We start from the raw sequence: 72,089 nt of genomic DNA, 5'->3' as shown, positions 1-72,089 counted from the left end.
ATGAGCCAAATCGAATAGACCCCATCATTTACTTGAGTTTGAAAATAATTCATTTTACTAACTCGCAACTGAACCCGTTAGGAATAACTCCAGGAACAAAGCTGGAAATTTACTGCCACGATCCCTTTAAACAACAATAACTTTGAGTGAAAATAAAATGAATTACTGTGCTCACTTCGTTAGCATAAATTTTGGCAGCGGTGCAATTCTACTGAGAACCAGAGATATGTTAACGAGCGTTTACTCCTTTGGCGAGGTATTTACCACTGTGCAAATAATAGATTATCCAGTCAAGAATAACAAAAAGTAAGCATTATTTCCTGATGAGACATTACGTTGTGGACAGTGACAGAATTGCACCATTAGCTTCTAGCTCACCAAAACAAGGGAGTTGTTGTAGGAATTGTTCAAGTGTTTCTTGATCATCCCTTCCTTCCATCCTTAGCTAACTGATGGATTGAAGAAAGAGTAGAGAATAAGGCGATTTTTATACATTATTTTCACACATCCTTGTCTTCAAGGACCCGGTTGTTTCGAAACGCAGAAAGAATGTCGCTCATTAAAGCCTCTTCTGGCATCCACACGTCAATCGAGAAAACAATAGGCTGGCGAAAAAGTGTAACAAGAAGCACAAAAGAATACAACTTTGAAGGGGGATCTTGACAAGTTGGAAGCCGTGGCAAAAGCAATACAATCAGAATCGTTGAACTAATTCACGATTTTTTACTCTTTTTTTTATCAACAAGTTTTTCACTCTCTTTCCTTTTCAAACTTTTCTACCCCTTTCTTCTCTGATGCCGACGAAATTTATTTTCTTCTACTTTCTAATTCTTCCTTTTTTAGGGAGGGGAGAGGCGTAAATGTCACAAATCATGCCTTTCAAAAGAATTCGATAAAATTATTTGTATTTGGAGGAAATTCACAAAAAAGAAGTGAAAAAGAAATGGACTCCCGAATGTCACTTTTTTTCTAAAGACATGGAATTAATGTTTTCAGCTATTAAACTCGTCCTCTTTTTATTATTTTTGACTATTTCTCTTTGATTTCAAGTGCAGCTATGTCAATTCGAGTGCCACCAAATAGATGCTTTAAATGACTGCCATTTCTTTGATTTCCTGTGTGTAAAATACTTTTATTATTATCAAAAAAAATCTGAAATAAACTGAGCTTTGTTTTAAATAAAGATCTCTTAATTACGAATCAACACGTCAGGAAGCACTGCATTTTATTCGCTATACACAAGGGAATCTTAAACTACCTATCCCAATTCGAAAAGAAAATTTTGAAATCATGGAAATATGAGAAAGAATTTTTTTGTTCGGTACTTTCATTGCTGTTAAAAAAAATTGCTGAGTAGGTCTTCATAATTAAGAAATATTACGAAATCCCAATAAGTTCTTCATTTCAATTGCAATGAAGACTTTTTTTCTCATTTATAACTAAACAACGCTTTTATTTAAGCGTCAAATATTTCCAATATAAATTGTTAGGCTCACAAAGGCACTTGTAAACCAAAAAAGGAGTAAGGGAGATTTTCAAAATGGGATCAAGAGAAAAATGGCTAAAAAGTCAAGCTATACAATAATTCGGAATCTGTCTGCAAAGATCTGCAACTAAATTACCAGCAAATGATTTGTCAGACTGCAGCCTGTACATTACAGCAAACAATTATAACGTTGTAGTATAACCAATCTAACGCTTATAACGAATCTAAGTTTTATTTACTACAAAATGCATTTCACATAATAAGCAATAATAAAACATTTTTAGGAAAGAAATAAACATAAAAGAATGTTCTGCATAGCCCCGCCCTACTGTGCACAAATTGCAGAGCTTTTTTCATTGATATATGACGCATTTATAAGCTTAAGATTTTTTAATGACATTTCGGAGCAACATTACATCAAATAATTATAATATTATCACTTTGCGAACTCAGTTTGTGATGAATTTCGTATAATAAACAACAGTTAAACAAACTGTGTTAGAAAGAAATTCAGCCAAATGACTATTTCGCAGAACATTTGCAAGGAAAAATTGCAAGTACAACATGGAACCTCTAGTAGCACTGGTTTGTTTTCAAACACAAGAGTAAATGAGATAAGGAAGGCAAAAGTGAAAAATCAGCATAGTCCAACTTCCCCTACAGAAGTGTCTGGTTTCGGTGTGGAAGGGAGAAATCAGAATGAAATTACTTTCTGGGTTCTCAGTTAGCGAGAAGGAATGTTTTCTTTTCTTTCTGGTAATCCGCATCTTCCATCATTTTCAGCTTATCCATCACTTATTTTTGAAAAATACGTTTCTAGCAGATTTTTTTTTAAATAACATAAGTAGATGGGTATTTCAGTTAATCATAAATGCATGGAGAAATTTTTCAGATACATTTGATTAACCTTTCATTCCCATTCTATTGAATTATTATGCCCTGGTATTACATAGTTTTGCCAACAACCCATCAAGAGATTATAAAAATTCATAGTGCGCGCGCATGTGTGTGTGTGTGTGTGTGTGTGTGTGTGTGTGTGTGTGTGTGTGTGTGTGTGTGTGTGTGTGTGTGTGTGTGTGTGTTGGTACTCTACAAGCCAAACCGTCTGACTTAGAGCTACCAAACTTAAATACTCACCTTGGAGATATTTCTCTTTCTTTGAAATTTTAATTCATTAAAAATTTACGATATTTTGTCTCTCCCCGCGACAACTTTCAAAAATATTATTACAGAAAAATGCAATTTAAAAAAAAACGAAAAATCCTAATTTCCAGCAACAGATTACACTACTTCCCCGAAATTCAAATCGTTTTCATTGTTTCATCAAATATTTAATAATGAGATTCTCTTCCTGTGTTGAAAGCTAAAAAATAATGATTCTGTTTAATATCTGTGTTGTTTACAAAACACATAAAAAAGTAAAGTTGCAATATCGCAAAATTTAATAGGCAAAGGAAAGGATATTTTTACCAGCGCTAGGATTTTGGAGACTGTCTCCTTTTGAAAGGTTCATTCCACATTAAATAAAATTTAAGAGAATATTTAGAATGACATGACATTAATGGCAGAAAATTTGGCGGGATCCTAGACGTCAAGTTATATTGAAATGATTTATCTGAAATCCAATATAACCTGTAGTAACAGCGAACATCTGGTCGCCTGAGATGACTAGTTAATAATAAGCGTGAAGAATTTCTATTTTTCTTTTTTCTTTTGACATTTACGAGTTCATTTATTATACACTATCTTCTAGAAGCAGAAAATGATTTCTTGCATGTTCTTTCTTACATACGAATTCCCGAAGAGTAATGCATTTAGCAAAATACTCCAATTCGCTCTTTTGAAAATTCCCCGCTTTCCAGAGCTCCATGTCTGTGAATGAAATGTCCTCTATGGACTCCATTCAGATTCGAGTCCAAGTGAACTCGATAACTACAAAAATAGAACCAAATCTTTCTTCATGAAAATGATTCATAAATGCAATAAATGAAATTTGGTATGTGATTCCAACTGCAGTCAAATTTTGTTCTGAAAAAAAACATTCATACAGTAGATTCACACCCAACATCTCTATCGGTTGCCAATTTCATGAAATACATTACCCACAATTTTATACAAAAGAAAAGGATAAGGCCTTTATGAGAGAAGATGTGAAAAAGTTGGGGGGAAGCTAGTTTCTTTGAAAATCAATGCAGTAGTTTCGGCTGAGCAATCAGTTCATACAATTCAGAGTTTCCGTTTGAGTATCTCCTATTATTTAAAGTTATCTTGTATTTTAAAATACATATTTTGTTGAATTCTAATGACATTTGAAATAAACACATCAAAATTCATTTAATAAACAGAACGATCAAAATTTTTTAAAGCTTTTTGCTTTTTGAAACCAATTTTTTTTTTCCTGTAAACTTTTAAATTGAAATAATGCTCTTAAAAGAAGAAATGAAATCTTTTGATTTCTGCCTTTCCTGAAATGTTTCATTCAGTACTAAAATTCATAGAGATTATTGTACAGGCTTATCATTAAAATCATATTTTTTTCTATAAAAGAGTATTTTATCTTTAAATGAACTTACGAGCTTTCTGGGTCGAATTTCGGTTTTTGGGTTTATGTTCAAAATACTTTTAATCGTGCATGAAACTAGTTAAGAGAACACAAGTATTTTTTCATCGCAAAATAATAATATTTATACTAAATATATATTTATATAAATTATTCAATGAATATAAATATATAAATGCTTATATTAAATTGTGAGAAGTTCAAAACGCTCTACAAAGAATACCATTGAACACTAAGCTATCAAATTCAGTTCCTAGTAACATCTTGTATAGTATATGTTTAAAAAAAGGTTTATTTTTCAAAATTTAGATTTTATTTTTAATTAAAACTGAACCAATATTTAAGCATTTTTCCTCTACAACTTCAGAGTATATTATAATATCTTTTTGTGCAATAAAGATGGCACAAATGAACATTTTTATATTTTTATGACTGAAAAGCTTTTATTTAAAGCTTTTCAGTGATTTTCATTTTACTTTAGAACAATTTTTCCCCCTCATTTTAATGTTTTTTTAATATTTTTAAATATATTACACTAATGCGTTTAATGACTTTTCTATGCACGCGTTATTGCTATTTAAGAGTAGGCGTAATGAAACTGTAAAGACTAGTGAATCAAGTCGAAACATCTCCAAACTACGATAGTTCGTAGTTTGGAAATGTTTAGACATCTTAGTTAGATGTCGTAGTTAGGAGATGTTAAAATTCGAATTATTTTAAAATTGTTTAATAACATCTCGGTTAAAATAAGTAGCCATTATTAAATTCTTTTCAAACCATTTTTCTGCTTCTTAGAATCAGTTGAATCTCTTCATTTCTTTTGGTCTAGTTGAATATCTTTGTATATTAATAAGACTTTTTAAACTGAACTTTTACTGATCAGAAAAGTAATAAATCGGAATCTAAACTATATTTTCCACTCATGGGTATTATGAATCTTAAAATTACACCTTTAATTTAAGTTTTCCCATTTCTTATGATTTTATATTCTAAAATTCTGTATATTTTTGTTTTTACATGCCATATAATAATTATAAATTAATTATATTTTTAAAGTTAGTAATTATTTTCGTTATATAAATCTATGGCTTGGATATAGCTAGATTAATGAAATGCAGAATTCTTAAGAATTTCAGCAACTGTTAGAGATAATAAATAGAGGCAACTAAAATTTATTCTTTTCAGAAATTAGAGAAACTTTTATATACTCGCTCAAATATTTCTGAACGAGCCCTTTTTGGATTAAATGCGCTGAAGAAACATTCGAGTGAATAAAATACGGAATCCTAACCACAGCATGGAATAAAAACTGAGGCTTAGGTGAGACCTCAACTTTCTGTTTAAATATGGGCAGATCAAATCGAGTATTTTGAATAGAATTTCTAGACGTCATCATTGGACAGGAAACTTCCTGCAGATCCTCTCTACCCTAGAATGAAACTTTTATGAGGGAATAACCGAAATCAAATAGAAATCCTAGGAAAGGACATCGGGTACTACTTCTTGGCAAACAATGGAGGACTTGCTATTAAAGTTTACTTTGTGCTTTACGTGACTTGACAAATATACTTTTCCAGTTGTATGTTTGCAGAGATGGACTCTCAGTATGAAAGGATCATGTCGGCCCACCCTTTTATTTTAGGATAACTATTCAAGAGCATAAACTGCGCTTAAAGTTTCGATATTATGAAGGGAAAGCTGTATGCGAAATGGCATATTTCGAAATCCTCTCCAACTACTCATTTTATTGAAAACGAATTGATTTTTGATAAAAATAATTTCTCAAAATATTTTTGTATTTTAATCAGTCTATGCGAGACCGGAACATTACATAGGTCAAATATGCTGCCAACCTTTGAGGAGGGATGAGAATTTTTTTCGTTGTTTTCAGTCACTTTAATTCTATTTATAAAATGGCATGTGCTGTATTTATAAAGTATTTCTATTTATAAAATGTCATGTACTCGATCTTGTTTGAATTTCTGAACATTATTCTTAGGATTTTTGTTTTGTTTTGTTTTCAAATTCATCTATGGTATGGTTCATTTTTGACTCAAAATTCAAGAGTCGAAGCAACATTTTTCAAATAATATAGTATTTCATGAATTATTTCTATTCTAAACACTGTCATTTGATCTTATATACTTGATCTCAAATTTTGAATCATTTGAAAAGTACTTTCGGCTTACAAGTACATATCAAATTTTCCCCCTTCAATCAAAATAAAGATCTTCAAGCATTTCGAATTTCAAATATTGTCACTCTAATAAGAACGAGTATTTTTTTACATATTTTTAATAACTCGCGTTCATGTCTGTTCGGTACATATATTGCAATCAATTTTAAACTAACTTCTAAATGAGCTAGAAACTTGAAACGTAGCTTAGAACTGGATGACAATGTAATATCAACTCACTTTTCAGTATGTCTGTTTGTTTATCTGCTCATTACAAACTTTACAATCAATTTTCAATAAATATAATCATATGCAACTTAAAACCACAAAATATTTCCAGAGTTTCTTGGCAAGTTAAACATAGCCCCGAGATATATGATAATGCAATATTAACTCGCTTTTTGTCGGTTCGATATAAGCTTTGTAACTCATTAGGAAATTAGTTTAAAATCTATTGTAAAATATCAGGCACACAAAAACAAAAAGCAGAACATTATTTAGATATAAAATATTTGAATATACTAAGCTTTTAAAACGGATTCAAAAGTATAAACAATTTGTCCTTCCCTTCACAGATTCTTCTGAAAATTAATGAGTAAGAATTTTTTTTAATTCAATTGGGAATTTTAAACTACACTTTTCCCTCATCTCTTTTTCATGGGAGATGGTATGTATTTCTATTGAAAGTTAGTATCTTCTGATGTGCGTTCACTAAAATAAATTTCAAATTGAAATCGATATTTTTTTTATAATTATTCACATTCATAGAAGTAATAAACAGTAATAGAAATCCAATGAATTTTTTTCTCTGTTAAGAAATAAGATATAAAAAATTACCAATATTAACGAATAAACAGTCCCCAAAACTTAATTGGCATACAGTTAGTTATATTAGCTGCTAAAACGTAGCAAAATGCAACAATTGAATATTTTTGACTGACTATATGTAATAACATAATGTCTTTTCTTCTCCTTGCATTGTAATAAACTTGTGAATAATAAAAAATTAGTGAGCAGTAATAGATTAGTAAATAGTAATAATAGTTACAAATTCCAAAATGAAATATCATACACTTGGAAATTATCAAGTGAGAAGTAACTGACTATTTCATTTTAGCGACTCAATTCATGATTCCAATGAAATTTTAACTGTGTTACTCATATGCCATGAGTGCATTGATTTATCGCATTTTTAACCTTTCAAATAACAATTAACCCATCTATAAATGCTATAATTTAATGCAAAAATTATTTGTTGTAGATGATAGAATCTCGTTTGATATAAAACGACAAAACATTTCCTAAATAGAAGTCGTCATCTAATTAAATAGTAAGGAAAATAAGCTAAAACCCAAAGGAAATGAAGCGATAAATATCTGATAAATGAATAAAACAGCGAAGGATCTCAGGCTTAGGTTTAAATTTTTTCTGATAAAAATACCTTGAAACAAATAAAAAATGTTTGATTATTTAAAAATTTTGTTTTGTTTGCTAAAAAATATTTATTAACAAAAATGTAAGTGAATGGCTCCAGGCAATTCAAATGAACCGAAAATACTTTGGAAGAAACTATATCTTGCTAGAAAAATATATAATAATTTTTTTTAATGATAGTGATCATTTGAGAGTCCCCCCATATTTTTATGCGGTAAAACTCCAATTGACTGCCAGTAATTGGTGAAGGACCCAATACTGATAATTAGGTAATTGGCGATTTAAAAAGGAGTATTTCTTAAGAAAACACGAGAATTGCTTATAATGTAACGATACAATAGAAACAAAAACATTGTAAGTATTTATTTATATATACTTGTATACTAAAATAAAATTAAAATATGATGGCTTGAGCATATGTCACGGTCCTCTCTCTATCTTGAAGCGTTTTTACTCAAAAATATTTTTTCATTCCTTAGAATGATTCGGATAATTGAAATTCTAGTGTACATAGAGCATTTCTAAAGAAATACAAAATTATTGTTAAATATTTCTTAAAAACCAACGAGAGCATTTTTTGTTCTATTATCTACATGAAAAATACATGATTGTTCGATGTAATATTAGATGTTACCACTATGTTTATTTGTAAAAATTATATTTAAAGGTTTTTAAATAATATTTCAATTTTCATAAGGGCGATATTTGCATCTTTCTTGTCATATTTATGGTGTCTAATGAAATTTAATTCCCTTTTATCACTAATATCTCACTTAATTCATTACATGCATGAAGAGTTACTTAAGTTTTTTAAATCATTTGATATCTAATAACAGTTCAGTTTTGAAGGCAAAAAAAAAAAGCAAAATGTTAATGCTTTTGAAGAAATAACCAAGAAATTGCCGCTCCATTCCGAAACAAAAACAACAGAAGGCAAGGATAAAACAAAACAAAAAAGTTCTAGGAACTAAATTTAACTCGCATTTTCCTTCCATATATCATTCCACTAACATCATGGATAAGCTCTATCCTTTACGAAAAAACGATACATTGTATTGTTGCAGTTAGCAACAGGGAGTTGGATGTCGAATTGAATTGCAAGAAGCGCAGGTGGCATAACTCAGCGTTCGATATTAGATAACTAGCCAATAGAATCTGAGAATACATGGAAAAGAGTCTGGGAAACCCCTTGTGGGCATGTCTACTCTTTTACATACGAAAGGGTCCGATTTTCCACGTGGAACTTTTTAACAAAGGATTGAGAAATACGCTTTCAAACCATCTGAAGAAAATAGCTATTGTTATTTTAGCACTCTTGTAAAGAAGTGGTACTGCTGATTAACTATTTGAATTGTTTATGAAAGAAATTGCATTAAATAAAATAAATTTAAAATAAACTTAGTTAAGTAAGGCACCCTATCAACTCTGAAAGTGGTATCCGTTATCTTTATCTTTTTCTTCTTTTACCATGGTATCATAGACATGTGAAAAAGATTATCATTTTTTGATATTTTCTTTTTCTTTTTCTTTCTTCAGGTAAGTGCCTACATTGAAAAATAGCTTTTTGACGAAAGTAGCATTTTTTTTTAATTCAATATTCTCAATCTCTAAATTGTTTTTTAAATATAAAACCGTGTGAATTTCGTTTCTGTGTTCATTCTTTGGCAAAAAGCAATGTTTCTATAATTGTCTATTTTACATTTTAATGCTATATTTATATCTTTAAATGTTATTTTCTAAAATTCTAAATATTTGTAAAATTTGTGAATTTGTTCTGTAACACTTATTAACTAGAAGAATAAGCTATATGTAAACTATATAGAAAATGCGTTTACAGTAGATTCAATAATTCATAACGGAAAGAATTGAAAAGTTAATGACAGTTATTAGTCCAATCCCAGTATTTAAAGATTGGGTAGAAATGCAGCTTATTTCTTAATTCTAAAAATAAATAATATATTTCTTAAGATATCTTAATCTTATTTGATAAGCTTCTTCTTCCTCTTATCAGCGAAACAAAAAGCATTTTTTTTCCAATTTTCAAAAAAATTTTGGTTTTTAAAGGGTACATTTTTCTATAGTAGGTATTTGATTCAAAAGTTCAAAAATATGCTTTTATTCAAAAAATTCATAATGAAACAGTTCAAAAATATGCCTTTTTTCAAAAAATTCATTTCGAGCGTAGTCACACACATTAGTAAATTTTAGTGTCATTTTTTAAAAGAAAAATTCGGACTCATTTATAGCATTTCCTTGAGTAATATGATTACACAGGGATTTTGCATTAGTAAAACAAATAAAGAAAATAAATTTGCGTCTGATTATTTTAATCTTATTATACATACAGTTGAGTTTCCATTAAACGAAATTATCTACCGCATTTTTGTTTTGAATGGCATTCACACATTATTTAATCTCCATACTACGTGGGAGGATTTCTACAAAATTTCTTTTCTTTTCACAACTTCTCATTTTAGAAGTTCTTCTTAATCAAGGGCTTGAACTTAAAATCTACTTCATCAACTCCAAATCTACCTAATCGCTCTTGCTCCATTTCAAAAGATATAGAGCTGACTAGCTTTCTAGACCGTGATTAATTTATTGTGAATATTCTTCGGAACTGCTTCGAAAATTATTGAAGACCATACCAATAAGTGATGAAAATGATAAAAAAGAGGTTAATTAAAAAAAAAATTCAAAAGAAGGAATGAAAATGGCATTTGAAACAATACAGAGAAAATTATAGTTTCCAGAAAATGTTACAGATTATTTATTTCAGTCTTCACAAAAGTATAAAAATTACACAGAGAATGCGTTCTTTATATCAAATTTGTACAATCCAGAATTACACAGTTTCTTTCACATTTTAGAATATGTGAAAGGTTAATTAGTAAGTTTCAGTTTTCTTTTCTCACGATTTCATAACTAAATTTGCAATTTTCTATTTAATTAATTTTTTTCATAAAGATGGTTTTGAGTGGAACGATGAAATTTCATTTAAATAGAGACTTACTATATATATATATAAATATTGGGATAAATATATACATAGTACTTTGATTTTTTTTAAAAAGAGTTAATCTCCATTACAGCCATTCATAACTGTTAATGAAAAAAAAATCTTTGAAATGTATCAAAAATATGTCTACTAATACAAAAATATTGACCTTTCATTAGTTTTTGCTCTATTTGTTTTGAAATGATAAGTGATCATATTTCAAAATTGAAGGCATTGGGTACTAATCCGTTTTATACCTAGTATTTTTGTAGACCAGTTTCCATTCCTAACTCTATTTGTAATATTTCTGTTATTAAATTACATCCTTTTATATATGAGAAAGCTTCAAATAACATCTAAATACTCCCACCCTACCTGAGCATCAGCAGCATCTAAATGACCATCAGGGGGAAATTATGGAAGGAGAAAGTAAGGCTGAACCCTAATTGTTATCACTGACCATGATGTACCCCCTCCCGTAGGAGGCACATCGCGTATTTGAAATAAATGAAATTCGATAGCATAACCTTACCCGCCTGGAAACCAGAACCAATCTCCAAACTGAAAACTTTTCCTTCCCTTATGTGAAGTGCCCTTCGTTAGGATACAAGCTTCAAATAAAGATGAATTACTTGACTGGTTTTGAAGCCTAGAACTTAACTCATGTTTTGTAACTTAATTATCTGTAAAATATCAAACAATCAAACACATTTTGCCTCCGAAATTACTGCTTCCTTGATAAGTTTACCGAAATCTGAAGTGAAAAGAATTCTTAGGCGAAAATTGATAGAAAAGGTAAGAAAAAACTTAAAGATATTTACTAAAATCTTTGACAAATCGTAGAAATATACAGGAATACATTCTAATTGGGTATTGTTTCTTTTATTAGAAAGGTCGTATTCCGAGTCTAAGTTTCAATCTAAAAATGATCTCTGAGGCTGCCCTGATTTCTCAAAACTCCCCATTGGATTTTTACATCAAACGAACCAAGAGAAAAAAATATATTATATTTATTTTCTAAAATTGTATTTCTATACAGGAGAAGAAAATATACTACATTTTATTTTCTAAAGAAGCAGTGGGAATTGAGAAATACCTTCTAACAGAAAAGAATTTTATTGAAAAGATAATAAACTCTTTGTGAAATAAATGAAAGAGCCATTCAGCAATATCTAAACGTCATATTTTGATCTCAAATATGTTGTTATTCACATCATTTCCTAAAAAGAATTCCACTCTTCAACTTACTTTTTATAGAAGTAGTTTTTCACTATGCCATTCAAATGCAAATTTCATCTTCAATATAATTCAGTCTTAAATCTTTTAAGAAAAATATTGCTTTTTAGTATCCTTAAATAGAATTTCCAGTGTTTCGACAAAATTGTTTCTTTCAACGTTTTATAGAATTTGAAAGGTTTTCGAAATCGTATTGTTCAGTTTCTGTAAAGAAGTTTTTATAAAGAAGATTTACAGGTGGTTTTGTCAGTCTTGGCTCGTCCATTCAAAATCCAGTAATACAAAAAGAGATATTTCTCAGGGGTTGTAATGCATTATCTGTCTAATCCAGCAGAAATACTGTACCTTCTTCTCTCTCTAATATTTATAAATCGAATACTTTTTGTGTCAAATCCTATAAAAGTTTATTAAAAAAACGTACAGATTCAAAACATTATTTCAAATGAACGACAATATATATAGAAATATACAATGCCTTACTGAATAGAGGAAAGTTCCAAATCTTATTCTATGCATTCAGTACGAGTTCCATTTGTTATGTGACAAATTGGATGTCCATTGTTTGCCACACATGAAATAACTGGTCCATGTTTACTGTGCAAAAATTCGGTCTGGTGGATTTTGAAGAGTAGCGGGCGTAAGTATTAAACACACTTCATACTCAAATAGCATAGCCTGTTGCATTAGGTTGTGTGATTACATTATTCCCTGTTCAAAAATATTATACAACACTGTGAATAGTGTTTAATATCGTAGAATTTGTATGTGCTATTAGAAACATTTAGTATAATATGTATGTGCTATTATTTCGTTGAGTGCGAAATTCCAAACTCTATTTCCTCTGCTTATGAATATCGGTTCGGATACTCTACATTTTCATCTGATTAGCAAGGATGACTAGTGTTTTCCTCTTTGTATATGCAACAATTTTCTTATCTGATGATGACGAGGTAGCACTTTGCTGAATTGGCAACGAAATGCCGCCTGCAATACAACAATAGATTCACTCTTTTGATACTGCAGTACACAAAACGACTTTTCCTAAGGCGTCACCGTTTTCTTGCAACCACCACCAACTGTTTTTACCGCTATATCCGAATACAAAAAAAAAAAAAAAAGAAGAAGAAGAAACATGAATTTTTCTTTATGGAATGATGTATCTCTATTCATTGTCATTGGTTAGATATATATAAAAATGTTTTAAATCTGCTCCTCCTTTTTGAACAACCCTGAATAGTGAAAAGAATTATTAGGTATAGAATTTATGATTTTGATGTCGAGACCAAAATTCATTCACCTTATTGAAGTTTGCTGTTATTATGTTCACATACACATGGCCCAATCAATGGATACGATTAAAAATGAAAACTATGTTAGAGCAAAGATCATTTACTAGAATTCAATGCCTAGATTCTTGAGATTATGATTTATTTGCATTTACTTATGAACGAATCGATAAACTAGTAAATAGTCTGTTCTTAGACATATGTGTTTCGAAATTTGATACAAATATAGAATTCTGGTAATGAAGCGTATTCACACGCAGGATATTTTTTAAGAGAAGGCAAAATCGAAGAAATGCGCAGACTCATCAGAAGGCCGAAGTTAATTTTTTGGCGATTATAACTCTTACTCTTTGTAACCAGAGAGTAAAAAAAAAAGGGCATTTTTATTAAACAAAAATCTTTTAATTGAATATAAGACGCAGTTGTGCGTGTATTTTAAATGAATTAAATAAACAATATTTAATACTTTGTTTCAGTCTACATAAATTAGAACACTGTATATAATGATGTCTCTTAATCTAATTTAAAACTTAATTGATTTCCTAATTTTTATCTTAATTTAACCCATATTAACTTCATGCTAAAATGTTCTCTTATTTCCTAATCCAATTCCACCTGCTTTATTTAATTAATTCTACACGAGCTCTGTACAACTGATGAAATCAGCGAGTTTCCACGCTCCAAGTGAAGGGGGAAAAAATCTTTAATGTTTGCAACATTCTTTTAAAGATACTTAAATTCCATTTCCTAAATTTACAAGTGTCAAAAAAATCCCTATTAAAATTTCATCATAAAATCACCGTGGGAAAACTGTCTCACTCATTCTTTCTTCTGCACTTCGATCGCTTCGGAACGGACGTCATCGCTTCTTATACATAAAGTTTGCCACCCGGGATGGAATAAAGAGAAGTTATAAAATATTCATAAGTGTTTTCTCGCTTCGGTCGTGCTACTGCTTCACACACACACACACACACACACACACACACACACATATATATATATATATATATATATATATATATATATATATATATATATATATATATATATATATATATATATATATATATATATATATATATATATAATGATATTTTAAACTCTAATTTAAATTCAAATTAATTCTCAAAGTTTTATCTTAATTTAGCCTATAGTAACTTCATTCTAAAATATTCTTTTATTTCCTGATCGCATTCCACTTTTTCTATTTAATTAATTCAAGAGCTTTGTAAAGTGCTTCGTCAGCGGTTCCCACGCTGCGCATGATGGGATAGAAAAACGTCCAGTAAGCACATTCTTTTTAAAAGATCCCTGTGTGTCCCTTACTTGTGATTGACAGGCTTCAGAAATCCCTATCAGAATCTTAATAATATATTAGCACTGTAAAAAAAAAAATATTTTCCCTATCAATATCTTATGTTATATAAGATGAGGGATAATTTATTTCCCTCTCTTTGTTTTGCGCCGCGCAGAGAGTGGGCGTGCCTTCTCGTAAATAAATTATACCTTACCGGGATGAATTAAAACGAATTTAAAAAGGCAAAGTCTCTTCACTGCTTGTCGCACCTGCATTCTGCTTTACATAAAATAATTCTTACATATTACTTAATCGACAAGGATACATTCCTGTACAAAATTTTCAAATTAATTGAGAGAATTAAAACGGGTGAGGCTTCAACGCTGCATTGCGCCAAAGATGGTTCCGTACTGGTTCGGTTGCGCTGTCTCCCTCGACGCTGAAAGTCCACGCAGCCGATGCAATATCCTCTGTTGTCCGTACTGCAGGATCCGGTCCAGTCCCCGTTGAATGACCCTGCTGCTCATCTCTATGCCTTTCGTAACCTGAGAACTCATCCGACGTTCCAGCTCTCCGACGTGTTTGTGCTCCATTTCCTCATGTGCGTACTCCTTATATCTTCAAGAAGTTCCTAGTGTGCCTTGATTCATCCAGTTTCTGAAAACATTTCTTGTGTTTTATATTATTACTACAGTATAATAATTGCCTACTTTACTCACCAGTGGTCTCCAGTGCCAAGTTGAATCAACCAGATTTGGAAATTATCACTTGTGTGTGACATTATCATCCCAACTGCCTAAGCCACATCAGTACAGTGCTCAAAATTGCCTTTTGTGATTTTTCAAAAAGTGATTAGTGTTAAAAAAAGCCTCCACCAACTGACTCAACGAGTAAAAGTGAAGATTTATATTTTGAACTTTTGAATTTCATTTTTCAGTTATAATATAATTGCAAATAATCCTTTCATATTTTTATTTAAAATATTATGATGTTTTTAATTTTCTTCATATCTATTATTTAAAATTTCTTCCTAATATTATAATTTGTTGAATTTGAAATTTATGTACATGCTATTAAAATCAAGAAAAAAGATTTCCCCAAATAAATTTAATTTAACTAAATTAATCTTACTCCAAGGTTTTTAAATTAAAGAATAAATAAAAATAATGACAAATGATATAAGAGAAATTTAGGGAGTACCTCAGAGGAAATGTGTTACACCTTTGATTGTAATTAAACTATACTCTAGTATTTATTGTGACAGATGACTTTTTGTTTTAATATACATACAGACCTTGTGAATGAAAAAAAGTAACAGATCAAGATTTTTATATACTTCATAATGGCACATGATAATTAGAATAATGTATCAAATGCCTCAGGGGAAAATTGTAACACTTTTGACAGTCATTAAGCTACCCTCTATTATCATTGTGTCGAAATACATCTTTACAAATACAAATATATTTTTTCTTTCAAATATCAAATATTTTTTTATATTATTATTTCTCAAATATTTTATCATAACTGTATTTTGAATCTTGTGTTTGTTACATTCATTCACAAATGTTTTGTTTGAAATCTTTGAATCTTGCATTTATTATTTTTAGTTTCAAGTATTTTATATGAAACATTCAATTTTACAATTATTTTTTCGATCCAAGCTTTGCATTTGATATTTTTGAATCATGCAATTATTATTTTCATTTTCAAATGATTTAAATAAAGTTTTGAATCTTATGTTTTTAATTTCAATTTGAAGTGTTTAATATGAGATCTTTTAATCTTACAATCATTATTTTCATTTCCCAGTTTTTTCTTTGAAGTTTGAAAATTTCATGTTTATTATTTTCAATCCAAATACTTTCTTTATTTGAAATCATAATTATACTGATATTTCATTTGGGTGAAATCATAACAATATTTATATTATATTTAATAATTTAATACTTTATTTCTAATTTAATAATTTTGTTGAGTCAGACTTTCTAGAATTTAAGAATAATATAAACAAGCCTTTCAGATTATTTTCACCAAATTAAGTGAACTACAGAATAATAATCAGAATACATGTGCGCACCATACCATTTAATTATTAATATTTTGTAATTACTGTTGATTATTTAAGCTTATATACCATTTTCACAAATATAATTCTTTTTTTGTTTCTAATATAAAATGATGAATGGGATTTCTGTATTAATGTTTGTGTACTGTGAAGGTAAGAGAAACTTAGTTATCACTTTCAATATATTTTTAAATATTAACCTCTTACTCAGACACCACTGTAGGGTATGGTTGCGTGCCAAAAGGCCCTGAATTGTAATGATATTTTAAACTAATTTAAATTCAAATTAATTCTCAAAGTTTTATCTTAATTTAGCCTATAGTAACTTCATTCTAAAATATTCTCTTATATCCTGATTGCATTCCACTTTTTCTATTTAATTAATTCAAGAAAAGCTTTGTAAAATGCTTCGTCAGAAGTTCCCACTCTGCGCGTGAAGGGATAGAAAAACGTCCAATAAGCACATTCTTTTTAAAAGATCCCTGTGTGTCCCTTACTTGTGATTGACATGCTTCAGAAATCCCTATCAGAATCTTAATAATATATTAACACTGTAAAAAAAAATATTTTCCCTATCCATATCTCGTGTTATATAAGACGAGGGATAATTTATTTCTCTCTCTTCCGCACTTCTGCTATCGTGCCGCGCAGAAAGCGGATGTCCGCGTCTTCTTGTAAATAAATTATGCTTTACCGGGATGGATTAAAGCGAATTTAAAAATGCAAAGTCTCTTCACTGCTTGTCGAAACGGCATTCTGATTTTTAAAAAATAAATATTTACATATATATATTCGAAAGGATTAGACCTGTACTCGGATTTAAAAAAATCCTCCAAATGTGTTTATCCCTGTTACATTATGATTCAAAAGAAATGAATGCAAAGTGTTTAGTACTCTAAAGTATAAGCCGGAAACATTTCCTTCAAAAGAAGCCAAAAACTGAAAAGAAATAAGCAGGTAAGAGAAAAGGGGCATATTAGTTTCCTTATGGTTACGAGTGGACTGGTGCCGGAGCAGCCCCTAGAAAACCATTTCTCCTCAACTTTACCTTAGTTTAGCGGTACTTAACGATGTGCAAAGAATATTTCATGCTGTGAAAGTTTGATTTCAATCCGCCTCGAGGAAGTGATAAAAAAAATGTTTTATCTTAATTGCAATTATAGAACGATATTAATGAATGCTTTAATATTCAATCGTTCGGCATCATAAGGTGCAAAGAAAATAGTTAATGAACAACGTTTTGAAATGACGTAGGATGAGTTGCAGTCCCAAAGAACAATCCATTACTGAGGTTACTCTAGGATCAAATTATCGGAAAAGTTTCTCATAAAATTATCTATTCCAAGAGGATGCCTGAAATGCCTGTATCACAAATGCCTGAAATTCCGGTATCATAAAACGATCAGTTTCTCTGCACCTTACAGTCTAAAACTGCTGGAGTAATTTAGAATCGAAAATTTATAATTCGAAATGTTCTTAAAAGAAATGCTTTTATTATTGAGTAGGATATTTTAAAAAAAGCAAAATTTTACATATAAACTTGATTTTAAAACCATGCACAATGAAAGTTATTGGAAATTCAATTAATTTATGAAAATTACTAGTACTTGCACCCCTTGATCGCTCCACTCACCAATTTCCAAAAATCACGCACTGATTCTTTTTGTATCATCACGTGGTTCCAGCAACCTTCACTCGCTCGCCACATAACTATGTATTTCTGCTAGTAATAAGAAATTATAAATACATTCATTACCCAAAGTAAATTAAAATTATTTCAAACTGCTTGGAATGCTACTATTAATTTTACATTAATTACTAAAACTAAATCATCAATCTCTAAAACTAAACATTTCTTGTAGCAGAGCATATAATTTTAAGATTTTTGAAAATTAAAATTGAATTTATTTCTTTTTGCCTGTTTTTGATAAGATGTAGTTTGTGATGGCTTGGTTTAAACCAGAATTTGTTTTACATTATTAAAGAAACAACACATCTGTAAGTAGTAAGTTAGATGAAAAATCATCTTTTGCATAGTCTTATAGAAATATTTCTCATAAAAAATCCTTTCTTTCTTCAAATATAGAATTGATTTAGCTCATTTGGGGACTTCTTCACTGCCTTTCTAATTTCCATACCACTTTCATAAAAAAAGAAAGAAAGAAAATAACTTTTTTTTTTTTAAAATTAAGCAAAACCAATGACATCAACCGCCCTAAAAAAGGAGGGGGGAAAAACACTGGGAATTTTACGGCAGAATGAAGCCTCATTAGTATATATTCTCTCTTCAAGTACAGAAATAAATTATGCAGACATTTTTAAGACCCAACATTATTCAAAAACGAAGTAATAAACTATGCAAAATCAAAGAAGAAACAACAGTAGTAACACAAGAGAAAAAAACGAGGGACAGCAAGAAAAGGGTGGGGAAACTAACTGACCAACCCTCTGAATGCGATCTCTAGACTTCTGACTAAAGAACTGGGAGGGGGCCACAGTGAAGCGGTTATGCACAGCTGGAATCATAGATTCAGCGACGTGAAGCTTCTGAAAAGCCAATGATTCAAAAGAGCAGCGGGACCCTTTTCCTGCGAATAAAAACTCTTGTTGAAATTGACGCTGAGAACCTAAAAATAAAGGGCGAATACAAGTGCTTCGATGAACAGAATGAATAAACAAAAATGGCGCTAGAGATTGCGTTGAAATCATTGTTGATAACCATCGTTACAGCTTTAAAGTCGTGGGTTCTGATTGATTTCTTTATTCCTTTTCTTTAGTTTCTTTATCGTTATTATTATTTTTTTTAACTTCATTAGTTCGATCGACAAACTCTTGAATGAAAAGAAGTTGTATCTTTTTTGGCTGGAGTACAAGGATGTGTGAAACAGATTTTTTTTTTTTTTTTTCACTGGATGAAGCTGCATTTTACAAAGTTGAAGAAGAAAATTATTAATTTTTCATTTTTATCGCAAATGTTTGAATTTTGATTTGCCCACTGGAAGTAGAATCTTAAAAAAATAAAAGTTCCACCAAGAAACCCTTTGGCGATAAGAAATTGATGTTTTACACCTGATATGTTTTGTTTAAATTGATGCTGTCTACTTTTTAGTTTATGATGTATGAAAAAAAAATGTAATGCATGACAGGCACGCTAAATATTAAAAGGCTGTAGTAGATCTAATTGATCAAACAGTTTAAAGGTTCATGTAAAAATCTTTTGATGAATATTGGATTATTAATCTTTTAGATATTTCTAGACGACTACTTTTATTTTTTTATTGCTACGTTTATAATTTTTTTTTCAAATTCTTTTCGATTACTTTTCTATCAGTATATTTCTACTCAAACATCATTAAAATAATGTTAAACATGGTTGTGAAAGGGCAAAATTTATTCAATTTTAATGATTCAAGAAAAGAATGTAAAGTTATTTCTTGAAATTAATTAATTTTGATTAGCATTTCTTAAGTTTAATCATGAATTTTTATTCATGACACGTGAAGAAATTCAAATATTAATTAATCAACAATGAAATCCTACTTGTAGATTTAATGTTGTTATTATGAGGTGTTGATTTTAATTTTTTTTTCTATTGCATTGATAACTATAATGAAGTCTTTTAGTTTGAATTTGGAGAATTATTATATATGATTAATTTTTTTAAAGCGGTTACTGCTGTCCTAACGAAAATTAAATTTCTTCTACATCATAAAACCCTTTACTCCCTAATTTATTTTGTTATCTTATTTAAAAACTTTTTTTTTTAATTTATCATGTACTTTCTTAGAAAAAAAACTATTTTTCTAATTAGAATTTTAATTTAAAATTTTAACCTACATATAAATTACTGAAAATGTCAGTCTTTCAAACAGTTGTTTGAAGAGGCCTTTGTTGCCTCTTCTTTCTAAAGAATAATTTTTGAATCATATATTCTATGTATCATTGAAAATAATTGTTAGGTCTATGTTTGAACCAAAGAACAGTCGTGTAAAAGTTTCTTATTTCATACTTCATGTATGGTTCTCTACTATAAAATGGGCGCATTGAGTCTCCCCCACCTTAAGCAATTCTCTTGAAGAAGGTGCCTATTCAGACACCCTCACTTCGCAGATGTTCCCTTGACTGCTGCTTTCGGAAAAAATTTCGGCTTTCTCTCGAAGAAAACAAGTAATCGAGAATGTTCTTTTACAGGGTTATTATGAACAAGAAACGCTTGAAGTTTAAAATAATCAATGAGAGTAAAAGCATTTGACGAGCAAATGTATGAAAATAACCGAGTCCATAACTTATAAAATACAGAGATAGAGAAAGAGAGTCATCTTTTATAACATGTAATTACCTTTTGGTCGACATCTTGGACCTCACCGAAGAAGGCAATGTGATCGTACAAATGAACTAAAAGAAACTGACTACCCCAGCTATCCCGGTTTGTGCTAATGGAATGGCCAGTCCACCTGGAGCGAACACTCCTGAGAAAGCCACGTTCCGACGACCTGTGCGCGCCTTGAGTCCGACGCATTTTGCCCTCTTTCCCCTTTCTTGTTGTCTTCCTTTGTTCTTTGTTCATTAATCTGACATTTGCGGGAAGCTCCGGACCGACATTCACTGGCGGGGGTGATCCAACAATGGGTCAGTCGGCAGGTTTATGACCATATTCGTAAAGGCCATAGGCCATTAGAATGCGGCTTATGTCAGCGGTCGCCCGAGTGGGAGGAAAGTAACATGCGGTGTCCTTCAGAACTGACAAATCCTTGCCTGAACCCCTGGAGTATTCTCTGAAAGGAGCAATTGATTGAGCTCCGATTCTTCACCAACGTCTCGACAGAACCCACCTGCATATCTGAGAAAGCGGTGATCTCAACATTCTTCCTTCACTTTGCCTTGCCTAATAACACTTGACATTTCACCGAATTTATTTCTCTCTCTCTCTCTCTCGAATGGTAAAACTGTGCGCCATGTCTCAAATAACGATGCCTACTATTAATGCCAAGGGGCTTCAAAATTCTCTGTATCATTCCTGATTGATCCAGCAAAACAGATAGATAGGATTTTGTTGAATTAATTTCGTGCGCTTAGGTTTAGTTTCTAATTCAAATATTGATATATATTTCTTAAATCTTATCATTAGTAAATATTTCGGCTTAATATCATCATGATTATTTCCTGAATTCAGAATTGAAGTATCAGCTTTTATTAAACAAAGAAATTGATTTTTTTTTTCATTATTTAAATAAATGCTTCTACGAAATATTCAACGTTATCTTTATTCAGAACTAAAGATTTTATGTGTTTCGAGTAATATTTGCTAAAACAACATTGAATTGGTAAATTTAAACACCTTATCGCGCTTGTAGAAAATCCTCGATTTTCAGAACGTATGATTTTCAGAACGTCGTACGGATGGAAAATGTTGGATTTTCTTTTGTAAATAATTTTCTCTTTGATGATGTGTAATTTTCTCCACATAAATTTAAAAATCAGTATAAAGACGTGTTCAGTTCTTTTGTACCAAAGGGAAATTGAAACTTTTCATATACCTTTTCATTAAACTTGTTTCTTTAAAATACATTGACATGGTTATGATATTGTTACGAATCTGTGATGTTGCTTCCCAGCATAGTTGGTTCCATCATCAGAAAGACTGTTTTACAGTCATCTGTATTGGACGGAGTCCGGGTGTCGCGTCAGAGGTCCCAGAGCTTGGCGACAAACTTGGCGAACATTTGGCGACTTGGCGACGATTTTAGTGCCTTTGGCGCCAAAATAGATAATACCCGAAACATCGAGAATTTTCCCGATCCATCCATTAGGAACCGAGATACGCCTCGAAAGTTCCTGATTGGTTGAGAGGCTTCTAGCCCCACCTCCTGAGACCTATAAAAGGAGGCATTCTGCAGCTGCCGGGGGGTAGTCGGAATCGACGGTAAACAACGGGTCTTCCAGAGGTTAGCAGAGCAGCGACGGAGTCGAGCTAGTGCTGAACTAAGCTGAGCGCTACTGTCTGCAGTAGAGTCTTGTTGTGTGCTGCTGTGTGCACGTCTCGGCTGAAGATAATTGTCTTCTCTATGCTGTATATAGTTGTCGTCTTTGTGCTGTCCTGTGTGTCGTAGTGTCAATAAACGTGCTGTGTGTTCGTCTACTGAAAGGACTGATCATTGTGTTGTGTTATCTTCATACCATACACAACCACTAAATACACACAAGTAAACGAACCCGACGGGTTGATAGTGATAGAGGGAAATCCGTAACAATATTTTGCGAATATATTCTTTTTTGTTTTTGGCTGCTAAATATTTTTCTACTCAGATTGTTTCTATGAAATATGTTGTCTACTAATTTTGAGCTTTTTCGTTTCTGAGATAAATATAAAGTGCACTAAAACAGTAGATTTGAACCAGAAGCGACAAACAAGAAACATCGTGTTATGGATTCATAGAGCCAAAATCTAATTTCTGTTCTTGAAACCCACATTTGAAGTTGAATGTTTCTGGAACTAAATGTACATCACGTAAAACTGCTTTCTGAAGTTGTACTGAATTTTACTTGATTACGATTAATCTAGTGGCGGCATATTATCAATTGCACTCATATTCTGTAATAAAAATCACTTGACTGTCGTGTTGTTAATGTCTCATTTTTAAAGCAACACTAGGACTATTTGGGGGAGGTAATTTTGAACCCCAGTTAAATAACAAGGACAACACCAGAGCTGGTGCTCCCTTTCCAAACTTCCGAACGCACGAACGGGAATACGGGCCCTAGCGGATTTAACGTGCACCGGATCTGCTTACACAGCGGTTGTCTCTATTTAATTATGATTAACCTGGTGGTGGCATATCAACTGCACTCATATTCCATGATAAAAATCGGCGGTTCTTCGCGGGCATCGAAATTAGAACCTTCTGATCCCGAAATCGCGACCTAACCATCAGGCCATAGCGGCTCTTCACTTTACTCTCCGAAAAACTGCTCTTCAAAAGACATATTCGGTTCCGTACTCATTCAACAATAAATCAGAGCTTCCCGAGCCAGTAGCTTAACTGCTGTGGAACTAAATAGGCCAAATGTCCTGAGCGCCATTACCAGAAGGCACGAGATTGTGGTATAAATAAATTGAATTTAAGAAATGAGTACCTTTTCTTTACTCTTAATTTCGTGAATTAAAAAAAAAAAATCTTTAAAACAAAAATTTTTGTTAAAAAAATATCTTGAAATTTCAGTTATCTCGAAATTTTCCGAATTCAGTTACTGTTTAAGTTCCGTGTGTTAACTTCGTTTTTGACATTGACAATGAACGTTTGTAAATGTTCTTTTTGATTAATAATCAAAGGCTGATATATCGCCATAATATAAACGAAGTAATATTTGATAAATCAAGATTTAACACGAAATAAATAAGGAAAGAAGGTCATATTTTTATTTACCGAAAACTTCTCTTAATTATCAAAATAACAATTAAAGTTTGGAAATGGCTAATTGGTTGCCTGAAATTACAATAAATAAAACTGAATGAGAAGAACGGAAATAAATTTAATTCATTAATAATGTAAGTGTCTAAGTGCGGAAATTATCTATCTATACTTATATAAAGCTCAATGTGTGTGTATGTGCATGTGTGTACGTGTTGGCGCTCTACAAGCCAGACCGTTCTACCTGCAGCTACCAAATTTGGCACTTGCATACCTTGGAGATCGGGAAGTTCTAATTATTAATTAAAAACTAACTTTCCCGCCAAAATAATCTCTTCATTTCCCTACCGCCAAATGAGTAAGGCTTCTTTTTTTTCCCATGCTAAAGAGGATAGGCTTAACAAATTTTCGGCTGCTTATTGCAAACGATTCTGTTTATTTTCTTAATGTTTGATGCATTTCAAATTAAACATTGTTAATTCATCGATCTTTCAGATTTATTCTGAAGTACTTTTGAATAAAAATAAAACAGAATAAAGCAAATTAAAAATTTCTAATCTGCATAGCATTACCCCAACTGGAGTAGAAAATTCGCGCATTTGTGTTGCCACAATTGGCGTTGAAAATTCACGCATGCGCATTGTGTTCTGATTGTTGACAGCTATTTTCAACGGATAAGGACTTGGTTTTGAAGGCTTAATATGTCTTCGACAGATTATTTTAAATGATTCTGTTTATTTTTTTAGTGTTTGATGCATTTAAAACTAAACATTGTTAATTAATCGATCTGTTTATGATGAATCTGAGAAAACTTTATTAAAAACTTCTTGAGATATTATATAAATTAATAAAAATATTCTTTAGTGACCATAAGGTTTAAATACTCAGCGAAATATATTGATTTACTACGTAACACTCATTAAAGTATTATAATTATCTTTATAATCTAACTTTTAAATTTCCCATTCAGAATCTATGCGAATAACATATCTTAAACGGTTTATTTGCTATAATATAACTGCACATCAATTTAACATATCTACAGGCATGTACTACCCCAGTTGTTAGAAGATTTACTGCGCAAAGGAGTAATGTTAAGAGGCTAGTAAATTCCACTAAACTTTAAACGTATTCAATAGTTCACTAGAGTAAGAAATTAGCTTCTGCTATTATTGTATATTACATCGTATTTCAGGATCCAGATGTGAGCAAATCCATAGTTCAGAGCTTCTAGCTTCTTAGAACCTTCCGCTATCCATTGCCTGAATCAAGCGTCGGGCGAGTACTGTTGATCTCTGTTAATAGGCGATATACCCTCTGATCACTATTAAATATATAGCGAATGTCATACGACACGCTATTATCATTAGCCAAAATGCACTCCTATATTAGAGGCAACGCTTCGATGCATCTTATCAATTACAATAACTGCGATGATATTGTCGTACGACATGACACTCTTTCGATATGGATGCTAGAAAATGAAACGTAGTAAAATATTGATTGCCACAGAATACTACTGGTAACGGATTTTTTTTTTTTGATTTGTAGGTCTTCTATCAATTTTTTTTTCAGTGATAAGTAGGGATTGCAGTACCGGTATACCGGGATACCGAATACCAGTATTTTGAGCCATTTGTACAATTTTGTTATACCGGTATTCATAAGTTTAAATATCGGTTTTTCGGTATTTACTAAAAAATTTTTAAATTGTCTGCACTATATGTTCAGGGATCGCGAACATAGCAAAATAGTATACGTTTTTGTTTTTATGTCTCCCTAACGGGTGAAATTAATTAGCTAATGAATGGCTTAATTAATTGCTTAAATCTAAATGAGCGAAACATAGATTATCCCTGAAAAAAGATATTGTATCCATAACGACTGATGAAGCAGCAGTTATGAAAAAAGTTGGAAAGTTGATTGGTGCAAATCAGCAATTGTGCTATGCACATGGAATTCAATTAGGAGTTATAGAGTATTATACCAAAAAAATAAAGAACAGAAGAATCCAAATACTGTGGATATAGAAACTTCGGATTCCAACTTTGAAGAGAGAAAGAGTGAGAGTGATATTGGCAATGAAGATAATGACAATGTAATTGTTGAAGAAGATATTGCTAATGAGGATGAAATATAAACCATCAAGAATTGCTTCCTATAATTTATAAAGTTCGAAAAGTTGTTGATATTTAAACTTTTCCCTATAAAAAAATGATATATTACTAAAATATATACTAACTGAAAATAAAACAGAATATATGTTAATATTAGATTATAAAACACGTTGGAACAGTTTAATCCTAATGATGGGACGATTTTTGAAACTGAGAAATCCAATCCAAAAAGCAATAATCGACTTAAACCTGCAAATTAATTTTTCAGATAGTGAATTCGATTCAGAACTATATCAGATCTACTTCCAATAAAACTGACAATTGAGGCATTATGTCGGAGAGATTCTAATTTATTAACAGCTAAAGCAGCAATAAATTTCATATTGCAGTCACTGAAAGAACAGCACACATCACTATCTGAAAAATTATATATTACATAGAAAAATCGCACAGAAGAAAGGCATACCGAAATATAAAACATCTTATGTTATTCACATAATTATAAGGATTTTAAAAATGAAAAGGAAAAAAAAGAAAAGAAAAGAACCAATTCAAATCTGATTAAGTTTAAATTTTCTTAAATTTTTTTACCCACAAACCTATCCACATTCAGAAGAATACGGTTCAGTTATCGAAGATTATGATGATACTAAAGTCGATAGTGAAAAGGAATTGTCTCTTGAACAAAAAATAGAATTCGCGATAAATAAATAAAAAAAATCAACGAACCAAAATACAATACAGAAATCAGCTATATCCAAAATCATACGACGAGAAATCGATTTATTAGAGGATGTGGGATTTAGAGGGAAATACTTGGAAAAAGTATATCGCGCATTGCTAACAGTACCACCAACTAGCGTTGATGTCGAAAGAGCGGTTTCGATAGCTGGTAATTTGTGCACAAAATTACTTTTCAGGCTTAATGACAGTACAATTGATGCATTATGTTTTTTAAGAACACTTTTCAAAAATTTATAATAGTATCACAGACTGAATAGTGATATTTACACTTTGTGATTTAAATAAATAAGATGTTCCTTTACTTTTTTGTGATTCTTTATATACTGTTATAATTTATAGGTTACAAACTATTTTTGTGATATTTACACCCTCTAATAAAACTGGCAAATAATACAAAGAAATACCTGTGTTTTCTTTCTTTTTTCTAAAATTTCTAATACGGTATTAAAACCGGCATCCCGGTATTAAGATCTAAAAAATACCGAATACCGGTATTGAAATTTTGGTCCGGTATTGCAATCCCTAGTGATAAGATATTTGGGAATAAAACGACTACTCTTATTTGAAACTGAAATTTTGATAACTGAGATAAAGTTGAAATTAAAAAGAAACACGTTATTATTAGTATTACCTACCGTTTTCAAGGTTTGAAAAGAATTTTGGTTTTCACCTAGGATTTTCCTCTTCAAACTTAAAATTTTGCAAAATACCTTTATTGAAGGCAATATGACTAATGAAGATAATTAGGCCACTTTCCTATTTTTCTCAACTAATCTATAATTGATGAGTTTTATCGGAATAAAATTTAAAAAGCAACAGTAATAAGACACAACTTCATTACTTTTATGAAGAGAATTTTTTTCTATAGGAAATTATTTGAAGGTTTAGCTTAGTACTTTAACATTCCAATTTGAAGCAAAAGGAGAGCTATTTTGGGACGGAATCGCGGGCAGTCATCTCAGCTGCCACCTCTCTAAACTTCTATACCAAAAGTGAGACATTTGACTTACAATATCAGATTTAGCATCAAACCAGCTTATGTGATGAACTTTTAGTGCAGTAAGGCTTCGAACCTGGAATTCTCCAGCCTCAACTCTGAAACATTACCATAAGGAACCCCACCGAAATAATAATTTGAAGGAGAATCAAGAGAATTCCAAAATCAAAACTCTCCTGTCAAAAATCAAACAGTTTGAAATCATCTCCAAACTATACGAAATCGACAGAATAAGTATTTCAGCAGAAATTTCATAAATCCTATGTGCTGCCACTACAAACAGTCCATAATTAGGTTTAAGAAACCTCTATGATTTATTGAATTGCTTTGAGAGAATTGATCCTATCTTATTGAAGATTCCGATCCGATTCAACAGTGCTTTGCATTTCAACAGCTTACTTCCTAATAAAGATGTTATCTCACACCCATAAAAAGACTTTTTTTCAGTCTTGCGCATTAGAATTGGACGCTTCATAAAAATCGATTTTGTATTTTGAGCTTTTTTTTCCCAAGCCATGGAAACCAAAATTTGGATCACAAGTACAATTTTAATTACAAAATCACATACCAAATTTCGTTCATTTCAATCTATCCTTTTGTTTTAACTATCCCATTCGAACGGACAGTTTGAATTTGGTTCTCTTTTGATTAGCGTCTTCACTTCCACTCGAAAAATAGGCAAACTTCTTTCAAAGTTTTGGGAACCTCAAGCCAAATTTCGAGCTGAAGGCTTTTTTGAGCTCATAGAAAGATGGAGACAGAAATTGGTTTTTCGAACTCGGGGAGGGAGATTCGTTACAATCTGAAAGTTGAGGTTTTTGATGACGCTTTTTTTGTGTGTGCAAAGTAAAAAGAGGTCACTTAAAAGATTAAAATCACTCTGAAAGGCAAATTTATTTCTGCAAGGGAAATGCCATTGATCTAAATCATATTGGCACTATTGATTCTTTTTAGTTCTCTGAAGATAACAGAGCCCGTTTATGGTATGACCGTTTATGGTATTATGGTTTTTGGCCCGTTTATGGTATTATGGTTTATGGTATACCATGGTTGTATTAGTAGCACTGTTGTGTTATGTAATAACTTCATATATATCGGTTGATTTTAATTTATATTTTACTTCACGGAGCCATATTCAATTAAAAAACATAATCTTTTCCCATTTCTTAGTAAGTTGGGGGGACGGGTAAATAAATCTGCATAATTAGAAATTATGAATGTAACATTCATGATATTAAAGAATTTTAAATCATAAATGAATGTATTTTATTTATAAGAATTTATTTATCATTTTTATACAATTCCTGAGTTCTTTAAGATCATTTGAAAATGTAATGACTCGTTTTCAATTTAATCAATATTCCAAACCAATACAATTTTCTATTAAAAATGGTATGGAAAATGCGTCAGAGAAATCAGTAAAAGTTTTTTTTTTCAACATTTTAAAGTAAATATATTCATTCATTTTGCCATTAAAAGAACTTCATTGGTAAATGAATTTATTTCTTTTTCTTTTTCAAAATCACGCTATCAGGTAAATATTGAAAGTTCAACGTTACTCTGCATTTGTTAATATAAAATGCAAATTTAAATGCTCTTTTCTTGACATTCATTTCGAATATATCTAAAAAATGTATAGTAGGAAGCAAAGAAAAAATGTGTATTTAATCACTTTTTAACAAATCCTTTCTTTTACTCTACCACTAGTTTAAAGTTTAAATTAAAATGACTGAAAGGAATTTCACTAAATTGTAATCACGCTATCAGACAAAAAAATTGAAAGTTCAGTGTTTGTCTGCGTGCATTAATATAAAAAGTAAATGTAAAATTATCTTTTTTAATATTTAAATTGAATTAAATTATATCTGCATTTGAATTTCAGAACTTAACATAGTCCATGGAATCCTTTAGTCTATTAATGTCATCTTTGTTTCTATATGTAAATATTCAACTAGAATAAAGCTTGTTGAGATGATTTAGAAACTCATTCAAATTTTTAATCTTCTGCTTCATTAAAAAATTTTTTTACTTGAGCAACTCACTTCTTCGTTTGAACAGAAGTAAACGAATAAATGTAAAAAATTATATGAACTTAAATAAATTATTCATTATAGCATCGAAAAAAGCACCTTTCTCTCTCTCTCTCTCTCTCTCTCTTTTTTTTTTTTTTTTTTAATTAACGACCCTTTGCATTGAGAAGAAGTTCACGTTCATTTGCAGGCAAAAAAGTTTTAAAAAAATTTTACTTTTAATGTGCATTTTTCAAATTCGTAAAATTCTTTCGACGGCTTTTGTTCGACATTTCTAATTAATTTCAGAGAGCCTCTGTTTCGAGTTATTTATTTTTTAAAAATTTTTATTTCGTAAAAATTTTAAATCTTAGAAGCAATGAGGAAGATATATATGTAGAGAGAGAAAAAAAAAGCATTGTGGCAGAATCAAATCTGTAGAAAAAATTCCGAACATTTAATTCAAGCTGATCTTTTTAAGTTCTTCTGGTATACATTTGTGCTTTTGGATTCCTAATGAATCCAGGTGATGATTGATTTTCTCCACTTGAGCCAAATGACTAAAATATTCTTTCAAATCATGTGTCGAAAAGCTTTATGACTTCAATTAAATTGCAAATGAATTGACTAAAGGAAATTTAATCTTACGATTTCTTAAAAATACAATGATACCTAAAAAATATTCTCTAATTAATTATTTGGTTTCTAAATAAATAATTCAACAGATGCTCCGGTTCACAACAGCATCAGATTTGAAACTGTATAAACCTCTAATTAAACTCTAGGCTTTCTTTCATAAAATTTCTACTCAGCGGAATGTAAAATTTAGCATCGGAAATTCTTTTAATTTGTAAAAATAATAACATGATTTTAAAAAAAAATTGTGTACACTTCGCTTTTAGGCTGTAAAAAGATTTCAAGACCGAAAGTAACATTTACGAGAAAAATAAGATTCATAATGAAGATTTCATCAACAGTCAATAAAAAGAAATTTCGCTTCGAATAATGAGTTGGGAAAATTTCATTTCAAAATGAGTTCTTGTTTCTGAACTTTGGGCTAATCAGTTGATGAGAAATTTTTTACATCACCTTTTGAAATCAATGAATCTAAAAATGATAAAAAATAAATAACAAAATAAAAATAATTGCAAATATTCATTAGTAATTTCGCCTTATTAAATTCGAATTTTCAATTGCCGAAAGAGAAAGGATTGATCCTTTTACCGTAGAAAATTAATATAACTTGCATTTTTTGTTCAAATCCACATTTAGCTGATAATCAAATTGGTGGGTCTCTTTCCCTGGAGGGCTTTATGTATGAACAGGAAAGGAAACTATCAGAAGTGTAGACTCGATTTGTCTTTTTTTAGATTGGAAGCTAGTTAGTTACAAGAGAATTTTATCTGCTCAATGCAGAAAATAAAAATGAATGAATTCTTAATAAATAATTAACTATTTTTAATTAACGGTTAATTTAAAAAAATTAAGAATTTTCTGCTGAAAAGTCTTATTAGGGTTGATCATGATAACTTTTTCTCTTGAATTATTTGATTTTATTAAAAAATGAAGGATTAATAGAAAAGTATCTCATGAGTCAGAAAGAGTGACTTTAGTACTCTATTTTTCAAATATTCTAAAATGCCTATTATTCATCTGGCACAGGACAAAAAGCAGCACACACCACGACTAGAAACAAATTGAGAAGATATTCTATATGATAGGTTCAAAATTTCCATTTTCTAACGATGCGCACAGTAGATTTTCCGCACATCATTGATTTGTGGCATTTGTGCTCACATTTTTTAATATACTGAAAATTAATTGGATTTGATAGGCTAGTTTGACAAGCAGACCTTAATCTTATTATTACTGATAAGGAGTCACTAAGAACAAAGTAGACGATAAATTATTAGATAAAATGGGTAGAAAATATAAATTAAAAAGTGTAAGGCTGAGGAATATATATTTTATATAGAAGATGTTCTCGATACTCAGTAATAGAATGGGAGATGTATAAAAAGTGGCTGAAGGATCATAGCCTTTTTGTACGTTCATTGTGTTTTATTTTTAATTTTTACAAATGTACTTCACAATTTCTTAAATTCCATCATCTGCCATTGTCATATGTAATTCTACAGTTCTTAGTATTTCTAAAAATTATGTATATGATACTTTTAATAACATCTATTGAAAATTAAATAGTGAAATAGAATCTAAATGGTAAATATTCAGAAATGTAGAATTCCAAAAATGAGTAAAAAATCATTCCTTCAGATGTATGAAAAACAAAATATTTCGTATTAACCTGGTGATAAATTTCTGGCCTCGAAACTGGAGAGTTCCAGGATCGCAACCAAATTTCTCAGATGAACCGCTGTGTAAATGGATCTGTTGCTCGTTAAGTCCATCGGGGTCACGGAAACATGGAAAATAGGTGCCGGTTCAGGTTCCGTCCCCACCATTTATCCACGGCTCAAAATTACGAAATCCGTCCCAAAATAGACCAAGTGGTGCTTCAAAACATCAATTCCAAAGTCTAATCACAGCTCTAAGATACTATGACTATTTATTTTCAAAAATTTCGTTTAAAAACTGATAATCAAGTATTTTTTTCCCTCAATTCTGGATTGTGTGGGATAATATTTTAACTTCAGATTTTTTCCCACCAAGAAGCATATCTGCATATCCATAACATTAGAAATTGAAAAATAGCTCAAACAATATTTCAGCTTGCAACGGTGAAGACCGTAGTGAGAATTCCAGTGCGTTGACGAAATAAAATTCTTTTCACCAGAAAACAAACGCTCCCAATAAAGTATGTTTACCCACGATGCTCTTTTATTCATGAGTAGATTTCCTGTCTGCATAAAGAAATCTTTAAGTTTCTTTCTGCTCGCCTAGATTGAGATTTACAGCCGAGAGAACTATCAAAATGTCAGTCTCGATTTCTTTCCGCCTCCCATCTGCAGTAGGGCTTTAATCAAAACTCTGTACAGTCACACACAAAAAAAGGTGAAAAGGAAGAAAGCACAAAAGAAGGTTTTAATCTCTTTCGCCGCAAACAGCGGTGAGCGTAGAAATAAGGGCATTGAAACAGGAAAAGACCCTTTAAAAATGCACTCTAAAATAATTACGGGGATTTCTTTTTTCCTTCATCAGTGTCTTCGTTGAAAACTGGCAATGTCTTTCGACATAAAACAAAAGAATCGAAAAAATACCGGGAATAGGATGAAGAAAAGAAAAGAAAAGAGCCAAAAAAAGAAGGAAAAGGAAGAAGTCTAACAGACGTCTCTCTCTTTGAAACACAGTAGGAAGCAAACGGACAAAGAAAACAAGGCAGAAAGTAATACAATTTTCCCAAGTCTTACGAGTAAAGCGAAAGTAATGAGAATTTTTTTACTTCTTTCTACTACAATACTCCAGTCAGGGTATCAAGGAACAGCGGAAGTTTAAAAAAATATTTCAGAAAAAGACTGAAAAATTTTGTTTTCATGAGGTGGGAATCGATGACATGAACACTGGACAGATCTTTTCGTAGGAGATTATCTACAAAAATCGAATTATTCTTATGGATGTGACTGGGATCTAAAGTCTGAGAAGGGCCGATTGCAAAGGATAAGAGATGCTGAATAACACAGAACTGATGCGCCACTAAGGTTTTTCTGTGCCTATTCTTATGTTTGATTTTTGATGATAGATAGAAAACTAGTATTTCCAAATTTTGAAAGAATAAACTCATTTTAATTTAATTTATGGTCAAGTTTTAAGATGCCAGCGATTCATGCACAAACAAAAGTGAAAAAAATAATTAACCTTGAACTTACCTTATCTACAGGCGCTATGCCAACAGATTTTTTTGTTCCTTTGTGTGCTTCTGATACAAATGTTACGCCAATATAATTTTTTTCTCTGTACACTGTTTGATGCAGGTATTGTGCTAAAATAATTTTTTTTTCTGTCTGACATAGAAGTTGTATTTGGAAAAAATTATATGTGAGTGTCCTCAACGTTTTCTTATGGACGGTACAAATACGAAAAAAGCAAAATTATGCTCCTTTTTTATTATCTGATAAATATGTTCTACTAAAATATTTGAATATTCATTTCCCTATTGATATGAATCGATCTATTTTCTAATAACTTGCAAATAGTTTTATTTCCCTGTCTCACTGTAATATCCCTGTGATATGTATACAAATTCTGGTAACAAAGAAAGGAGGTTATATCTCAGGCCGTGAAAAGCGATCAAGGATCTTCCCTAATGTCATTGAAAAAAGGAAATATTCCAACACAAACAATCTCTAAATTAAAGGCAAGTAAATGCGCTTACCTTTGTTTTGTTGGTTGGAATCTCTTTTTGGTTACATACTGGTGTTGTTGTCTCCATCTGCAGCTGAAAATCTCAAATATCTAATTAGTGGCAGGTTCAGTGACTGTATGACTCATTAACATGGGGAACTTCTCTTTAAGAATATTATTTTAATAGTTACTTGATTATATGTTACATGGTTAAGAATATATTTACAAGTTAAAAGAGTATAAAACGCGTTCGTTGGTTGCCGCCAAATCGAGAGGAAGTCAACAAACCCCTGGTGGTGAGAAGGGAAAGTTCTTCACAGTTAAAACTGGTTACAGTTAAGGCCTGGTATCCAACACTCTCCCACCTTTGAGTTTCGTAAAGGACTTTAGAAACTCAAACCAATGAGTCTAGGAGAGCATTGGGCTTTAAAAGCCGGCCATAACGGGATCTTCTTGGTTGTCTCACATCTGAAACAGCATGAGAGTCACTAGAGGTAGGTGTACCATCAGGAATCATCATTGTGGAGGGAGAATCACTCTTTGGGAGACATGGGATAGCAGATTTTTCACTTTGGCTGATCTCAAGAGGAAAAAGTCTCTGGATTGAACGTAGGAAAGACCCAGATTTGGTCTGGACTTCCACGAGACGAACTTTCTTGTCTTTTCCAAGATATAATTTGATGACTCTTCCCAAAGGCCAATTTATTCGCTTGACGTTACTATCACCGATGAGAACAATGTCTCCTTCTTTAATTTTAGATTCATTACGAATCTTTGAAAATTCTCTAAGATGTCCAAGATATTCGATTCTGAAACGCGTTCTGAGATCTTGACATAATTTTTGCCTGTAGAAGAATCTTTTATTCATTCTCTTAGCATCTATTTGATCTATATCTGGAACTCCTATTTCTTTTACATCTTGCAAAAACATAGCAGGTGTTAATGCTATAAGGTCCTCATTGTCTTCACTTAAGTATGTCAAAGGTCTTGAATTTATAATGCCCTCAGCATCACATAGTACAGTGTACAATTCTTCAAATTGTAAGGAGGCCTTTCCAAGAATTTTTCTTAAGATAGATTTCAACATACCTATAAGCCTTTCCCAAAATCCGCCCCACCATGGGGCTGATGGGGGGTTGAATTTCCATAGGATTTTCTTTACTGAGGCATATTCTTGTATTTTCACCCAATCAACAGATTTCAGCTCATTAGAAGTACCCACTAAGTTGGTTCCATTATCTGAATAAATTGTAGCTGGTCTTCCTCTTCTAGAAATAAACCTTCGTAAAGCTAGAATAAAACTATCTGTTGATAAACTAGTTACCAGCTCGATGTGGACTGCGCGATAAACTGCGCATGTAAAAAGTACAGCCCAACATTTGGTTTTGTTTTTCAAATATAGTGGTCCGCACAAGTCAACTCCTACTACTTCAAAAACATAAGCATCTCTGACGCGATCTTCGGGTAGTGGAGCACTTGCTACTTCTAATGGCCGAGATGAAAAACTTTGACATATTACACAAGTCCTTATTACTTGACGTATTGTCTTCCTGCTTTTTAAGATCCAATAATTCTCTCTTAAACTCGACATCAAAATCTGTATCCCAGCATGACTAAGTTCAACATGCTTTTCAAAAATAAGTTTTCCAATAACATCATGCTTTGAAGGCAGCAAAATTGGAAATCTAAATGTCGGTAGATCACTTCTTTGAGAAATTTTGGTCTTTACTCTTAATAAACCATCTGAATCCAGGAATGTCTGTAAGTTCAGTTTTGTTTTCCCCAAAAAACATTGACTTTGAACTTGTTTTAAAATGTACTTTTCTGCAGCCTCTACTTCTTCAAAATCTAGGGTACCGAATTTTCTTTCTTTTTTCTGCGTTTTAGCATTTTTATAAAAACGAAAAATCCAAGCCGTGATTCTGGTCATTTTTCGGAAAGAAGATACCTTAGAAAAGTACTCTAATTGCTCTGTCGTGGTGTTAGTGACAGACACAATAGATTTTCTTTTTTCGGAGTTTACAACGTCGAAATCTGGCATAGTTTCCGAAACAGGCCAATCTTCTATAGGCATTCTCAGCCAATTTGGACCCTTCCACCAAAGAGATTTCACAAGTTCCTCTGCATTGGAACCTCGTGATGGAAGGTCAGCTGGGTTTAATGTTCCACTTATATGCCTCCAGTCTTCAGGATTAGTGAGTTTACGGATTTCCAGAACCCTGTTGTAAACGAACGTGGCCCAATTCTCATTTCTTTTGATCCAATACAAAGCATTCATAGAGTCAGACCAGTAGAAGATTGGTATGTTCTCAAGTCCAAGTTCGGATATGGTTGCTTTTGCCAATCTAGCTCCAATAGTGCAGGACAAAAGTTCTAGCCGTGGAATAGAGATCTTTTTCAAAGGAGCAACTCTATTTCTAGCTTGTATCAACTGGCACGACGTGCTATCAGCAGATTCAGCTCTCAAGAAGATACATGTAGCGTAGGCACTCTGACTTGCGTCACAAAAAACATGGATGGAAAATCTGGAATCTTCTGCAAAGTCCTCACGTACACATCTTGGTATTTCAAGATCATTCAATTTCGGTAACTTCATCTTCCAGCGTTCGAATCTTTCAGTTATCAGCAGAGGGAGTTCAGCATCCCAGGACAGCCCCAATTTCCAGCATTCCTGCAACAAAGATTTGGGCTCTAGAGTCACTGGACAAGAAAATCCTATCGGATCAAAGATTCGATGAATGGTTGACAGGATTTTTCTTTTTGTAATAGGTCCTTTATCTTCTTTCATCAAACTTTTCAAATCTAGAGATATAGTGTCCTTTGGTAAATTCCACAGAAGCCCAAGAACTGGAACCTTTCGGTCTTCTTGCCTTTCTTCAGTTTTGTCTTCAGTAGGAGAATGCTCCCACCCTCGAAGTTCAAACTTGGCAGTAGATAATAGTGCTTGTGATTCCGAAATAAATCTAGCGAGTTCTTCTTTTCTGTTGACGCTGAAAACACAATTATCAACGTAGAAGGACCTCATAAGTTGCTGGGCTGTTTCCTTGAGATGATCTGGGGCGTTTTTTAAATGAAGTTCTAATGTAGCTCCTAGAAGGAAAGGACTGGAGGAGATTCCGAACACAACTCTTTTGTGCTGCAGGATCTTGATATTTCCATTTTTTCTTCTATCCTTCCATAAAAATCTGAGATATGGTCTATCTCGTTCTTGTAATCCAATTTGCAGAAAGGCCTTCTTGATGTCAGATATCATTCCATATTTTTCAACACGAAAACGATCTATGAGAGATGGAATGAGTTCTACAAGATTTGGTCCCTTTTCGAGGCAGTCATTAATAGAAGGTGTATTCTTTTCTTTAGCTGAACCATCAAAAACGGGTCGAACTTTGGTCGTCGAATTCTCCTTGAAGACAGGATGGTGAGGTAAGAAATGCTGTCCTTCTTTGATTTCTTGCATAGGATCAACTTCTTCAATGATACCCTCATTCTGCCAATCCTGAAAAACATCATCATAATCGGCCAGCTTTTCGGCACGTTCTAAGGCTTTAATACAACTGTTAAGTCTTCGTTCAGCTATCTTTCTGCCATCAGGAAGAGGTGATGATCATGTATCCACGGTAGACTGACAATGTAGCGCCCCTCATTATCTCGTGTTACACTGCGTTCAAAATGTTCCTTAGCCGCTTCTTCTAGTTCTTTTCTACTTTGAGTTTCCGCAGGGTCATTGATATTCAATGTATCAAGCCTCCAAAGATCGGATATATTTACGTCGTTGACAAGTAGCGACATTAGCGTGCTGGAACTATCATTTTTATTAATTCCTGATCTTCCAATAACTGTCCACCCTAACTTGGTGTTCATCGCAATTAGATCAGGCGAAAGTTTTTTAATTTCTCCTGTAAATAATCTGGCTGCCGTATCTGCCCCTAATAATATGTGAATCTCCTTGGGATCGTTTTCATACAAACAAACATTTTCATCTAAGCAAATATCACTAACAAATATACCCAATTGTTTTACTTCTTCGATGTTTTTAGAATCTAATTTGGGAAGAGAAGTGCAAATTTTATTCTGATCCATTACTTCTACATTACAACAGAAATTATTTTCTGTATTACGCAATTTAATGGAATACATCTTGTGGTTTTCCCGCCTTTTCAGTCCTCCGAAAAGTCCATGAGTCACCGTTTGTTCCCCAAGACACTTCAATTTCATTACATCCGCTACGTATTTGCTGACATACGACCTCTGGCTCCCGAGGTCAATGATCGATCTAACATAGTGTTTTAAATCATTATTTTCGACGCTAACAATTAAAGTCTGCAGTATAACCTCCCTGGAACATAAATTATTCGCCAACGCGAAATTTTCATTTAAAAGATTATTCTCATCCTTACTTTCATTAAAATGGGTATTATTTTTCGGAAAAAATTATCTTGATTGCATAATATGGATAAATGTTTTTTACCACAGAGAGTACAAACTATTTTTGACCTACAAAATTTAGCAACATGAAATTGCTTTGCACAAATAAAACACGCAGCTTTTTTAGACAGTATACGTTTCCGTTCTTCTAAACTTAAAGTACGTACGTATTCACAATCAACAACATCATGAAATTTATTGCAGAATAAGCATTCCGGTGTTTTTATTTTTACTTCAGAACTAATCAATTCTGAACTGCTAAATCTCTTTGCAGTGGAACATCTAGGATTATTTATTTTTCCGCTAGATGAGTCATAACGCAACGGGTGAAATGAATACTTTTCTTTTTTCGAACTCACGGGAGAAGCATACATTAACGATCGTTCTTTTGCTTTCAGCTGAAGAAACAGGAAGGCTAACAATTCATCTATTTCATATTTATCCGATTTCATGTTTTTATTATATTCTAAAACGAGATCGGGGGGAAGGCATTTTAACAGGATTGGGCAAAGTAGGTTTTCGTAGGTTTCTTTCAAAACATTAAGAGATTCAAGAGATCGGATTTCTGTCTGTATATTATCAAACATTTTTCTGAATGATACAATATCATCTGAGTTCTTTAATGGGCAGATACGCAGTAAATTATTCAAATGGGTATTAATGAGAACATCTGATCTTCCGAAGCGTTCTTTAAGTAATTTTATGGCGATTTCGTAATTTTCTGGTGTTAATGCAAATCCTTCTATGGTACTTAGGGCAGAACCACCTAGGTGTGCTTTTAAGTAATTAAATTTACTGACTTCACTTAATGAATCATTTTCATGTATGGCTGATTCAAAGGAGTTCCAAAATGAAAGCCATAAACTTGATTGCCCGTAGAATTTAGATATCGCAAGTTTTGGCAATTTAATGTTCGATGATTCTTTATAACAGGAACTTGGAACATTCAAAGAATCAACATTTTTTGTTCGTTCGCGAATTTTTTTGGTCGCTCTAAATTTCCAAGTTATAATTTTTTGGGTGTATTCCGATACTTCTTTTACTTCTTTTTCTAATTTGTCCTCGGAAACGAATTCTTCAATTTGTGAATCTAGATTCTTTAATTCACTTGACTCAACCGCAAGCTTCTCTAACATTTCTTCTAACATATCGACATTTACATCTGTTTTCGTTAGTTCTGTTTCAATAGTTTTACAAATTTTGGTAACAGATGTTCTCAATACTCCCCGTTTCTTTCTTAACCTGCCACTTTTATCATCCATTTTTAGAATTGAACAGTTCGAAATTTATATTCAGTAAGATTCAATCATATATAAATTCAATAATAATAATAAATCAGTTCAAAATTCTAATATATATTTTTCAGCTCTAAATTGGAATAAACCACACCAATTATGCCGACAGAGATGCCAAATAATATTCCAACACAAACAATCTCTAAATTAAAGGCAAGTAAATGCGCTTACCTTTGTTTTGTTGGTTGGAATCTCTTTTTGGTTACATACTGGTGTTGTTGTCTCCATCTGCAGCTGAAAATCTCAAATATCTAATTAGTGGCAGGTTCAGTGACTGTATGACTCATTAACATGGGGAACTTCTCTTTAAGAATATTATTTTAATAGTTACTTGATTATATGTTACATGGTTAAGAATATATTTACAAGTTAAAAGAGTATAAAACGCGTTCGTTGGTTGCCGCCAAATCGAGAGGAAGTCAACAAACCCCTGGTGGTGAGAAGGGAAAGTTCTTCACAGTTAAAACTGGTTACAGTTAAGGCCTGGTATCCAACAGGAAAAGCACATTGCGGAATTCCACGATTCATAAAAATACTTTGAAATTTCACCTACCCGTAATCTAAAAATTGAATTCAATTAATGTTTCAAATCAATAGAAAACTGACTTTGAACGAATAGTTTTAAAATGCATTTGGTCCGGGTTCTTTTTTATAAAATTAAGGAAAAAGTAATTGATTTTATAAATTTTTTAGATTTTAAGAAATTTACTAAAATCTTTCTATTAGACATAAAATATAAGAAATGAAATATAATATAAATTTGATTTGTAAAAAGCTTTTGAACCTGAAAATTAAATTGTGCGCACATACAGACTTTAAGCTGTTAACCCTTTAGCTGCTTATTCCACGATTTCAGGGAGTAGGCAATCAGTCCATTTTCTATTGCACCCCGCGTTTTTGCGGTTCAGCGTGTTTATTTTTACAATTACAAATTTTTATTATATCATATTATTATCATGTAGCATATAATACCAGTTCACTTTGTTTGAACTTATTTGCAAACATCACATCTAAATAGTGATTTTAAAACATTACTCAGTCAGAGGGTAAATAAATGACACCGCACAAAATGTACTAGTTTAAATATTAAAGAGTGAGAAATTCAAATGATTTCAATGAGGTATTGCTCATGAAACATGTAGGGCGCAGAATTTTAGGTTCTGTCCTAGTCACCTGACGAAATAAGAGGGACCTCCTTAAATAAACTTCGAAACAGGAAATCTAAAATCGAAACTCTGAGATTTGTTTACTACATATCGGAACAATGATTTATTTTTATAATTAGTATTTAACGAGAATTTACTTTCCATTTTTCAATTCCTACTATTAGTTCACACTATCCCTATATATATTTATATATCTTGTTCAAATTTTCAATCGTCAATAAAATACTTTTTATTCATCCACTCAAGTTCAAATACATTTTTTAAAACTTGCAGTGGATGATACTTGATGTTAATATAGTTTTTTTTCCAAATATTAATTCATTAATTAAATTTAATTAATTTTTTATATTTTAAATAGAGTTTTAGCAGTTTGTAATGAAAATTGAAATCGACAAGCAGTAGCTCAATCAGTAAAATGCAAGGATTTCAATATTTTTCACGTGAAGGTGAAGAATGCGAGTTCATTTCATTCGAAAATCAATAATTTTTTAATACTTAATAATTTTTTTGATAATTATTTAATAAAAAGTATCGAAAATAAAAAATTTCTTTGCTGACCTAAGAAGGAATTGAATTAAAAAAAATTATATTACTTGTTATTCCCGGTTCTTAAATCATATTTGAAAAAAAAGAAAGATTGTCTTTTCTGATTCTACTTCGAAATGAAAATGTGAGACTTTTTTGAAATAGGACCACTATCTTCCCATATTAGAATAGTTTTAAAGGAGAAGGAATGCAAAGTTGTACTAAAGAGTAATGAAAAAAAACTTTAATTTTTACAATTTACTGTCATCTGAATATTTTTTGTTCAGATACCTAGTAGACGCAAACAAGGAGTTCCTGAAGGCTGAAAGATCAGTAGCTGATGCAAATATTAACTGTAACTGCAAAAATATCCTCAATCTTAGTAAGATAACGAGCTTCACTATAACTCACTGACTATTCATTTAACCTTAATTATAGGACAAAAACAATACTAGCGGTCTTATTTCACTCAACCAAGTCGCAGAAGTATAGAAGAAAACCTTAATGATGCAAGTAAAATCCAATTTGACATCCTCTCAGTGAAGCGTTGCCTCCATCTCCTCCCCCAGTTTGCTTTAAATGATTGCCTATTGTATTTAAATTCTGGGCAAAACACTTATCAACAAGGAAAAGAAAATCCTCCAGTCACACAATCCACTAACACTCCAGATAACTGATCTGTTCGCATTTTGGTAAGTTAATGTGGATCGTTCTCGGAGTTATTTTCTATATGAAGATTCCTAATAGTCTAAATTCCCGACATTGGCATTATGCTTCATGGTCGCATATAGAGATTTCAGTACCCAAAATACTGTAATAAAGGTTTGTTTTCATTCATGTTTGATCACATTCTTTATTATAAGAGAAAGATGTTATATTTACAAATCTCAGAATAAAAATACATGAAAACATTACTCGAAATGCATTTCGTCCAAGGAAATAAAGAAGTTTCCTGCACCAGAAAAAAAAAAGAAAAACTCGCCCACGTTCTTCCTTTTCAAAAGAACTGGAGCCTTCTGGTTTTCGAAATTACGGAACGAAATGCTTCCATTACGTTATTTTGAGATCTCTCAAGAGCCATCCTAGAGACGAGAAAATTGAATCCTTCAAATAGATAAATAAAGGAGCTGATTAGGATTTATTTCAAACAATCGGAAATGAAACAAATTATTTACAAAAGAATTTATGACAATTTAAAACTATGGTGTGCCACTTAAATAAAAGGAAGTAGATGACTTTGATATAATCATGAAATGCCTTTAGTTTACTGAAATTCAATTTTCGATTGAATATTAGAATATTCATTCGAATAAGATAATAAAATATCAAATATGAATTAAATTAATGAATTATTAAAAGTAAATATTTCTAAATAAAAAATGACTGGTACATTTTTTATGTAATAAAAACTTCCTAAAGTAATTTGTGTATTAAAATGTCGAAAATAATTGTTTATCATAAATCATTTCTTTTTCCAATGTACTGATGAGTATTGTATTTTATAATGAACCAACGTTTAATAAAATGAAGCGATTTACACATTAAAATCCAGCACCATGTTAATAGGACAAATACATTTTATTTCCGTGTCTAAACTGAATGATATCCATGATTTATATTTTCGCTTTAGAAGTCGATTTATTTTCCAATAGCTTCTTAATAATTCTCAATTGGCTAATATACAAATTTTGTATATTAGCCGACGTTTATACAAATTTTGAAATCAAGAAACATCAGTTGGTTATTTTTTGTTTAGCTTTGATATATTTTTGAGTTAACGGAAGGAATTCAAAAATTATCTCTTATATTTTATTATATTTTAAAAGTCTTTTTGATGTTTATTTACAAAAGAAATTTCTTTAATGACTTTTTACAGATTTTTCAATAATTTCTTTAAAAACAATTGCATCGAATTTTTTTTCCGAATTTACTTTTACTCACATCCATTTTATTTTTGATATTTCCAGATTTAATAATTAATCCAGATAATTTTAAAGATATTTACTTTAATGAGTGCTCTAAATTTAGCTAGCTGTTTAATTGATGATTAAGTTCTAAAATATTAAATAGTGTACTGTAATATCAAACCTACTCAACTGTAAAGAATTTCAAAGCAAAGTAATTTGCTAAAAAGTAATACTTCCTATTTTGATTACTTTTTTTAAAATTTAAGACTTTCATTTGTAGTTCATATTATGAATATTAAGGAATTTTGAAATATTTGTCTCCAATTCACCAACAAAAGACGCCACACGTAGGAAATCAAAATTTCATTATATTAATTGATAAAGTGATAATTAAATTTGAAAATTCTTAAAATAACATGCTGTCACCAAAAAACGCTAGTGTGTAATTTCAAAACTCTTATCATATCAGACATTGAATGAAAAATCGGTTACAAAATTTCAAACATTACAGAAATAAAACTAGTCAAGTTTAAAAAAAGCGTCTAAAAACTGCATTATGGGTTAAATAAATTCAGAATAAAAATGTCATTTGTCTTGAAACTTTTGAACAATCTAATTTTTTCCTTTTTATTTTATGTCTTATTTATTTAGTTATCCTTTGTTGATCTATAATAACTTTATATTTCATCCTTTTATCCAAAATATGTAATAAAGTCACTTCATAGAAATTTACAACTCAGGGTTTCATAATTATTCACTAATTTAACAAGCTGATAAGAAGAGTGTTCTACTATGAACCCAAATATGTTAGTGGAAAACGCAGTGCTAATATGTAGAAATATACAGGTAGATACTGATACGATTCGTATGAGAAACGAGAAGATAATGCAAAATAGACGGCGAACTTCATCATCATGGAAGATGTACAAGAAGGCCTACTGCATGGACGAAATTAGAAAACATTCATCAGAAGTGCCAAAGAGAGTGGTATAAATGTCACGTAACTAAGTCCTATCAGGACAGATGATCCATTTAAATTCTTGATAGATAGCATTTCTGTACGATTAATGCTCCAATATTTGATAATGTAATATAGGTGCTGTGTTTCAAATGTTTAACTGTTGACAATAAATAAAGTTTATTTTCTTGCACTTTGAACTTGAATATTCAGATAAATGTTTACTTCCTAGGAGCTTTTCTTCGCTGTGATAAAGTATGCTGTAAGCTGTATTAGCTAGCACATATATATTACAATTATAATTCAATGATTTGGGAAACATTTTTTATATGATACATTTGATTACAATTTTACTCGTCTTACTAAATGCATTTTTGTTTATAATTTATCTATTTTATTGTTGTTATAACTACTCTCAGTAATAAAACCATGGAATTGCAGCTACTCATAAGCAGGCCAACAATTCTTTGGAAATAAACATTCTTCATAAATGGGAGAGTGAACGTTTTTGCAAGAGAAATGGGGCCGCTATAATAAAACAATTCAAAAATCATATGCTAGATGGATAAAATTTTGACTTGAAATTTTTATGCCAAGATTTAGACATCTTTTCAACGCTGGACACGATTCATATAAAGCAGCTTCCTAAATACTGGCTTGATTTTCTTTACTGTATTATAAGATTCCAAGAGTCAAGAATTATTTAAACATGATAATTACCCCCACTTTGAAGGAAATGATTTCCTACAATTTCCTTATTGCTATTCTTTACTTGCGCGTTAACACTTCGATCAGTGAAAATATATTGTATATATATTTGAATGCATCCTGTGGTATCAATAATTAAAAATGATTTTTTAAAGAAAAGTAAAAGAAAGAAAAATAGCATTCTAATCAAACTGTAAACATATTTTTTTCCTGAGTCGACATAAAAAAATTTTTTTAATCGAATAATAATTTCTGAAATTTTTCCAAGAAAACATCAAATTACAATACCATAAAAGCAATATTACATACTTTCAGTATAAAAAATAATTTTGAGGGTTTCATAAGAATGGGTAATAATGACATTTCAGAATAATGAAAACAATTTCTGGACCAAACGTTAGAAGTGGCATCTATCTGTGAAAGTATAGAAATAAGCCGAGAGAAGCCGGCTCTCATTTTCAAACTTAACCGAAATTACAATGAATTCCTAATATTTAGATTATGTCCATGCCCTCCGAACAGTCACGTTGAGTAGGAGAGTGAGAAGTCGCTTTATACGTAAGTAGAATTTCGTTTGCCTAGTTAACATTCATCAATGATCTTATCCCGACGTACCACCTAGTGTTGTTTTATAAAACACGACGTAATGGGGTTAACATGGGAAATGGGGCTACAGAAGTCTGGTGGTAAAGTTCTCAGAATCGTAGCTCGAATGATACTCGACATTTGATTTCACTAAAGATCCACCGTATATATAGGTCGGGCAGACGCTAAATTTGACTTTCTGGATCCCACTGAGGATGGAGAGTGCCAACCAAGGTGTCATCCTCGTCATCTGAACGCAGATGAAAATAATGAGATCCATTAATGGCCTTTGTGTTACTTCCAAACAAAATACTAACCTAACTAAACTAAATTAGGGTAAAAGCCCGCATTCAAAATGTTTGATAGTAGGTTATTAATGTGCACAGGAAGGTTCTTCTAATAAAGCACATTAAATATAGCAGTGCATTATTATTTTATATAGAATTCTAATATATGTCCAGTAATAAGTTATTCTTGTTGGATTGCCTTTTCATACATATCATAATAATAGGAATGAGTCAATGTTTTTATGAGTTGCAATCTAAAATTAATGTTAGCGATAAGCAGTTTTTAATATTAATTGTAGGTATTAATAGGTAGTTGTTAATATTAATTGTAGGCAGTTGTTAATATTAATTGTAATAATAATTGTTGGTATTAATATGTATAGAAAGTGCAAATAATGTTCAAAATGTTTACGTACGTTTGAAAGGGATACATTAGAGCATTTCATCCCCACCAACTCCCAATTTCAAAACAAAAGAAAGCATCAATTAGAAAGAAATTCTATTTCAAATAATTCTCGTGCAGGTTTGAAATCACGACCGTTTCATTCTTGTATAAAATTGATTTGTTTCGTGTTTGTAAATGAAAAGTGAATGAATTAAATATTCATTCCATACAAGTGTCTCTTCTGATAGTAAAGTCAAGAACTAAAAGAATTCAAATCAATATTTATGTACAGTAACCAAAGTTTGTTTTGAAATAAGGATTTTATTAAATGTATTTCCAATTCTTTTGGTTATAAACATTGAAAGAATAGAAAACTGTCTCAGTCCTTTTATATATCGGGTTCATATATAATTAAATAAAAACACATTCAAACTCAGGGATGTCTGAAAGGGCGAAAAAATCTCACGCCCCTTCTTTTTTGCAATTGAAATCTCTATGTATTACCTCTATGTATACCTCTATGTATGTCATACATGAGAAAATAAAACTAGTATTTATTGGCTTGCAAAAAGATTGACTTCATTTGATGAAGTCTTTTAAACATTACAAACAGCAACTTTGGAAACAGAGTCATTCATTTCTATTCAGCTTTTGTGTAACAAACGCCATATTTCCCCAGCATAAAAGTGACTTGAGTTAAGCTCTGCAGTCATTTTAAAAAATTACCTCTCCTTTTGAAAAGCTTGCTTTTTCCGATCCTATCACTAATAACCTGTCAGTGTCAGCTCAACACATTGCATTAGAAAGGAATATGTCGTTTTTTCCGGCAACAACAAACACGAAAAGGAAGAAACAGACAGAAAATGTTAGGAGAAATAAGTATAGATAGAAAGGTACCGGGGCGAAACGCGACGATTCAAAATATAGCCCCAAAACAACTTCTGACATCAATCATTGTCTGCGAAAGGCGTCCTCGAGGCTGGATTATCCCTATTCTGCGCGAAGTGCACTATGGGATTAAACGATTTGGAGTCCGATAATTGAATCTTGTATTCGCAGAGTATAAGAAAAGTGTCGCCAATCATCGCTATTTCAGGCTGTCCAAAGAAGCCGCTGAATTTCAATCAAGTAGCAATTTGCAACCGGATGCTAGTGAATTTCCTATTCCAGGTGTCTTTTTATGTAGCTGTTCTAAATGTAACCTTTGTATGCAACGTTTGTAAAAGGAATGGAAATCCCTTCCAGCTATATTTAATTCTTTTTATATTGTTCATTGCATGTGGTTTTATTTACTAATAGAATTGAGTTGATAGTTTCATTTATTTATAGAACTGAATTACATCTACTGGAAAATTTTGTAATTGTATGAAATAAAGAAGAAAATTAATATTTCAGAAAGCTTTCGGGGTGATTTTTCAAATGATTTATGTCTGACTTGGAAATCCTAATACGGTTTGCTAATATAAAAATTGATTGTTATTATTCCTTATTAGCACATCCGTTTGATTTATTCTTCTTCATGCATCACATCTTTATAAACACAAGCATTAGCACGCACAATCGAATTCAGCATTTTTCGCGCAGATCTTGCTCTATATTTTTCAAGCACTCCAGTTTCATTTAACCTTTTCCATAGAATTGGTAAAAATGCCGTATCAGTTTTTAAAACACAAGCATATGCATTCGAACTTTACCTTTTCCACTCTTTCTCTCTCAATCATTCTGCTTGCGTGTTGACATAAAAATTGTGCAAAGAATATGTTCCACTCTTTATTGTAAAAGTTATTCCATAAGAATATAATCAATACTGATGTTAATTAAAAGTGATAAAATAGAAAACATCTCGGATATTCGAAAAGAGATGCAGTTCAGAGAAATGAAAGAGAGCTCCACCGTATTTCTTTGTCGATTGTCAGTATCAAAGGTTTTTGAACCGTGGCTAGATGATAATTGGCATCTTTTTTTCAAATTTTCTATTTTAAAACGATATCCTGAGAATTTATCTACCCGAATCGGAAGTTTTATAAAATATCTTTAACAATTTTATGCCAGAAGTAGGAAGACACTGACCCTGGATAGAAATATTTTTTTCTGTTTTCAATAACTTTTCAGAGTTTTCTTTCGAACGCTAAAGTTTCAAACCATATGTAGCTTCCCGATCAAAATTAAATTTGGTATAAAAAATTCTGCTTAAAAATTCATAATTTATTATAGTCGTGGTTTGGTGGAAATAAATATTCAATAACCAAAAATATTCAAAGGTCATTTGAGTATCTTCAAAAGTAATGACTGAAAGAACATTAGGAGGAACATCAAGACGTAACAATTATATAAACATAAAGATTCTTTTAATAATTAACAAAATATTTGTCTCGTATATTTCATGGAAGAGAGCGAAAATTTGGTACAAAAGTTTGTGTTTGAAAAAGGGAACTTTATATTTTATAACTTGAAGAAAAAAAAAATCAGCGAGAGGGTTATCTTCAAATTCTTCATGCAAACTCTGTAATAAAGGTGCTATCTCCCTCCCTCTGCATAAAACTGGGAACCTTGGGTAAGGCCAAAAACATCAAGACGTAACAATTATATAAACATTAAGATTCTTTTAATAATCAACAAAATATTTGTCTCGTATATTTCATGGAAGAGAGCGAAAATTTGGTACAAAAGTTTGTGTTTGAAAAAGGGAACTTTATATTTTATAACTTGAAGAAAAAAAAATCAGCGAGAGGGTTATCTTCAAATTCTTCATGCAAACTCTGTAATAAAGGTGCTATCTCCCTCCCTCTGCATAAAACTGAGAACCTTGGGTAAGGCCAAAAACATCAAGACGTAACAATTATATAAACATTAAGATTCTTTTAATAATCAACAAAATATTTGTCTCGTATATTTCATGGAAGAGAGGGAAAATTTGTTACAAAAGTTTGTGTTTGAAAAAGGGAACTTTATATTTTATAACTTGAAAAAAAAATCAGCGAGAGGGTTATCTTCAAATTCTTCATGCAAACTCTGTAATAAAGGTGCTATCTCCCTCCCTCTGCATAAAACTGGGAACCTTGGGTAAGGCCAAAAACATCAAGACGTAACAATTATATAAACATAAAGATTCTTTTAATAATCAACAAAATATTTGTCTCGTATATTTCATGGAAGAGAGGGAAAATTTGGTACAAAAGTTTGTGTTTGAAAAAGGAAACTTTATATTTTATAACTTGAAGAAAAAAAATCAGCGAGAGGGTTATCTTCAAATTCTTCATGCAAACTCTGTAATAAAGGTGCTATTCCCCTCCCTCTGCATAAAACTGGGAACCTTGGGTAAGGCCAAAAACATCAAGAAGTAACAATTATATAAACATAAAGATTCTTTTAATAATTAACAAAATATTTGTCTCGTATATTTCATGGAAGAGAGGGAAAATTTGTTACAAAAGTTTGTGTTTGAAAAAGGGAACTTTATATTTTATAACTTGAAAAAAAAATCAGCGAGAGGGTTATCTTCAAATTCTTCATGCAAACTCTGTAATAAAGGTGCTATCTCCCTCCCTCTGCATAAAACTGGGAACCTTGGGTAAGGCCAAAAACATCAAGACGTAACAATTATATAAACATAAAGATTCTTTTAATAATCAACAAAATATTTGTCTCGTATATTTCATGGAAGAGAGGCAAAATTTGGTACAAAAGTTTGTGTTTGAAAAAGGAAACTTTATATTTTATAACTTGAAAAAAAAATCAGCGAGAGGGTTATCTTCAAATTCTTCATGCAAACTCTCTAATAAAGGTGCTATCCCCCTCCCTCTGCATAAAACTGAGAACCTTGGGTAAGGCCAAAAACATCAAGACGTAACAATTATATAAACATAAAGATTCTTTTAATAATCAAAAAAATATTTGTCTCGTATATTTCATGGAAGAGAGGGAAAATTTGGTACAAAAGTTTGTGTTTGAAAAAGGAAACTTTATATTTTATAACTTGAAGAAAAAAAAATCAGCGAGAGGGTTATCTTCAAATTCTTCATGCAAACTCTGTAATAAAGGTGCTATCTCCCTCCCTCTGCATAAAACTGGGAACCTTGGGTAAGGCCAAAAACATCAAGACGTAACAATTATATAAACATAAAGATTCTTTTAATAATCAACAAAATATTTGTCTCGTATATTTCATGGAAGAGAGGGAAAATTTGGTACAAAAGTTTGGGTTTGAAAAAGGAAACTTTATATTTTATAACTTGAAGAAAAAAAAATCAGCGAGAGGGTTATCTTCAAATTCTTCATGCAAACTCTGTAATAAAGGTGCTATCTCCCTCCCTCTGCATAAAACTGGGAACCTTGGGTAAGGCCAAAAACATCAAGACGTAACAATTATATAAACATAAAGATTCTTTTAATAATCAACAAAATATTTGTCTCGTATATTTCATGGAAGAGAGGGAAAATTTGGTACAAAAGTTTGTGTTTGAAAAAGGAAACTTTATATTTTATAACTTGAAGAAAAAAAATCAGCGAGAGGGTTATCTTCAAATTCTTCATGCAAACTCTGTAATAAAGGTGTTATCCCCCTCCCTCTGCATAAAACTGGGAACCTTGGGTAAGGCCAAAAACATCAAGAAGTAACAATTATATAAACATAAAGATTCTTTTAATAATTAACAAAATATTTGTCTCGTATATTTCATGGAAGAGAGGGAAAATTTGGTACAAAAGTTTGTGTTTGAAAAAGGAAACTTTATATTTTATAACTTGAAGAAAAAAAAATCAGCGAGAGGGTTATCTTCAAATTCTTCATGCAAACTCTGTAATAAAGGTGCTATCTCACTCCCTCTGCATAAAACTGGGAACCTTGGGTAAGGCCAAAAACATCAAGACGTAACAATTATATAAACATAAAGATTCTTTTAATAATCAACAAAATATTTGTCTCGTATATTTCATGGAAGAGAGGGAAAATTTGGTACAAAAGTTTGTGTTTGAAAAAGGAAACTTTATATTTTATAACTTGAAGAAAAAAAATCAGCGAGAGGGTTATCTTCAAATTCTTCATGCAAACTCTGTAATAAAGGTGCTATCCCCCTCCCTCTGCATAAAACTGGGAACCTTGGGTAAGGCCAAAAACATCAAGAAGTAACAATTATATAAACATAAAGATTCTTTTAATAATTAACAAAATATTTGTCTCGTATATTTCATGGAAGAGAGGGAAAATTTGGTACAAAAGTTTGTGTTTGAAAAAGGGAACTTTATATTTTGTAACTTGAAAAAAAAATCAGCGAGAGGGTTATCTTCAAATTCTTCATGCAAACTCTATAATCCCCCTCCCTCTGCATAAAACTGGGAAGGCCAAAATTGGTTACAAAATATTGCTTTTTGGTCTTTTATGAAATCTATCATGTGACATTTTTTTTTCTTTTAGCAAATGAAGCTTGGCATGCGGTGGTGAAAATCGAATTTGTATTTTCAACAGATTGAAACCAAATTGAACCCCAATAGTAATCACATACCAAATTTCATTTAAGCCATTGTATTTTTTTTTTTAGTTATTGCACTTACACGCATGCGAAAGTACTAACAGACAGACGGCCAGCCGCTTAACAGATTTCATTAAGAATTTCAAAAGAATTTTTACTAATTAATGATTGCATTTTTGGTACTAAGCTCGTGTACCAAATTTTACCTATTTTGTTCTCTAAGTTTTGTAAATAGCATGCTCCCTCGTATTAGGACCTCTGAATGATAGAAATCTTCCAATTTAGAGTAGCAAATTTCCCCCGTCTAATTCAAAGCATTTTTCATTATTGTATTCAGAGATATAATATCAAAAATATTTTTTAAGCTCTTTCGTCGAAATCTCAAGTTTGATTACAATCATTTCTCTTTGTATATTTCGTATAAGAGAAAATAAAAAATGCATTTTTATTACAAAAAGAAACAGAAAAACAGAGAGAACGATAAAATGGCTACGTGTGGCTGAAAAATAATTTCAATCATAATATGAAACTGAAGTCCATGAAAGAAAAATATAATCTGATGGTGCAAATATTTGACAGTAATTGTTAATAAAAATGACTGTTTTCTAAATATATCGACTTGGTTCTTGAAGACGTTTATTAAATAGAGCTCTCAGTTAGACACAGTAATTGTGTGTGTTCGCCAAAAGAGAGAAAATTCAAACACAATAGCCAAATCACAATTGTTCAGCTAATCAGTATCTCCATTTACTTCATTGAGGATAAAATCATGTGAAAATCAATACTGATACTGATTTCTTGCTATTGCCATTTCTCGGGAAATGGCAATAGCAAGAAAAAAAATTATTTTTCAAAGGGAATTATTTATTCGTCTAGAAAATGAATGCAAATTTCATTTGGAAATATGAGATGTTTAAAATGATTGAGTTGAAAAATAATTGATTTTATTAATTTCAGAATATTTTTTCATAATTTGACATGTGCCAGAAAAGTAGATTTTGTTTTTGAGAATTAGAATAATGAAATTCCTCATTGCAATTAATTCACTTTGATAGAATTTTTTCTCAATTAAATGGACGTTATTAATGATTATCGATTAATTTTGAAAGTCTATTGTTCTTTGCAAGGCTAATTTATAGGCTTCATTAACAGATTCGTTGTAATCATTCTTATCAATAGATGAATGGTCAATCGCCAAGTATGTAAGAAGACACTTAATAACTGAGCGGGAAGTTAAGTGACACTCATTAATTACTTGATTTAATCACTTTGTTCAGGATATTTCGGTTAAAAAAAGAAGCTATTGAAATTTCATAAGTTCGGATTCTTTAACGCGTTCAATTTTACCATCAATTTCGGGAAAATGGGTAGAAATTAAGAAGTGTTTAATTGCATTACTTTTACGAATTTTTTTTTAATCCAGAGAAAAATCAGTATTACTAACAATTTTTCTGAATTTTAAACTAGGAAAACCTAGTTTAAGACATTTTAATAATTTTTATATCTTTGCATAATTAATATTTACTACACAATCATGATCATAATTAAGCATAAAACTTTTTTAAAAAATGGAAATAGTTGATTCTCCCATCTTTACTGAGTGTACAGAAACTTCGTCTAGGTTGTTCTTCGAGTCACAAAGAGGAGAACGTGACTAATTTGGTGACTAAGGAAATTTCCCAATTTAAAGAATAAAAAAGTCCAACATTTTCTATTTAATTTTTTTAATCCCAATTCTTAGGATTTATTAAATATAATCAAACCAGTTCATAACAAATAAAAGTTTACATATCTTTCTTTACTTAATAACCAATCAATTTTAAAAATGAGCACGTATTTGAAATTAATATAAGAAATTAATTTATGAGCCTCAAAAGAGCGATTGAAATAAAACTCTACGTTTTCACTCTTCTTTTTTTCAGTTTCTGTTCGCAATAAATCATCAACATATTTATATTGTTTATAATATTTTTTTTTCACAGCTGATATATATTCATATATGTTGTTCAAATTCTTTTGCGCTTATTACGTTTAAGTAAAAAAAAGCGAAATATTGTATTACTTTGATTTTGATATAAAAAAACGAAGTGTATGCTTAGAAACAGGACAATAAATTTCATGTGTCGAATAAAAATTAGTTGAGATTTATTAAGGTTTTCTTAAACTGCTTCAACTTTATTGCTCCAAAAAGTAATATTTTTTTATCTTAATTATTATTTATTTTTTAGTTCTTATTTCATATTTTATTATTAGAAATATTGAAAACGATTATTTCTAAATTCAGTAAAATCATGCCATTCGTATGGAATAAAAATATAATAAAATGTATTGATTGACTGATAATTAAGCTTTGAAAACTTTAAAATACTGTATCACATCAAGAATACACTTTACAAAATTTCAAAATGCGAGAATATTGCAAAGTGAGTGAATAACCGATAAAGAAAACTCATTTTTACAAGCATGAAACATAGTAAAATAAAAGTTTTTAATCTTATTCTCCAATGTTTATTCTTTTTTTGGCATTCCTAAATATGAACCAGCATCTTAACACATATATAGGAAGGAAACACATTTTTGATATATGCGCGTTAGAATGTGTTACTCCAGATCAAAGAGCACAAGGTTTAATCTTTTTAATTTATAGTCAGAGTATTTTGTGGAATGAACAAGCAATTATAAAATACAAAAAAAAAATCCTCTTATAATAAAGGAATTAAACCCCACAAGAAATATCGCGAGTGATCATGAACATTTTTTCATGAAGTCATGTTGTTTTAAGATCATGCCCATCTAGTAGGATTGAATCTGCTCTCCTGTATTTATTTGTATTAATGTTAAGAAAATATTCTCATTGAAAGATTGAATGATTGTAAACTTATATATCTCTTTCAACTTACAGGCCAATAAATAACAAAATGAAATTATACCATTGTAACTAATTTGAAATCTGAAACAAATTTCGAATGACTGCAAATGTTAAACATTGCACCTGAAATTCGATTCTTCATTTGCACTTTTTTATTACTGTGCTCTTCCTTCCGAAATTCAAAATTGGGAAAAAATACTCGACAAAGATTCCAATTCATTACTTTTTTGAGTCATCGTTTACAGAAAATTTATTATTGGAACTTGCGGAGATCTTTAGGTGAATTTTTTCTAAAGCTTTATCTTTACTTTAGAATGCAAGAATGAAAAAAAAACCTGTAAGTGAAGTATTGAGGATTTCATATTCGTAGCCTTAAAGAGGCATATAAAAGAATATCAAAGATCTAAAGTAAAGGAATTTGTTTTTTGGTGATTCAAAATGATCTATTTAAATAACTCAGATATGCAAGCAAACGCAAATTATTTGACAAGACAAAATTTTGTCTGAGTTCACGTCTTTTCATAAAAGGAAATAGTTGTGAGAAGAAAAGGCTTAAGGAAATGAAGAGGCTTACATGCTAAATCTGATAAGCCGTTCTTTAGAATACAAGAAAATAAGACATTTGTTACAAAATCCAACAGAATTCCCAACACGTATTAAATTCTAGATCACTTATTGACTAACCGAAGTAGAAAAGTCGCTCTTCGGATACTTTTTTGGTTCTTTCTATCTGCCTCGCTTGCTGTACAATCGCGAGGTTTTCTCGAAATTTTTCACTTCGGTGGAGACAATCCTGATTACTAGGACGATCATTTATAGGAGGGTTGCCCTTCCCCTCTTATCATGGACAGATTTTTTCTTTTCTTGTTGTTTCTTCAATCGAAAGGAGTATGCCATACGTATTTCGAATCTTTATTTGGTTGTTGAAATTGCACTACGAGTACCCACCATTATGTGCTCTCCATGCTGCTAATTGATAGTGACAAAATGAAAAGAGAATAATTGAAATGGATGAATAAACATGTCCATCTAAAGCTCTTGAAACGGAATATTTTTACAGCCACCTTAAATTTCACGTTTCTAAAATAAAATTTCTATTCTACAAAACAGCAAGATGATTAATCCTTGGTGATCGGGAACAAGATAATGACATCAAAGACCTAAAATTATTTTTCCGCCCTTGTTAATTTTTGAAAAAGTGTAGGGCAATTCTTCTGGTGATCAATGACAGATATTCACAGATGCTGAAATTTATTACACAGATTAGAAAACTACAACAGTACAATACTTTTTAACATAATTTCCATTCAAATTGAAGCACTTGTCATGACGTTTCACAACATTTGAAATTGCTTCAGAAAAATTGCCGCTTGGTAATAAAAACTTCCTCATTCTTGTCGATGCGGAGAAAAAGATAATAATGTCTTCCTGTAAATTTTTGGGATGATATATTGATCCACGTGCCTCACAAGACTGTAGTCACTGGATGCTAAATATGGCCTATAAGAAGGATGCTGATTATCTACTTACGAAAAATTTTTTGAGTGTGTTTATCAGCCAGCAGGCAAGCATTATTACGAGCCAAGATCTCACAAGAACTCAGTATGTCCCAATGCTTGTTTTGAATGGTTGGTCTGAATACGTGAGCGTGACACATTTTGCGATGATTGGAGCTGCTAAAAGATTTTTCTCTCAAAAAAACTTTACAAAAATTTTTTTGGTGGAATTTTTATTTCAGTGTTCATTTTCAATTATTCTAACCAATGATATAACTACAACGTGTCATTTTAATTTAACAAATCACTGCTTAATGAGCATTTATATATAGTGCTATATGATTGAAGTTGTCTTAAATTTTAACTTCTAAATTACTCTCAGATGAAATAACACACTAAAATTTTGTCTTAGTATTGACCTCAAATAATGGCGTCTATCTCATCCTCCTGTCACTATACCACTGTATACCAAGGTTAGATTTCTGAAACGTCAATAATGCTTAAACTAAAACTAGTTCTCCTCTTTTCTTGTACTTGCATTAAAAAAATAAAAAGGAATATCCTTTAAACATTAGCTTATGAGATTTCAGCCCCTAAATCCTTTAAGACAATTTAGGCTTGTTAAGGAGGCTAAATCTTCATAGTGGCTACTTAAAACAATAAGGATATTCTTCTTCAAGAATAATCGTTTCCTATTTAGATTGTTACATATTTCTAATTACAACACAAGAAAAATATTAAGTAATCCCATAATTAATTCACTTTTTAATTTCTGTGTTATGTTGTTTCATACAAATATTTATCAAATATTATAAATTTAAGTAATCTGTTTGAAACGAACTAACATTTACAACCAACAACAGAACCAACAACTACAGAACCAAATCTGTTAAAATGTTGAAATATAACCAACAGTTTTCTCCAAATAGTCATAAATTCAGTATTGAAAATTATTTTTCTGTGCTATTGAATTTCTAATTAAATAATTATTCTTTAAAAAGCTTCACTTTATAGCATTTGTAGCATTGTACATATTACAAAAATGCCTTCAGAAGAGAAAACAGTGTAATGAATTCATCATTTATATCAGTTCCTTCTTTTATAAATCATTTTTAATAATAATACTATAAAGCATAGCATATAAATAGATGCATATAATAGAAGATAAAATTAAAGCATAATTTAGAATTATTTATCAATCATAATATAGAATGAAGACAATCCAGAAAAATAACACTTTAATGGGGGGTTTTGAAGATATAAAACCATGAAAATTTGAGGTTCTGATCATATTTATTGAGTAACAAAATTTAAAAAATAGATGTAACCTGAAACGATAAAAACGATAACGCATTTCATAAAATGGAAGGTTACACTAATAAGGATCCGTAAATAATACAGAAATATGCCAGCAAAAAAATATAATTTTCTTTTTCCTTTTGAATAATTTATTGGTCGTTATTTTTATTAAAAAACCTAACTAAGGTTATTAATTATCTATTACAGGAGCAAATAAAAAATTATTCGCTCTTCATTTTTAAGCAGTAGGTATAAAGATACAACAGAAGACGATAAGAAATAAATTCTTGAATAAGGATATCACTTTTCGACATAGTCTTTTTCATACACTGGTTCACAGACTTATATATTCTCAGAAAGAGGAAGGCTTTTAGTTGAACAGCAACTACTAATACACCGTATCTTGCATGACCTGAATGCATGTCCTATTCCACAAAATACATATCCTGTTACAACGTATCTTGCATGTACTGTTCCATAGAATGCTCACGGGGGGACTGAGTAATATTTTGATTAATGGTTATTATACTATTATTTCGAAACTCGAACAACTAAAGATTACAAGGCTGTGAAAGGACCTTGTGTTGACATGTCATTTTTTATTCAAAATCACTAATATCGCATAGTATGAGGTATTTAACAAAAGAAATAGAAAAAGAAACGGGTTTACTACTTTAAATCTTGATTTCGCATAAAGCAAAATAAATTCGAATTGCAAAACATATTGTAATATTATAAATTAATAGGAAATTCCAGGATCCAGAGAAAAAATGTGAATCACTTATAAATTTGAATCACAGCGCTTGTATCAGACAAGCACACCTTAATTATCATGATTTATCTAACTTCTTTCAAAGTAGGCTTGTGCAGAAGTCACAGCATAAACAGCCATATTTTTTTCAGCCGCCACTCGGTTGAAAAAAGAATTCCTACTGTTTTTTCTAAACTCGGCAGAAGATCGAGATATTTTTCAAAATTTAAAGAATTGCAAAAGCAGTTGCATTTCTCAGTTAGAAATAAATTCAGATAAACTTTATTCCAATCCATTTTTCACAGATATTGCAATCCGCCAAATTACACGATCCCATCTGGCAAATGTTTTCATGACGGAATTTCATTTCTTTACCCGATTGGTTAATTTTGAATGTTTCGATATGTTTTTATCAATATGTTGGAAGAGAAATGTTAACATTTTACAAGAGAAAGAACGCCTTAAAAGTCACCCCTAATATATTTTTCAAGTTTTAAAGTATGTATTTCCGTTCGAATTGTTTTGAAAAAAATCATTAAATACTTATATTTTTGAATAAAATGGTCGATTGAAAAACGTCTGTAAGATTTTGATACAGCGGTTAAAAACCAAAAGTGCTTTATTAAAAACGGAATTTTTTTTTTTTTTTAGCTAAAAAAAGATAAAAAAGAAAAGCTTTTAGTTTAGAAATTTTTCAAGCGATTTGCTCAAAATAAATCAAATAATCTAAGAAATTTATTATCTAGTTTTTGAACTAAAAACCTGTATTTGAGGAAAGACTGATACACAGGATTTTTTTTTTAATTTCTTTCACATTACGAAGCAATAAAACAACTATAAAATTATCTTAAATTAATGGATTGTTTATTCTTTATTTCAGAAACCACAAAACATGTAGAGAAATTACTATGATCAATTGGAGCAAAAAATAAGCTTTGCATTTTAATTTCTGAGGTTTTCTGTGTGAAGTTCTTATAGCATTAACACTTAAGCTATACAAATATAAAACTTAAAGTAACTTTTCAAAGAATGATCACAGAATCAAGCGATTTTATATTAAAAAAACTTCTCGAAAATTGAGATAATTAAATAAAAAGGGCATTATATATTTTTGACAAAGTCATTATTAGATATTTTAATTGTCACCTACACATTAAATAATACTACAAAAGGATTAAAAAAGATAGGAAATTATTAAAAAAATTTAATATTTCTTTGTTTGCAAATATCTCTTTTAAGTACCTAATGCTTAAAATGTATATTTTTAATAGAGGAAGAAATAATATAACAAAAGGTCATAAGCTTTTTCAGGGAGTAGAGTGTTATTCATTTCACAGGCATAAGATGATTACATTTTTGAAGCAGTTGAGTAATGAAATTATTAACATGTAACAATTATACATATTTTAAAAATCGAACCTTTCAGGATCAAGAGGTTTTAGTTTTGATACGTAAATATTGAACTTAAACAGCTAGTTAAGCTTTTTAAGGCAAAATTCACTGACCCAAGAAAACTCTCATTAGTAAAGTTGGAGAAGAAAGAAAGTCACTAAAATAAATACAATAGACAAACCTTTGACATGAGATGGTTTTAAAAGCTATACATTCGACGGTAATAAATGTTAGCAACCGCATAACCAAAACATATCTACACTCCGAATGGCTTTAAAGAAACTGAGTGAAAATTTGTTCCTCTTTTGTATAGTGAATAGCATTCTTTTGGTTTATATGTCAAATCCATAAAATTATTAACAGAATATTTCCGAGATATGCATTATGATGAAAGTTAACAAACAAATTCATTTTATTTTAAAAAATTGTAAGTCTTGAGATTTCTATATATGCATATTTTGATTGTTCTTATTCTGAAAAAAATTAATTATCTTTCCATTTTTGTTAAGGGAATTCATATATGTTTTCTTAGATATAAAAATATAAAAATAACATGTAAAAAAGATGATGCTATAAGTCTAAAATTTAAAACTATTGTTTCTCTTTTGCTATTGCTTTGCCATAACTACTTATTTATTCATTTATTTTGCAAATTTAATGCATTTTTTTTTTCTTTCTTAAGATGTAAGGAAAGCATAGTATTTATTGATGATTTCCCTTTAAATCACATAAAATCGATAAAAGACTTATGTGAATATAGTTTGCTCACTCAGTAATTGTAAATAAAATAAAAAGAAACTTTGGCTTACAAGTGAATTCAAAAATATGAATAAAATATCTTAGAAATAATGAGTCTGAAATTAAATTGCTATTTAATTTTTATTTGAATAAGATCGAATACAGCAAAGGTGTGAGCCGGTCCCTATTGGAAGCAACTGATTCTACTGGCTAAAGACCGATTCTGCCGACTACTGGTTCACTTGCCTTTCCCCCTCCCATTATTTTTCATTTCATCTCTACTCCTGCAACATTTTCCGATCACAGGAAACTGATGATTGCTCGCTATTCCTTCTTGTTGCATTCTGCTGGAATGCGATCTTTAAGGAGAAAGAAGAGAAAGGATTCTCTGACTGTCAAACTTCCTTTACATGAAGGAAATATTATGAAAGTTGTCCCAAAATGAACGCAAGATCTGAATTTGCCACCATTCGTGCAGTAAAGTGTTGGCAACCCTATTAAAAAACACATTTGACAGCTGATAGTTTAGGGTTAGTAAAAATGGAGTGTTACACGATAGAACAACGTGTATTCATTGCTGAACAATAATTCAAAAATAATGAAAGTCTGGCGATCACAATTCGAAAATTTGAGAATTGTCCACCCCCATGTCGTGTGATTTAATACCGTTGGATTTCTTTTTATGGGTTATTTGAAGTCAAAGATCTATGCCAACAAGCGCACAAGCAAGTGTGCATTGAAGGAGGAAATCCAACTCTGCATCAACAAAATGCAGCCAAATTTATGCAAAATTGTCAGGGAAAATGTCAACAAAAAAGTGCGTATGTGCCAGCAAAATCGTGGAAGCCAAAGTGTTACTCCATACATAACCCGATCTTCAATAAAAATATAACAATTGAAAGAAAAAAATTGTGCTGTTTATTTCATTCAAATCCTGGGTTAACACGTTTATCTATTGTGTAACGCTCTATTTTTACTAACGCTAAACTATCAGCTGTCAAATGGTTTTTTTAATAGGGTTGTCAACTCTTTACTACATGAATAGTGCCCAATTCAAATCTTGCGTTCATTACACTCTCTAAAATCTAAACACGCGTGTTCAACACCCAGTCTTCTTTATAATTATTTTTCTGATTAGTAAGCTATAATTTTTGATGTAGTTAATTATTTCTATTTACAGTAAATTTATTACATTTTTTGATAGTGAATACGCATGTCATTCTTCACTTACATTCTGGGATATTTTGAAATAATTTTGTGGAATTAAAAGGAATTTTTATCCATCAAGTTTGATACATGCTCACATAAATGGGTAACAAACAAACCACGCCAATTTTATTTTGTAATCCCTGATAAATCTGCAAAAGAAAATAGGACATGTCGTCGAATTTTTTCATAAGATAATACAATTAATGGCATAACTTTTAAAAAGAAATATGCCGTTACTTCAAAATACAATATTAGATAATCTATAGTAAAATGATAAATGACATGCTCATTTAAGTTTGTCATGTAACTGTGATGTCATATGAATTTATTTCATTTATGCAAAATTCAATTCTAGGGCATGCTTTTATCTTGCCTTTCGTTTCTTTGCTTTATGTCTCTTAAAATTTTATGATAATGATATGTATCACAAGTTCAACAACGGGAAGTTCACGAAAACGAGCTTTGAGAAAATTACTTAAAAAAATTTCCATTTTAAAACAGAATCCTGTACAAAAAAAGGTAACCTAACGCCTCAAATGTTTTCGATTCAAACTTCGCTCCTTCAGTAATATCCGACAACTTATAAAATGAATATTCCCTAGAAATATATCAATATTCCCTTCATTTCATTCTCAATAACCTTTAAAAATTGTTACCACAATACACCATGAACCCCTTCAGAAGAAAAAGTTGATTACAAAAGAAAGAAAACGACATCTGGAACTTTTTGTGAGCAGGAGTGTTTTAACACATAATGCTTTTCTCTGCGAAGACCAATCGATTCTTATTCTCTTTCTCATAACAGGTGTTTCAATCGACCCCAAATCGCAGTGGCTTTGAATTTCCAGCTCTAAGTAATTGATTGACGTCCCACGATTCTTTCATCTAAGGAATGATCGATTTTATAAATAAGTCATCATTAAGACCTTAACGAGTTTGATTAGAGTCATGTAAGATATTTGTATACATATCTAATGTCATCGTGCTCGATACAAATGATTGAAAAGCTGTGCTTTCAATCTTGAATCGGATTAAATATAACGGTGTTTTCAGAAGAAACCCTTCATTTTGTGAGAAGCCGATTTCTTTCAATATTTAATGAATCTGTGTATTAACCGTTCCATTAAAGACTAGACAAATTCTAAAATATTTTCTTGAAACCATATTTTTACGAAGAAAAGGAATTTGCTCTCTCCATTTTCTTCAAGTCATTGAAAGTTAATGTTTACATAAGGTGATTGATTGCACGGTTATAGAATAGAAAATTGGGGAATATTCAAATGATATTCAAATAGTTCAGATCATTTTACTTCGAAATGGGACGTTAATATAACTGAAACTAAACTAAAAATTCGATAATATCCTATCTTTAAACTAAAAACTATAGCTTAAAAATATTACAATTCTGGATATTTATTTTATAATGCAAATTTATTACTATAATAATAATGATCACTAAATGAATTATTTCGAGGGTAAATTAATTATACTCGAGGCTTTTTTAAAGAGCCAGACGCAAGATGCTTGAACGCAAAACACAGTTGAATAATCATTAGGTTTTTAGAGAATTAAAACTTTAAACCTGTTGAAATTTGGCACCGATTAAATATCTATCTCGAGACACCCTAAAGAGCTATCAGTAATTCGTATAACATTCAAAAGGGACCCTGAAGAAGTTGAACATTTGGCTCATAATATTTAGTTGCCCAAGAATAAATGTTTGTGAAATGAAATTCTTGTGTACATTTATTTTCTTTATGGGCAATGATAATTAACACAGACAATTCTGTGATTTTTTGAAGAAGTTTAAAACCGTGAATTGATCAAACAAATATTCTATCCCGATTTGCAATGTCCTTCTCCATAGCACCGCATAAAAGGTGTAACACAAGGAAGATGCAAAAAATTTCACTGGTCAAAAGTATAATCCAGACTTAATATTTTCGTAGTACCATTTCTTTGAACTCCCCTGGAAGCGTTAGAAGGAGAAAGATTTTTATATAATGAAGAAGTAGAAGAATTTGTGCACGACGTAGTAGAAGAATTTGTACACTTCCGACTTCTTATTATCATTCAAGAATAAAATAACTCCCTATACGCTTCATTCCTATCTGCAATGTTCTTTTCCATTTTGGGTTGCAGTGGCTTGATGCAAGGTTTCGGCGTTGGCACCGAAGGGCTCCAGGTTCGATCCCCGATTTCATCGAAGAACCAACAAATAAGCGGATGTAATGCATGCCAAATCCTCTGGAGTCAAATTATCCCCTGCCTTTGATTTTAGAATTCTGGAGAAAGAGATACTGATTCGAGTGTCATCCTCGATATCCGAACATAGTGCAAAATATAAAATCCACCGCAATCTTCGTATTGCATCGGAAGGGAACATAAATATAGTAAGACTAAAATCCTTTCCCATTGCAATGCAAGACCACATGCAATTAGTGTAGCACCAGAGAAACTTCACTGAAAAACACTCCAACATTCACTATATAGTGCAGACTTAATACCTTCGGGCAACTACTTGTTTCGACCCCTCAAGGAGGAGAGATTTCCATCAGATGAAGAATTTGAGAAAGGATTTCCTATACACTTCAGTAATAAAAAAAAATACCGATGTTAAACGAGGATGTATAGCGAAATAGCATTGGTTTCCTTTTGATATTTCTAAAAAGTCTTTGATTCACCCTTGTGGATGACAACGGAGGAAATAAATATATTACTACACAGTGACTAAGAACTTTGTGCTTCAAAGCAAACAATACGAATTTCGAGTATTTGCAACTATCTTATGACCACTTAACAATGTTCATCGTCAATACTTCTAATAAATGTTTAAAACATTTAGTTAAAGTATATTTTGGGTTTGTGTGAAAATTCCTTTTTATGCCTCTGTTCAAAAAAAAAATGAAAAGTTCAAATTGAATACCTTTTCGCCGTTACAGATATTTCCTACATGGCGACAAACTTTATTTGGAATAGCTTTGCAATATCTCTCTTTATCTTAGTAGCACTTTTTAATGAAGGCTCAATTATATTTATATTCTGAAATAGAAAGAAAATTCTGAAATTAAAATGTATTTTAACAACCGAGAAAGAAAATCCGTAGCTCTCATTCTTTTACAATGTTAATCAATTAGGAAAGCCGGAAAATTTATCAATTATTTTTTAATTACCTGAGAAAGCTTTTGTTTTTATCCAGGGAAGAGAATTTTAACGATTCTGTCCAAATTAAAGCTTCCTTTTTCTTCGTATTTAAATTTTTTTGAGTAAGGATGTAGTAATTGTGAAAGAAAAACAATGAATGTTAATTATTAGTATTTAAGCGACGAAACGTTTTCATTTTTTGTTTCTTCAATTTATAGAGAACGCAATTTACAAAAGAAAAAAAATAAATCAGGTGTTAAAGAAGTTCATTAGCACCAAATTATGTTTTAAATTTCAAGTTAAAAGTGCTCCATAAATAATACTTAATTATTGTTAGCTTACCTTTTAGTGTTCTTATTAATAAAAGAAAAATTATTTTATTCCAAATGCTACTGGTGTTCACATCAGTTGCAAATGGAATGTCAATAAATGAAAATTTTCAATCAAAGAATGTCACAGCTTATGGTTATTTTGTTGGCAAGCTGTAAAGAGTTTTATTTTCTTTATCTCTTCTTTCGTGATATTTTAATTTTTTTTTCTTTTATTGCTTATAATTTTATCATCTAAATTGCTCCCATCTATAATTTATCCTATTAAGGGACTATTATTTGAAGACAGTTTTTGGTCTTCATTATACTATATTTTTTTATATATAAAATGATGGTGAAATCAACATGCTTTAGTTTGTTTCTCTTGCAACTAGAATGAAGGATTATTAGATTCTGTCTTGTTTGCGCATTTGATGCATGTTAAATCTGACATCGAATGTCGCACATTCGTATGAAATGAAGAGTAATGCGTCGCCTTCTCTGCTCAACTATATGAAAAAATTCCAGTATTCTGTTTGTTATTCAGTTCATTCGAGATGGAGATGGACATGTCAATTAATTCAGTAAACAAATGGCTTTTGAAGCAGCTTCGTATGAAACGACTGATTGGAATAATATATTGTTTGTGAAATAAACACACTCTCGGAGAAAGAAATAAGAATAAGTCATGAGAAGCCGAGATAAGGTAATGATGAGATCTCCTTTCGTAGATGGACAAGCTGAGGGAATTAGTGAGCAGTCGCGTAAAAGCAGAAAGAATGCAAAACAGTCTGAAAAATAAAGTAGAAGGCTTCGTCATTTATGCCACTAATGAGGGGTCACAAACTTATGAAGGCAATAAATGGATAATGGCAAGTATTACTGAAATGGAATTTTGTTAGTACATATAGTATCGTTGGTACTTTACCAACTCACCTATATCCAATTTTTATTTTCCATTGCTTTGATAAGTAAACATGGATGGTCAAATTGACACTTTTCTGCATCATCGCACAGTAATTGAATATCTCCAAGATATTCCTGAATGGAGGCATTTTGTGTCAAAATACTCTATGATTTATCAAGCTGCGTAACAAATTTATTACAACATTCTTTTAGAATCACAGGCGAATGATTCGCGTAGACTTCCTCGAACGTGGAAGTACTATTAAAAAAGTACGATTTGTTCGTCCTTGCTGCATGTCCCATGAACTAAAAAAAAGTAGAGTTACATATAATAAGCATCATATTGCCTCATGATATCGCAAAATAGCATGCTTTATATCTGACAGTTCAGAAGAGTGGCCAAAGATATATCTGTGTGTCAGAGATAACGGGTATTATTGTAAAAGCGAAGCAAAAGCTACATTATTTAGCAGAAGAACACACTACATGTTCTAAATAAAATGTGACGTGATGTTTTTTTAGACAGAAGATACCACTGTTATTTAATGAAAAAGGGCTTAATACCCTATGCTTTGTGTATTATAATCTGCAGGAAATTGATAAAATTATTCAAATATTGAAAAAAGGGGCATGTATCGTTTAACTATGCGTATAGATATACAGGAGTTTAAGTAGTATTATAAATGTCTGGAATATAGCTACGGTTGAATATAAAATTGTCAAACATAAAGTTTCCGTCCAATAACCAAGTTTTTCCTCCTGCTTTACATTTAAACTACAATACCAAGGCTTAAAAATAACGGATTAATTGTTAATTGAACTGCTAAAAGGACTTTGCATTATTTTATTAAGCATTTCCAAGCAACTTGTTGATTTACATGGTGTTTACTTATCCCTTTATTCAGCGAATTAATTTTCGAACTGAAATTGTAAGAGTAATGTTAAAAAATGATCACTCACTGATATCTAAGACTGGTTGCAGTCACTTTAATTAAGCCATTTTACTATAGGTAGGCAAAGCTCTCCTATCAATGTTTTTTTTTTTGTATAAAAATATGATAGATATAGCTAGTTCCGACAAACTGGCGAATGTAGCGCATTAATTAATTGTGCATTGTTTCTAGATATCTCAGCGACTCTTTTTCTCAGTACTCATATTTAAAAAAATTGCTTCGTTTCAGTAAAAAAAATATTATTATATCAATTGCAGTTTAATCATTTCCACTTTAATTTAAAGCACAAATTCTACGGGAGCTAACAGAAAATTAATATTACGTTATGGCTGAAGGCCTTTATTACATTATGAGTGAATTATATGACTATTAAAATTTGAAGTTTTAAAATATTTTAATGATGAAGCAATTAAAATGGGAGTCCCATAAAATATTTAATTATTAAAATTTTAAAGTGCATTAAGATTGGCGAACCGGCTGGTTGCCAAAGGCGGCTAGTAAGCAATAAAAATTTTACAAGAATGAAAGATGACATGAATGAATTAACGAATTATTTATTTGATATTTTTGCTACTCTCTAAGGTTGTAATGAGCATATTTTGCTATAAATTCACCTCATAGAAGAATGACAAAAGAAACCTTGAGAGTTTTTTGCCCATAAAATTACGTTGCTTTTGAAAACGAATTCTTGGCTGAAATTACAGCTAGATTGGTTTAGTTTGAGAATCCAATCATTTTTGAACAGTATATGGCATTGAATAATTAATCTAACAACTTCTTGGCCTAATCGCATTGAACTTCAGAGCAGATATGTTTCATGAAAACTCAAAATAATTTCATTAAAAGTTTTGTCTTCATTTTATTTTGAACGCAATATTTTAATCTAATTGCCTTCATTTAATTTCAAAGCAATATTCCTGAATTTTTGAAAAAATCATCTAATTTCGTTATTATTCAGAATAACAAGTAAAGATTTTATTCAACATTTTCAATGATACTGATCTTCATTATTCATAAATTTAATTCGAAGGGAAAATGATTCGGAATTCTTGAAGCCCTTAATAATATCGTATTTTAGCGACAGGTTTCCCTAGTTAACATATAAATAAGCTACGTGTTGAAAGAGATGTTTTTGAGCTGACTGAAGTGAAATATTCCTTGCTCATAATTCAAAAATATCTTGAAATTAATAGTATGAAATGTTTTTAAGTGCAAAATAAGCTAAATTATTTACTCGAAAAGGAAAAATTATTAATCATAATTTCTAGATGGAAAGAAGACTCCTTACGAATACTCAAAAACGATATATAATGTCTCAAATCGAATCGAATATTTAAAAGAAAGAGTCTTTAAATAGTAAAATGACTCAAATCGCTCTGAAATCATTTTAAAAATGTGTAAATACCCTTTGTGTTTAGAGAAAGAAAGAATTGCTCAAATCACGATTAAACTAATTTTTAAAAATTCATTAAAAATCAGGGAAATACAGTTAATGTCATTAAAAGGCTGCTTTTTTTAAATTTTATCTAATGAAAAATTATTTTTGTGTGATTATATATTTCGAAATAATGGTTAAAAGACAATAAACAATTAACATTATCTTATTTTATTCTTTTGGGGGCTACTCAGAAACTTTTCATTAGTGAAGTTAATCCTTTTAGGATCTAAGGGACATGTGTACCAAATTTCGATGAAATGTATCTTGGTGAGTGGAGTTGCATGAGATTCAAATAAATAAACAAGACAAGTTTTATAATATACATCTTGTGATCCGACTGCACGTCTAGAAAATAGCCTTCAAACTTCTAAATGCTATGTGAGTAATTACATTGATTTGAAAATGACATATTTCATCTAATCACATATCACAAATTAATATATTTCTTTTAATAGAAGTTAAAAAATATTCATAGCTTTAAAAGTTATGAAAAATCTCTGAAAAAATACATGTACAAGCTTCTCCTGAAACAAAATTGCCTAAAGAGTCAATGACCTATTATACATAATTCACAAAAGTTCGAATACATTTTTTCAATGGAAGATTTCAAAGTTTGGTGGAATAATGAAACAATGAAAATGTACTGTTGCATCTAGAATTTTTTCATTCAAACTCTGAACAGATACGAAAAGATTTTGTAAAAAAACATTGTTATGTAATGCTATCACTAGGACAGTGAAATTTCGCTTCACTTTTGCTTGATTAAAACGAATTCAATTTTCGAAAAATTCGTTTAGTTAACTTTGTAATTGCTATATTATTCAACTCTTATAAATAGTTTAATTAATCTATCGAATAATTCACATCAGCTGCTAAGCCATGTTATTCCAAAAGGTTTCATATGCAATTATTTAATAACTCCTTCTACCCAATCATAATTTGGAAGGAGATGAATATGAAGACTGCAGCATAAAATAGAGAAGTGCTTTGTGCGCAATTTTATGTAGATAGGCTTCTGCAACGAGCACTTTCTGATGACAAAAATTAGATGCTGATTCTGTTTGGAGGATTCAATGGCAGAATGTAACAAGTTGTGGTGTTTCTACATCACTCAAAAACACGATGTCGTTAGACCCTATATACCAGATTTCTTCTGTTATACACAAACATTTACCAGAAAGATTTTGAAAGTTATCTCATTTGAAATAAAGGCAGATTTACACTCAGCCAGTTATAAAACCGTACCGTACAGTCTCGACCGTACAAGTAATTGCTATTGCACAGTTTCTGCGCATGCGTGATCTTACTGGATGGTTTGTAACTGGACGAGTGTAAATCCACCTTAACACCGAATAGTTTCGTTTTCTTTTTGGTAGATGAAAAGAAGATCGACGCCTAGGCTGGGTCGGAGTGAGCGTTTAAATAATTATGTCCAAGTGCCATATTAATGTACTATACAATATAATGAAGAAAATAAATATTCGCCATAAGATATAAACAAAACTTACTTATTATGTATACTTTGCTGACATGATATCTTAAACGATTCAAATTTTCTAGAAACTATGGGATCTGGCGAGGATGTTGGTGTAATTGGGAATAGTGATTATAGTATGCACTGCTCAATTTATATAATTTCTGTAAAAACTCTTTTAAAAATTATTTCTTGTATATTTCTTGTAATGTTACGATTTCTTGTTTTGTAACAGGTCTTTTCATGCTATGAAATATTTACTCTTGAAAGATGATTTGTATTTTTCACCCAAATGTTTTCTACGATAACTGCTTATGATATTAATTTTTATTATTTCATGTAATTAGTCATCATGTTCGGATGATGAAAGTATCATTTTGGATCCAGAGACACACACCTAATCAGGCAGGGTGAGTGTATCACAGAAAAAGCGTTGCATCTAAATATCAGTGTTTAAAGAAAAAAGAGAGAAAGCCTGACATTGAAGTGCTAAGGAACAATGGAAGAGTTCCACTTCCTCAAATAATTCTTAAAACAGATTTATTTCGAAATCAGAGGCGACGGTAGAGTCTTGCCGACGGGGGGACAAGACATATCCGACAGGGGGGCAATCACAATTTCCCTAATTTGGTTAGAAAATAACTCATAATAATTAATTTTTACATTTAATTAAAGGAAATTGAGTATTTTTTAGCTTCTTTTTTATTGAGATACTGACCTTTCTTTCATTGATAAAAATTTACAAAGATATTTGCAAAAAAAAATGTTCTCAGTTGTTTTTTTTACTGACCTTTAAAAAATTGTCAATATTTAAATCTATATTTTTATGAGATTCTTGAGATTTATTTGCACTAAGATCTAATTTTGGAAAAAATACAATTATATTTATTCTAGATTGTAGTATATAGATAGAAACACAGGCTGAGGTAGAATGCAGTGTCATTGTAAATTAAACAAATACATGTTCTCATCATGGAAGCTATTTAAAATGAATGTAGAAATTATATTCAAAAAGTTTTATAAAAGAAATTTTTTAGAAATCCAGCATGATAAATAAAATGGAATATTCAGTGCTTTCGCCAAAAACCGATTTTTTTCCCCCTCCTTTGTATAGTCTCCTACCTAAAATAATGTTTATAAGAATTGCAACAACAAGAGGGAATTCAGATATATTTCGAAACCGAGGCGAATAAGCGAGCGCATACAACAAAAATTTAATATAATTCAGACACGAACGATATAAAATGCTGAAAAGATACAATGATGTTTCTTAAGAAAATTGGGGAAGATATTTTGTAAAGATATGTACAAACTTAACTATTTTATGTAAGATTGGAAAATGAACGTGTCAAAAATGGGTGGCTTAAGTATTAGGTTTCCTATGTATTATGTATATACTAAAAAACTATCAGACTTTAAAAGACAAAGCGTTTTATTAAAAAACATTTAGATCTAGAATATAAACTCCTCTATCTTCATTTTTAAGCACCTGTTCTTGTGGTTAAGTACTTGTTTCCCTCGAAGCTATTGCAAGCTAATATACCTCTAAAAAATTATTTTTATCCCCTCAGTTTTATGCATTGGTTTTTCTTAACCCCTTCGTATACAATGACGAGTCTGGATCGCGCATCGAATTACTAAATTTTTAATCTACAATTAAGTGAAAGTATTGAGTAATTTAAAATGCAAAAATCACTTGGGAAAACTCATCAGTGCCTCAAATGACTTATATTATTTTAGGAATTAAAATAATAATAATTGTCCTTAATAAGATATACCAGTTAAGTAAATTCGTATGTTAAGGTATTAATATATCATATATGAATATTCTATGAATAAATATTTTAATCAAGACATTATCATTTTATCAAGATATCTTTATTTAAAGTCTATTAAAAATTTAGAAGCACCAGAAATTATATAGATTTTACTGTAAAGAGTATTTATTAAAAAATGTAAAAGAAGTTTTTTAAAAATACTTTTTCCGATTACATAGTTATAATACTGAATGCAGAATCTTAAGAATTTAGGTAGTAATTTATTTAACAAATTTAGTACATACTTGGATAAGCTCTTAGCGTAGCTAAAAATCTACCATAACATATATATTTATTTTTTGTCGTCATTTTCAGTCGGTAATATTTCTTTAATAATTGTAGCCAGTAAATGAAATTGCATAAAAAAGATATTTTACTGTTAAATAATTTACTATAATAAAATTTACTTATTCCAGTAATTTATAATGAATTCACATAACCTGGTTACAGCAACCTAACTCTTCTTA

The 72,089-nt window shown here is 30.8% G+C and overlaps 2 protein-coding genes across 2 annotated transcripts; both read right to left on the bottom strand.

The window, feature by feature from the left end:
* Window positions 1-34,513: 34,513 nt before the first annotated feature.
* Window positions 34,514-37,576, bottom strand: LOC129959896 (uncharacterized). The gene is made up of 2 exons (XM_056072793.1): window positions 36,068-37,576; window positions 34,514-35,878 (listed from the first exon to the last, which is right to left on the bottom strand). The coding sequence occupies exons 1-2, from the start codon at window positions 37,574-37,576 to the stop codon at window positions 34,514-34,516; spliced, it is 2,874 nt and encodes a 957-aa protein (XP_055928768.1).
* Window positions 37,577-39,008: 1,432 nt separating this feature from the next.
* On the bottom strand, window positions 39,009-39,806 carry LOC129959895 (uncharacterized; the record flags this gene model as incomplete). Its single annotated transcript, XM_056072792.1, has 1 exon — window positions 39,009-39,806. A coding segment is annotated over exon 1 (798 nt), but the record flags the coding sequence as incomplete, so codon positions are not given.
* Between the last annotated feature and the right edge of the window lie 32,283 nt (window positions 39,807-72,089).

The sequence above is a fragment of the Argiope bruennichi genome, chromosome X2 (genome assembly GCF_947563725.1).
Source record: "Argiope bruennichi chromosome X2, qqArgBrue1.1, whole genome shotgun sequence".
NCBI classification, from domain to species: domain Eukaryota; kingdom Metazoa; phylum Arthropoda; class Arachnida; order Araneae; family Araneidae; genus Argiope; species Argiope bruennichi.
This window is presented reverse-complemented; position numbering and strand designations above follow the sequence as displayed.

Coding starts and splice junctions, on each gene's coding strand:
- LOC129959896 (XM_056072793.1), bottom strand. CDS start 37,576: ATGCAAGAAATCAAAGAAGGACAGCATTTCTTACCTCACCATCCTGTC. Junction 35,879..36,067: donor AATTAGAGTACTTTTCTAAG/GTATCTTCTTTC, acceptor CTGAACTTACAG/ACATTCCTGGATTCAGATGG.